Source organism: Cherax quadricarinatus, chromosome 55 (genome assembly GCF_038502225.1).
Source record: "Cherax quadricarinatus isolate ZL_2023a chromosome 55, ASM3850222v1, whole genome shotgun sequence".
Lineage (NCBI taxonomy): Eukaryota > Metazoa > Arthropoda > Malacostraca > Decapoda > Parastacidae > Cherax > Cherax quadricarinatus.
Genome location: NC_091346.1, coordinates 20,678,774 through 20,747,217, shown reverse-complemented (window position 1 = coordinate 20,747,217; position 68,444 = coordinate 20,678,774). Strand labels below are relative to the sequence as shown.

At 39.3% G+C, this 68,444-nt stretch overlaps 2 protein-coding genes across 3 annotated transcripts in view; one reads left to right on the top strand and one right to left on the bottom strand.

The window, feature by feature from the left end:
- Window positions 1-11,213: 11,213 nt before the first annotated feature.
- RPA2 (Replication protein A2) lies at window positions 11,214-52,328 on the top strand. 2 transcript variants are annotated; one of them, XR_011393537.1, is made up of 8 exons: window positions 11,214-11,370; window positions 24,685-24,779; window positions 26,074-26,160; window positions 34,068-34,190; window positions 46,873-47,067; window positions 48,493-48,725; window positions 51,890-52,090; window positions 52,158-52,328. XR_011393537.1 is itself a non-coding variant. In XM_070096907.1 (7 exons), exons 1-7 carry the CDS (start codon window positions 11,352-11,354, stop codon window positions 51,969-51,971), a joined length of 834 nt encoding a protein of 277 aa, XP_069953008.1. In that variant the 5' UTR covers window positions 11,214-11,351; the 3' UTR covers window positions 51,972-52,328. The 2 variants fall into 2 exon arrangements, 1 of the variants encoding a protein (XP_069953008.1); XM_070096907.1 differs by having other exon boundaries at window positions 51,890-52,328.
- Window positions 52,329-53,342: 1,014 nt separating this feature from the next.
- Window positions 53,343-68,444, bottom strand: part of LOC138854340 (repetitive organellar protein-like) — a 24,152-nt gene continuing 9,050 nt past the window's right edge. The window contains exons 2-3 of the mRNA XM_070096906.1: window positions 68,268-68,306; window positions 53,343-64,550 (exon numbers count right to left, since the gene is read on the bottom strand). Coding sequence (XP_069953007.1) covers window positions 64,352-64,550; window positions 68,268-68,306 — 238 coding nt within the window. The 3' untranslated portion in view covers window positions 53,343-64,351. The remainder of the gene's footprint in view (window positions 64,551-68,267; window positions 68,307-68,444) is intronic.

Below are 68,444 nucleotides of genomic sequence, written 5' to 3'. Positions count from 1 at the left end.
GAGCGGACAAGTGGCGGTGGCAGCGGCCTGGGTGCTCCTTCAGCTGATCGTCGTCGTGGGCGACACTAATGACGGAGGCTGGGTGCTCCTCGCTCGCCCTCCCGCCCACATCGCTCACCCACCCACCCACATCCACCCTCCTGCCGCTCACAACACTCCCACCCACGCCATCCTCTGTGTGCACCTCCTACGCCCTAGGTGTCCTTCCACGGCGTAATGTTTTTGTATAGGGAGGAGCGAGAGGAACCACAGAGACGCCTCTCGGTGGAAGAGCAGACGAAAAGCAAGGGAAGCAGACGATATCTGGGGTGTGCAAGTCGCCTAATTAACGTGGTGAGCGCTCCACACGGCCTCTCAACCTCGAGTCACCGGCGTCCTCACAAAAAGATTACACTAAAGACGAGCCCACATTCAAATTATTTTTATACACCGATTTTCCCGAGTTTTTGAGAGGATGTCAAGCGAGGGCAAGGCGCGCGCCATCCTTCCGTTGACACTCGCTTCTTTAGTTTTGTTTCGTCCCTGTCACCGGCCCGCTATCCCTTAAACCAAATGCTTGTCCTTAAACCTGCTGTCATTATTGATTCTAAACCAGCTAGAAAGTATGATTCTGAGGAGAGGTGGAGATAGAGAGCGTGAGCTAGCTCGCCCCGGGAGTCGTGGTGAGCACTCACAGTGGTGGTGAGCAGAGGGAAGCCATTCTGGGAAACTTTATGGAGACGACCCGCCCAGAGAGTCCTCCTCCAGAAAATTTCAGAGTAAAATGTTCAGCACTTCCCAGGTTAGTTAATGTGGTAATGTGGCGCTCTTAGGTCGCCGCAGGATCACCCTCCCCAACCTGCTTCCTCACACACCATCAAGAATACACGTCATGTAATGCTATATTTATTTTTGGGGGAAGGGGTGAGGGAGGGAGTGGAAGGCCTCGCTGGATGCCTACAACCTCTCGTGTCAGGAAACACCTATCATGTTTTCCGAAGAATAAAACACCACCATCACACCACGCCTAGCATGTTACCACCATCACCACCACCACCAACCCTAGCATGTTACCACCACCACTATCACCACCACACCACGCCTAGCATGTTACCTCCATCACCACCACCACCAACCCTAGCATGTTACCACCACCACTATCACCACCACACCACGCCTAGCATGTTACCACCATCACCACCACCACCAACCCTAGCATGTTACCACCACCACTATCACCACCACACCACGCCTAGCATGTTACCACCATCACCACCACCACCACCAACCCTAGCATGTTACCACCACCACTATCACCACCACACTACGCCTAGCATGTTACCACCATCACCACCACCACACCACCACACCACCAAGCCTAGCATGTTACCACCACCACCACACCACGCCTTGCATGTTCCCACCTTCACTACCACCACTGCGCCTAGCATGTTACCACCATCACCACCACACCGCGCCTAGCATGTTACCATCACCACTATCACCACCACACCACGCCCTGCATGTTACCACCACCACTATCACCACCACACCACGCCTTGCATGTTACCACCATCACTACCACCACCACACCACGCCTTGCATGTTACCACCACCACCACACCACGCCTTGCATGTTACCACCACCACTATCACCACCACACCACGCCCTGCATGTTACCACCATCACTGCCACCACCACACCACGCCTAGCATGTTCCCACCTTCACTACCACCACTACGCCTAGCATGTTACCACCATCACTATCACCACCACACCACGTCTATCATGTTACCTCCATCACTTCCAACACCACCACACCACTCCTTGCATGTTACCACCACCACTGTCACCACCGCACCACGCCCTGCATGTTACCACCACCACCACCACTATCACCACCACACCACGCCTTGCACGCTACCACCATCACTACCACCACCACACCACGCCTAGCATGTTACAACTATCACTACCACCACACCACGCCTATCATGTTACCTCCATCACTACCACCACCACCACACCACGCCTTGTATGTTACCACCACCACCACTATCACCACCACACCACGCCCTGCATGTTACCACCACCACCACTACCACTACCACACAACGCCTTGCATGTTACCACCATCACCACCACCACACCACGCCTTGCATGTTACCACAATCATCACCACCAAGCAAACCCCACCTACCAGCCACCACCACAACCTGCAGTGCTCCTCCACCATCACCACACAACCACCACAACCTGCAGTGCCCCTCCACCATCACCACACAACCACCACAACCTGCAGTGCTCTTCTACCATCACCAGCCGGGTTGTGGCTCGTACGTTGGTTTGCGTGCAGCCAGCAGTAACAGCCTGGTTGATCAGGCTCTGATCCACCAGGAGGCCTGGTCACAGACCGGGCCGCGGGGGCGTTGACCCCCGGAACTCTCTCCAGCTAAACTCCAGGTAAACACAACCACCACAACCTGCAGTGCCCCTCCACCATCACCACACAACCACCACAACCTGCAGTGCCCCTCCACCATCACCACACAACCACCACAACCTGCAGTGCCCCTCCACCATCACCACACAACCACCACAGACCCTCTCAACCATGACATTACCACCACAGTACCTTCCTTACCATCACACAACACGCACATTCCCTCTCATTCCACCACACAAACTTCCCTTCACAATACAACTCCCATCGTTCCACTATTAGTAAATTCACGAGTAAGCACTAAACCCTCACGAATGATGCATCGCGTGGGAAAGGAGGCAATCGGGTTTGATCCGAGAAAGGGGATAGTAAATCTCTGGATAATAATAATAATAATAATCTTTATTTCTACAAGTACATGTACAAGGTATACAAACCATAGCTGACATCAGTGACATACTACTATATAGAAAGTCCCTTGTTATGCTGAGCATTTCTGGCAAACGAAGCCAATTTTATCCCCAGGATGCGAGCTTTTCAGCAGTTTTGAGGCATCCCTCTTAGATTAAATTAACCAAATGTAGTTGTATAGAGGAACATGACATTAATAATTAATTACCGTGAATATGAGGAGCTTGGACATCCAACAGGCGTGTGTGAGCGTGTTAGATAGCACTGAGTGGAGAGAAAGGTTTCTGGGGATTTGACGAGCTATTGGAGTGTGAGAACGGTAACATTCGTGAAGGGATTTAGGGAAACCGGTTAGCCGGACTTGAATCCTGGAGGTGGGAAGTACAGTACCTGCGCTCTGACGGAGGGGTGGGGATATTTGAAATTTTGAACTGTCATAGTGATAAAGTGAATGATGGTGAAAGTGTTTCTTCTTTTTTCGGGTCACCCTACCTCGGTGGGAGACGGCTGGTGTGTTAAACAAATTATATGTATGTATGTATATATATATATATATATATATATATATATATATATATATATATATATATATATATATATATATATATATATATATATATATATATATATGCAATAAGATCACAGTAAACAGGTGATTTCAGAATATGCAAAACAACCACTGTGAAAGAATAGAGAAGTTCCAAGCGATTTCGTGACTACTCACATTATCAAGGAACAATTGTTCCTTGATAATGTGAGTAGTCACTATAGCGCTTTGATCTTATCTATTATTTCACAGTGTTTTTTTTGCATATATATATATATATATATATATATATATATATATATATATATATAGAGAGAGAGAGAGAGAGAGAGAGAGAGAGAGAGAGAGAGAGAGAGAGAGAGAGAGAGAGAGAGAGAGAGAGAGAGAGAGAGAGAGAGAGAGAGAGAGAGAGAGAGAGAGAGAGAGAGAGAGAGATTGCAGTCAGCAGGATTCGAAATCACGTCAGGGGAGTCTGGCAAGGTTCTCTAAGTGTCGCTCTAGACCACTCGGCTACAGATGCTTCAAATATCTAAGCAGCCTGGTTTACAAGCCATTGAAGCTATTTCATTCTCCTGTATGTTCTGACCTGACAAGCGATTTTTATATCAATGCACAACTCAGAAACAAGTTGCCAAACTTCCCTGACGTGGTAACATACATCCTGTAAAGTAAAAGGACACAAGTGCAACTAATGTGACATTTTATTGTGGCAACGTTTCGCTCTCCAGGAGCTTTGTCAAGCCAATATCGGCTTGACAAAGCTCCTGGAGAGCGAAACGTTGCCACAATAAAATGCCACATTAGTTGCACTTGTGTCCTTTTACTTTACATATTGTCGGTAATTCTACCAACATTATTACAACATACATCCTATTGAAAATGGTCTACTACCTCTTGAATGACTATAATGCAGACAAGAAGATTCAGCCATAATAATAATGGAGCGATTGAAAAAAAAGAGAGACGTACAGCACACTTGTATTGTGACTTTTTAAAGCTCTTCTACACCTGTGTCTTACCTTCACACAGTCAGAAGTGCGCTGTTGCAACATGTGTGGCAGTATATGCGTCAGTAATCAAAGACTGAAGGTTGCTTGTTTATCAGCATTAGAATCAAGAGTGTATAATCACGAAAGATTTCCTGTGTACAAATAAATTATGTTAAGATAATATTCAAGGGACTAAACATGAAGCTCGAGTTTCCCATTTCTTGACTGTATAAGTCTTTATAAACTTAGAACTCTTCTAGTAAGTCCGGTAATGTTCTGTTTGTGTTAAGAGTTCACCTAGTCCAATGAGAGTAGCATCAGTCTCTAAAGTGAATTATTTTTTTTCAGTGCCCAGAAATTTTAGTACTGTATCTCCGAGAACTTGAAATAATTTTGACTAAAGGTCCAATGACAGGAATGTTTCTTCCTTATACATTTTAATTAAGAAAACGGTATGTAAGCAATGGTAAGTAATGGGTGAAAATTACCAGTGAAAGTTCTTAAGAGTTGTAAGCCTAGAAGGGCTTTACTGCATTATGAAGTTACGACTACAATGAACCATTCTATGTATATGCACTGTTGTACAGCCTTAAAGTTTAAGTTAAACGGGAAGCACCGAACCCTCAGGGATCATGCAACGGCTATGGGATGGGCTGGAGATATGATGCCAGGCAAGCAGATATTGTCAAGACATATTATATAAGAATTAGACACGTGTGCAACATCTGGGTATCTTAATTTGTAGACGTTTCGCCATCCAGTGGCGTTATCAATACAAGAGCATACGTCTTGACATAAGGTCCTTGAACTGTATTAATAAAGCCATTGGATGGCGAAACGTCTACAAAAAAAGATATCCAGATGTTGCACATGTGTCTAATTATTCCTCTTGTCAGTACTGAATACCAATTATGTATAGACAATATATGCCGTGTGAGTAGCTGTCGGCTACATTGTTGACTGATCAAAACCATTTACAACACTGAGAACTCAACACGGAGGTGGCTTCTCAGAGAGATGTGGAGAACTTGGTTTTATGGGATACAGGGGATACCTTTCTCAGATTACGCAACGAATGAAACACATCTAGTTCCTCTAGGAGTAACTGCACGATCCAAGAATTTATTTCTGTTTCTAGAAATTGATGTTTTGAAGCCATAATCTTTAGATTAACTTGAAATATTTATTTAGTAAATTTTCAAGAAATATACCAGTTGGGTTTTATTAATCTAGAAAATGTTTTCTGGGATGAACAAAGTCTAGCAAAGAAAGCATTCACCTGTGATAGTCAAAACAGCTGTCAGGTCTTGGCTTTCCTTATCAACTGGCTTCCACAGTCAATTCCAGAGTAAGTCTCAAGTGGAGAAAGCTTTGTATATATATAACAATAAATTATTGGGAGCAGAAAACAATCGGAAATCATGTTTATATTCAGTTTTTAAAAACAATTACAGGCGGCAATTATTAGAGAACTTCATAAGCCAACACGTCAAGGATGCTTCAAGACTGAGAGGAGAGGGTGAGCCAGCGAGGTTGGACCTGATCGTCACACTAAATGATGCAGATTTAGTCAAAATCGGCTTTGAAGCACTAGTCAGAGATGCAGATTACATGGTCCTGAGATCTGAGTATTTCGTGGAGGTAAAATTGGAGAGGAATACACAAAGGGAACAAGAAACTCAAATGAAACTATGAAACACGAAATCATAATAACACGATTGTCAGCAAACCACGGTATGGGTGGGATTAGAACTCATGGCAAATGAGTAAGCTTATGCACTTGCCTGAATTTTACGACTCACTTACCATGAGTTCTAACTCCATCCGTACCGTGGTTTGAAATTATGAAAGGCGTATATGTGACGATGAGAGATTTCCTGAGGTAAGTACAGTGGAAAGGGAACTTGAAAAAAAGACAACAGACGACATGATTCAAAGACTAGCCAAGGAATGCCGGGAAGGTAGAACTAAGAAAAACGCTTCGTGTGGGGTAGACTAGTAGTAGAAAAAAAAACAAGAGCTGATGGTTTACCCAGAACTATAGGGGGCACAAAAAAAGATGCGCTAAAGCATGGAAAACATCTAGGAAATAGAGAACAGAAGAAAACAACTATGAAAAAGAGTCATGTGTGAATGTTCAGCTAAATATGATATGAATACGTTATGCAGCAAAGCACTAGTGCAACAAGCTGTGTAGTATGAAAGGCGAAGTTGGAAGCAAACCAACTTCACAGTAACATTAAGAGGAAAATGTGCACAAGGAATCAAATAAGAGGATGAAGAAGTTTGATGGAGAACTCATAAAGAATAACAAGAAAAATAATGTAAGAAATTTAAGAAAAGATTTAATGAAGCATTGTCTGAGGCAATAGAAACATTTCTGGACAACCCTGAGGAGAGGACAGTAGCAACTAGACCCCTCAAGGAAGGTTCCTTGGTGTTGGTGAGGGGCTCTTGATTTAGGGAATTGGATCTGTGCTCCAGTTCCCCGAATTAAGCCTGAATGCCTTCCACATCCCCCCCCCCCAGGCGCTGTATAATCCTCCGGGTTTAGCGCTTCCCCCTTGATTATAATAATAATAATAATAATAATAGCAACTAGTATTACCTCAGCAAGGAAAGAGGTGAAGACGCTACTAAGTAAATTGTATACAAAGAAAGACATGGGACCTGATTATGTATCACCTTGGTTACTGATAAGCAGTACAGAACTTCGCTGCTTGTTGCTGCGTGAGGTGACATTTGGTGGCTAGTTGGCCTAGTGAGTTACCACATATTGTTCTCCTGTTATTGACTGTTGGGAATCCTGCGTGTCTGTTTTTTGACTACCACCAGCAAGCCATACGTGTAAGCAGAGTAGCGGCACTTCTTTCTCGAACAGAATACAAAGGAAGATATCAGTAACCCTGTATATATAAGACCGGAGAGAACACGCAGTGGGAAGATGCAGCAGCCGCTCCGTAGGAAGTCGGGGAGTAGTCTGTGAGTGAACTAGGAAGCCAATGGAGGAAGTAACAAGGACAAAGTATAACGGCAGCGTCATGTCAGGTAATGTAATAGAACCAGGAGTTAGTTTAATATCTTTATTATGCACCCCATACCCATCCTGTGGGTGTTAGTCACAATTATTATTGTTATAATCAAAAAGAAGCGCTAAGCCACAAGGACTATACAAGATTACAGAGGTACATAATGGGTCCAAGGACTGGACCCCAAAGTTTTGATAGCTGAACAAGTTACATAGGTAATGAATTAGATCTGGTCACAATCATGACAAGTTACAAAGATAATTAGCTCCAGGTAGAGCTGGTCACAGTCATGACAAGTTACAAAGGTAATGAATCATAAATACGTCATGAACAAATTACAGAGTAATTGAGCAATTAAACATTCTAGGGAATGTATCATTGCCCCAACAACAGATGCTGCTAGGTGCCCGTCCCTCCTCGGCAGGACAGCCAGACAGCCATTGCAAACAGCAGCAGGTTGCGCGAGGATCTGCTGCTTGCAGGAGCACCAACGACCCTCCCCAAGAGATCAGCGACTCCGCTAGCAGCCCGAAGGAGAGCTGCCCTGGGGACGTGTCAACGTACTGGTGGACGCCAATTTGATTGCAGATCCCAGGCCCTCTGTAAAGGTGAGGGCGCAGCAGCTGTCACCTCTGTCTGCTGGTGGGGCTGTTGGTTGTTCCCACCTGGAGCCCTCCGGGTGTCCAGACATCCACCGTGCTCACGGATGTTGAAACTTGAGGAACTGAGTGCACACTGCCTGTGGCACACCTGACAGGTGCCTCGCGATCGAACTTCAAGGCGCTGTCCCTGCAGTGGAAGCTCCCGTGAGTCCGGCACACCCTGTGCCATCGCTGACATTGTGGGCTGGGAGGGAAAAAGTGTAATAGAACCGGGATAAATTTAGTATTATTATTATGCATGATCATGACAGTCCAGTGATTCAAACAGTGCCACTTAGAGACAGCATCACCATCATTCATGATCATGACAGTCCAGTGATTCAGACACTGGATTGTCACTTAGTGACAGTATCACCATCGTGCATGATCATGACAGTCCAGTGATTCAGACAATATCAATTAGTGACAGTATCACCATCGTGCATGATCATGACAGTCCAGTGATTCAGACAATATCAATTAGTGGCAGTATCACCATCATACATGATCATGACAGTCCAGTGATTCAAACAATGTCACTTAGTGACAGTGTCTTGAAGTATCTAATGTTGTTTGTGAACTCTACATTATATATATAAAATCTATATATTAACTACATTATATATTAACTCTACATTATATGTTACTGTACATTGTATATATTACTGTACATTGGTTATTGCTTATGTCTTAGTTTATCAAGTTACAATCAAGAACATTCATCCACTTACACAGCTTCCTCTCTTCCTTTCCCTATCCCTTTCACCTTTTTTTTCACCTTGACATTTGTTAACGCTAGCCATTCATTAAACTATCTGAGTGAATGGAAGGCTGAGCAAGTCATCAATAATAATTACAAGAGTAATTCGCAACATTAATGAGACTGGTTGACTCGCCTGGCCTGTGTTGCGACGTTTGCCGGCTACTTGAGCAACAACAATCCCGCCGTGGAGCACCACTTCACTGCCAGCCACCCTTAAGAACCAACTACCTCAAGTCCCTCCCAAAGGGCCAATCAGCTTGATGTAATTTGGGCAGGGTTATGCACATTCTTCTTCATTACAGTGAAAAATCCTTAGGCCCCTTATATACCCATGTATCGACTAACACAACCAGATGAGTAACACAGCTATCAAACTAACCATATTGAAAAAAAAAATGGTCGGGAATTAGATGTTTCCATTTCGCATGTATAGGCTAGCAGGCATACGCAAGTGTATTTCTGGAAACTACGTTTCAAGTAGAGCCAGTAATTTGTGATATATATTAGAGAATTTCAGTTGGCAGCGACTGGTGCAGCACACTGTCTGCTCGAGTGAATATATTCACCTGGATCGCTCCCCAAGATCTACTCCACCTGAATGGTTTGTTAAGTGCGGAATGGAATAGCATTGAGCATTACACAAATTTATATATTTATTTAAAAATAACTATCCTTAATTAAGTTTGCAATATATCACGTAGCCCCGCCCCTTGTACCCCAATACATGCGAAAGGCATAGTAGCTATACCTCAAAACCCTCAATAGGTCGAGGAGCTATAGCTCAACTCCTTCAACAGACCTAGAAGTTAGAGATAGAGATCAACAATTTCAAGAGGATCGTGAGGTTTCGATGTACACACTAAACCTGGTACCTGTTAAACACACACCAGAGGACCAGGAGCTGGAAGGGCAGCCATCATCAGGTGGTGAATGCTGGGTTTTTTGGATAACTAATCTGCTCACAGTGCATATGTTGTCCCTATCCGGACATAATATATACCTACATGGGATCAGATCTGATTAAATCTCATTCCACAGGCGCTGTATGATCTATAAGAGTTAGGCGCTCAACAGGAAATGTAATGATAATATGCAAATCAAGATGTGAAAGACACAGAGATTCAGAGCAGCGGCTCCAGTAACCCAGGACCCTGGACAACAAAAACAAAGATTTATTTGATCATGATACAGTATCCCGTAGCTGGGTTGGTAGTGTATTCAGCTCACACACTGACGTCCGTGGTTCGATCCCCGGTACGGGAATCGAACCCGGACACCTGCTGTCCTTATTCAACTAGCAGTAAAATAGGCACCTAGTAGAAGGCCGACTGGTGTGGGTCGCATCCTGGGACAAAATTGACCTAATTTGCCAGAAATTTTCTGCATAACAAGTAATTATCATACATAGTGACACGTTAATTACCTAGGATAAAACAAAGAAAGTCTAAGGTACTTATTTCCACTGGGGTCCTTGAGTTGTTCTTGTCCCCTGTATATACCTGGTGTTTCGGGGATAAACGCCCCAGCGACCCGGTCCATGACCAGACCTCGCGGTGGATCAAGACCTGATCAACCAGGTTGTTAATGCTGGCCGCACGCAAACCGACGTAGAAACGACATCCCGGCTGGTCAGGTACTGACTTCAGGTGTCTGTCCAGCTCCCTCTTGAAGATAGCCACGGGTATATTGGTAATCCCCGTTATGTGTGCTAGGGGGCAGTTGAACAGTCTTCAACCCCTGACACTTTTTGTGTTGTATCGTACTAATGGCGCCCCTGATTTTCACTGGGGGAGGTAAGAACAACTCAAGGACTCCAGTGGAAATAAGTCTTTTGTCTAAAATTTTTGGGGTTATCCTTGGTAATCTGCACACACATGTATTAATGGGTATGATAATTGTGCTTATGTATACCTATACCTAAATCAACATTATTCCCGGAGTCGGCACAGACAAGGTCCAGGGACATGCGCAAACCTAAATAAAACTTGCTCTCCCCCCAGAAAAAAAAACACACCACCAAAACAAACAGGCAACAAACCTCACATTCTCTCTCTCTTTTATTTACTAATAGAGTAAAAGTTGGATAAAAAAAAAAAACACTGGTGATGCCATTAGCGTATGATCTGGCATCACTGAAGTTCTCTCTACAACACCACTACAACACAGCCAACAAGTTTCACATTGTAATAATGTTGGTAGAATTACTGACTATTAATATGTTAAGTAAAAGGACACAAGTGCAACTAATGCGACATTTTTATTGTGTTTGCTCACCAGTAACTTGGTCAAGCCATTAGGGCTTCAGGGCGAAATGTGACGCAATAAAAATGTCGCATTAGTTGCACATGTCATTTTGCTTAACAAGCTTCACGTTCTTTCTATATTTTATTCAGTTAATTTCACTTTTTATTTCAGATCACATGTAGAACCTAGATAATATTTCCTTATTAGTGTTGTTATTATTGTTTGATCTGGCATCACTGTAGTTCCCGCCAAAACCCCACCATAATACAGACAACAACCTTCACCTTCTCTCTATTTTTCAATCATGTGGAACAGCACAGCAGGTAAGCTGTTTTAACAGCATTATATATGTATCAAGAGATATATATCTATCCTCTAAATTAAGGTATTGTGGCTGTTAGTGCCTAGGTGGACAGTAGCCTTGATTCACATGTGAGGTGTTTAACCTAACGTACTTCTAACTTTTTTTTTTTTTTTTTTTTGCCTTTTTTTTAATTCGTTTTCGAGATACCCCCCCCTACCAAGAGAGGGGCTCTTGATTCAAGCTCTTGGACCTCTCCTTCCTTTAATTGGATCGAGTCTGACACTATGGAAATAAGTTACCTAATTTTTTTTAATTATCCTAGGTAATTTTTTTTTATTTAACATTTGGATACATCGATAGTGCATTGCTACCAATTCTATGTGTTAATTACATAGTAGGAACACAAATTAGCTATATTGCGGTGCACATTATGTAGGAATTGGAATTGTCCAAAGATTACGTAATTGTACCAGAATAAACTTGCTTATTCCTCCCATTCCACGGGTACTTTATGGCCCCCTACGGGTTTAGCGCTACCCATGATTATAATAATGGGCCTAAGTCACCAACTACTACTTTGTGGAATTAAAAGACCACTGGAAATAAATCACTGAGTTTTTTTTTTTTTTTTTTTGGGGGGGGGGGGCTATCCTGGGTAATTTATACATATGTTACTAGGCATGATAATTGTACTTGTGTGCCTGTACCTAAATAGACTTGTTTACCAGTCCTGTTTGTAGATGGCACAACATTATCTAATCTTGATCCAGTTGTTCTCTACAATACAGTCAACAACAAACTTACTCTTGATATTGACAAGACCTTCTGCATGTTTGGGAATAAACCTGGAAATACTCAGTTTAGCTAAAAATTAATAATTCTCTCATAGGCAAAATGAGGGAAAATTCTTAGGTATACACCGTTCAATTCAACACTTGCACCCAACACGTATCATAAAATTTCTAAAACTGTGGGCCTTCTAACAGAAATACACAACTTTGTTCCTCGTGCAACATTACGCACTTCATACTGTTCACTAATCTATCCTTACCTCACTTATGGTATCTGTGCTTGAGGATCTACAACAGCAAACCACCTAAAACCTGTTGTTACCCTGCAGAAATCAGCTATTCAAATAATCATTCAGTCAGGTTACAGACAACACACACATCCCCACTGTTCAAGTCTTAGATTACTTGCTTTACAGAACAGTCATACCTGCTGTGCATTCTATGTATACAGTGTGTAGGACACTTGGTATGATCTTCAACCCAGTACTCCGACTCCTCCTGGAGAGCTGTAACATGGCACATACACATTACAAGAAATAAATACCCCTCTGACATACCACAAGTTTGACTCGACCTATCTAAGAACTCCTTGTTAGTAAAGGGCCCCTAAATTAAGATTTCCCTTCCAGAAAATGCGAAAAAATTCTCAATCTGCCACTTGCTTTGAAAAAATAGAGCATCTCCATCATCTGATCAAAACTCTGTATAACCAAATTATTAAAACCCAATTTATCAGCATCAACCCTGTTTATCCAAATCATATTAACATTTATATTTTTTTCACTATCACCATTTTATTTCTTTGTCATAACCACTACATACATAATAACAAATTGTCTTAAAAATTCATAATCATAAACCAAATTTTTAAGAGTAAATGTCCGAGACTGTAAACTTTAGCATTCAAATAAACCAACTTAATCGTATAAATTTTTTTTTTTTTTTTTTTTTTTTTATATCACACCGGCCGATTCCCACCAAGGCAGGGTGGCCTTGTCATTCACTCCATCACTGTCTTGCCAGAAGGGTGCCCTACAGTTTTTAAATGCAACATTAAGAGTTTACTTCCCATCTCCAGGACTCAAGTCCGGCCTGCCGGTTTCCCTGAATGTTACGCTCACAAAAGCACGTCAAGTATTAAAAACCATTTGTCTCCATTCACTCCTATCAAACACGCTCACTGCCTGCTTCCAAGCCCCTCGCACAAAAACCTCCTTTAGAGCACTACAGACTCACTCTTGATCATTCTGTTTCGCTCCATCTCTCTAAAACCACCTCAACAACCCTTCCTCAGCCCTCTGGACAACAGTTTTGGTAATCCCGCAAACTTCCAAACTTTCTCTGCATTATATTCACCCACATTTCAGACATGACAGCATTCTCGCTGCAACCCACCCACGCTTCACACCCATATAAGAGCGTTGGTAAAACTATACTCTCAACATCAAGGACAAAGTTCTTTGTCTCCACAGACTCCTAACACCACTCACTCTTTTTCCCTCATAATTTATTTCACCTCATCTTTCATAGACCCATCCGCTGATCCACTTATCTGAATACGTTCACCTCCTCCATACTCTCTCCCTCCAATCTGATATTCAATCTTTCATCACCTAATCTTTTTGTTATCCTCATACACTCTTTCCTGTATTCACCTTTAATTTTCTTCTTTTGCACAACCAAATTCATCCACCAATCTCTGCAACTTCTCTTCAGAAAAGAGCACAGTGTCATCAGCAAAGAGCAGCTGTGACAACTCCCAAATCTTTTAACTCCACGCCTCTTGCCAAGACCCTCGCATTTACTTCTCTTACAACCCCATCTATAAATATATTAAACAACCACGACATCACACATCCTTGTCTAAACTTTTACTGGGAAAAAATTTCCCTCTTTCCTACATACTCTAACTTGAGCCTCACTATCCTCGTAAAAACTCTTCACTGCTTTCAGTAACCTACCTCCTACACCATACACTTGCAACATCTGCCACATTGCCCCCCTATCCACCCTGTCATACGCCTTTTCGTATAAATGTCTGTAGTTATTGTAAGTTAATCTTAAGGCTGTCCAAAGTACATGTACTTGCATAACCAGGGGCTTTCTATAAAGTATGCCAAATATGCAAACTATTCCTGGACCAATTATATTATGTAATTTATAAGGATTATTATTATTTTGCTATGCATACAGCCTAAGTACACCATAAAGGAAGTAAGCATTTCCTGTACAAATTATTATTGTGGGAAGTATTACTGAAAATATTACTGTTTAGCAGCATATCTGAACAAATTAACCCTTAGTATTGAGCTGTGTCACATGGCTGGCCAAATGTTAACAGATGGGTACCTTTGATATATCTTTGAAGAGTTTCGAGAGTTTATCTACTGAGTTCGGCCATGGGCCAGGCTCGTCTGGTGCTTGCCTGGTCAACCAGGTTGTTGCTGCTGGAGTCATGCTGTCCCACATATCCATTACAGCCTGGTTGATCTGGTACCTGGTGAAGATACTTGTCCAGTTTCCTCTTGAAGGCTTTTGTACTTGTTCCAGCCGTGTTTCTGATATCTTCTAGTAAGACGTTAAATAGTCTGGGACCCCGGATATTGATACGGTGTTCCCTTATTGTCCCCACCGCACCCCTGCTCCTCACTGGGTTTATTTTACACTTTCTCCCATCTCTCACTCCAGTATATGTTGTTATGGCAGTGTGCAGATTTGGGACCAGGCCCTCTAGTATTTTCCAGGTATATATTATCGTGTATCTTTCTCCTCCGCTCAATGAATACATGTTCAAGACTTGCAGGTGTTCCCAGTAGTTTAGGTACTATACAGGCTCAGTGTGAGCCATAAACGATCTCTGTATTTGTTCCAGCTCCGATATTTCTCCTGCTTTGAACAGGACCGTCAGCACTGAGCAATATTCTAAGTGAGGGAGCACTAGCGATTTTGAAGAGTGTCACCATTGGCATTATTTCCGTTGTTTTGAAAATTCTCAATACCCACCCTGTCATCTTCCTGGCTGTCGTGATCTTTGTCTTGTTATGGTCTTTAAAAGAAAGGTCAGCCGACATAATTATTCCCAGGTCTTTTACGTGTTCCTTACATTCTATTTGGTGACCCTCTTGAGTTTTGTATATAGTGTTCCTTTTGAGTTCTTCATTCTTTCCATACCTAAGCAGCTGGAACTTGTCACCATTGAACGTCGTGTTGTTCTCCACTGCCCACTGGAAAACCCTATTTATGTCTTCCTGTACTTTTTCAGTGTCCTCTACCATAGTGACTTTCATGCTTATTTTAGTGTTATCTGCAAATGATGATACAAAAGTGTGCTGGGTGTTTTTGTCTGTCTGCTATGAGGATGAGAAACAGCAGAGGACAGTGCCTTTGGGCACTGAGCTTTTGACCTCGCTGATGCTGGATGTTTCCTTGTTCACTACTACTTTTTGTGTTGTGTGTTAGGAAACCGAAAATCCATCTGTCTACCTTCCCCGTAATGCCCATGGCCTTCATTTTGTACACTGTCACTCCATGATCGCATTTGTCAAACGCCTTTGCAAAATCTGTATAAATCACATCTGCGTTTTGGGTCAGTATGGATGACTGAGTAAGGTTAAGAAAGTACAGTGGCCCCTTGGTATACGTCCTTAATCTGTTCCAGGACCTTGGATTTGTACCAAACAGGACATATACCAAATGAATTTTTCCGTAAGAAATATAGGGAAAACAATCCGTTCCTGTGAAAAATAATCCTATTGTTATTGGCATATTATACATTAATGGGGTTGTATAAAATAATTTAAACATTGCTTAATACTAAAATATGTAATTTAAATACTGCTTAATACTAAAATATGTAATTTAAATACTGCTTAATATAAAATACATACATAAATACAAAAGAATTAGATGAAATAAATGCAAATTTAACCTCTCTACTTTGCTGAAAAGAGTCGAGTGCCTACTAGGATAGTGCTGAGAAGGGAGGAGGAGGAAATGTTATTGTTTGGAAGGAGAATCCCCTTCTCTTTTGTCTCTTTTCCCTATTTGGACTTGGTTGAAGCTCACCAGGTTTGACTTTTATTAAAAATCTGTCCAAAGAACTTTGCTTCTGCCTTCTCCTCAGGAAGTTTTGGAAATGTGACATTGTCTGGTCATTCCAGACCGTGCTATTATGGCTTATTTGGGCTTCGTTGGGGGTTGGCACTTCTCTGCAAAGTTTTTGACATCCATCCATTTGGCAAAGATTTCCTGTATTAATGAAGTAGGGGGTTTCTTCTGTCTCTTCTGAGCCTGAAGAGAGTGCATCCATCTTAGTCTTGTCCTTCTCCTTCTCAAGTTCCTGCAGCTCCTCAGTGGTCAGCTCTCTCCTGTGCCCCTCCACTAACTCCTCCACATCACCACTCGCATCCAGACCCATGGACCTGCCCAGAGACAACATCTTCCACTATAGACACAGCCTCCAAGCCCTCAGAGTCCTTCTCAGCCACTGCTTCTGACCACAGATTCCTCCAAGCAGAGTTCATTGTTCTGTATAAAACTTCCTGCCAGGCTTTGTCAATGAGAGTTATGCAATGGGTGATAGTAAAGTGATCTTTCCAAAACTCTGTGTCAGAGGTCACTTCAAAGCACCTCTGGAATAGTGCTTTAGTGTAGAGTTTCTTGAAATTACTGATGACCTGCTGATCCAAAACTCTCGGCCTCCACAAATTCCCTAAACTCTGTAACAAAATCATTGGCGGTATCTTTATCAGCACTGGCTCTAGCACGCGAGTCGTATTCCAAACAAAGGTCGTATACCAAGCAAAAATTTTTGCTTCTAAACAGGACTTCTACCAAGTTGGATTTATTCCAAAGCAGATGTATATGGAGGTACCACTGTACGTTTATTTTGGTACAATCACACAGTTACCTAGGTTCATTTGAGGTTGTTAGGTTACATTTACCATTTGCACGACAAAATGTCATCTGAGCTGTAAAATGAATTTAATATTGTATACTAATTCAAGCCATGATTAATTGGCTGAAATCTGTTGTATGACGTATGGGGCTTGTGCTAACACCTATGGTATGTAGAAATATACCTAATCTGTGCTGTATTACATAGTATGGATTTGGTGCTTTCCCTTGGATATTATATATATATATATATATATATATATATATATATATATATATATATATATATATATATATATATATATATATATATATATATATATATATATATATATATATATATATATATATATATATATATATATATATATATATATATATATATATATATATATATATATATATATATATATATATATATATATATATATATATATATATATATATATATATATATATATATATTTATTTTTATTTTATTTTTTGTTTATTTATTTATATATATTTATTTATTTTTATTTATTTATCTATTTTTTTATTTATTTATTTATTTATTTAATTATTTTTTTTATTTATTTATATATACATATATACATATATATAAATAAATTATATATTTATTTATTTATATATTTATTTATATATTTATTTATTTATATATTTATTTATCTATTTATTTATTTATTTATTTATTTATTTAATTATTTTTTTGGTCACACTTCACAGACACGCACATGCATATATATATATACATACATCTAGGTTTTTCCTCCTTTTTCTAAATAGCTCTTGTTCTTTTTTATTTCTTCTATTGTCCATGGGGGAAGTGGAAAAGAATCTTTCCTCCGTAAGCCATGCGTGTCGTATGAGGCGACTAAAATGCCGGGAGCAATGGGCTAGTAACCCCTTCTCCTGTATACAATTACTAAAAAAGAGAAGAAGAAAAACTTTATAAAACTGGGTTGCTTAAATGTGCGTGGATGTAGTGCGGATGACAAGAAACAGATGATTGCTGATGTTATGAATGAAAAGAAGTTGGATGTCCTGGCCCTAAGCGAAACAAAGCTGAAGGGGGTAGGAGAGTTTCAGTGGGGGGAAATAAATGGGATTAAATCTGGAGTATCTGAGAGAGTTAGAGCAAAGGAAGGGGTAGCAGTAATGTTAAATGATCAGTTATGGAAGGAGAAAAGAGAATATGAATGTGTAAATTCAAGAATTATGTGGATTAAAGTAAAGGTTGGATGCGAGAAGTGGGTCATAATAAGCGTGTATGCACCTGGAGAAGAGAGGAATGCAGAGGAGAGAGAGAGATTTTGGGAGATGTTAAGTGAATGTATAGGAGCCTTTGAACCAAGTGAGAGAGTAATTGTGGTAGGGGACTTGAATGCTAAAGTAGGAGAAACTTTTAGAGAGGGTGTGGTAGGTAAGTTTGGGGTGCCAGGTGTAAATGATAATGGGAGCCCTTTGATTGAACTTTGTATAGAAAGGGGTTTAGTTATAGGTAATACATATTTTAAGAAAAAGAGGATAAATAAGTATACACGATATGATGTAGGGCGAAATGACAGTAGTTTGTTGGATTATGTATTGGTAGATAAAAGACTGTTGAGTAGACTTCAGGATGTACATGTTTATAGAGGGGCCACAGATATATCAGATCACTTTCTAGTTGTAGCTACACTGAGAGTAAAAGGTAGATGGGATACAAGGAGAATAGAAGCATCAGGGAAGAGAGAGGTGAAGGTTTATAAACTAAAAGAGGAGGCAGTTAGGGTAAGATATAAACAGCTATTGGAGGATAGATGGGCTAATGAGAGCATAGGCAATGGGGTCGAAGAGGTATGGGGTAGGTTTAAAAATGTAGTGTTAGAGTGTTCAGCAGAAGTTTGTGGTTACAGGAAAGTGGGTGCAGGAGGGAAGAGGAGCGATTGGTGGAATGATGATGTAAAGAGAGTAGTAAGGGAGAAAAAAGTTAGCATATGAGAAGTTTTTACAAAGTAGAAGTGATGCAAGGAGGGAAGAGTATATGGAGAAAAAGAGAGAAGTTAAGAGAGTGGTGTGAAGCAATGTAAAAAGAGAGCAAATGAGAGAGTGGGTGAGATGTTATCAACAAATTTTGTTGAAAAATAAGAAAAAGTTTTGGAGTGAGATTAACAAGTTAAGAAAGCCTAGAGAACAAATGGATTTGTCAGTTAAAAATAGGAGAGGAGAGTTATTAAATGGAGAGTTAGAGGTATTGGGAAGATGGAAGGAATATTTTGAAGAATTGTTAAATGTTGATGAAGATAGGGAAGCTGTGATTTCGTGTATAGGGCAAGGAGGAATAACATCTTGTAGGAGTGAGGAAGAGCCAGTTGTGAGTGTGGGGGAAGTTCGTGAGGCAGTAAGCAAAATGAAAGGGGGGTAAGGCAGCTGGGATTGATGGGATAAAGATAGAAATGTTAAAAGCAGGTGGGGATATAGTTTTGGAGTGGTTGGTGCAATTATTTAATAAATGTATGGAAGAGGGTAAGGTACCTAGGGATTGGCAGAGAGCATGCATAGTTCCTTTGTATAAAGGCAAAGGGGATAAAAGAGAGTGCAAAAATTATAGGGGGATAAGTCTGTTGAGTGTACCTGGTAAAATGTATGGTAGAGTTATAATTGAAAGAATTAAGAGTAAGACGGAGAATAGGATAGCAGATGAACAAGGAGGCTTTAGGAAAGGTAGGGGGTGTGTGGACCAGGTGTTTACAGTGAAACATATAAGTGAACAGTATTTAGATAAGGCTAAAGAGGTCTTTGTGGCATTTATGGATTTGGAAAAGGCGTATGACAGGGTGGATAGGGGGGCAATGTGGCAGATGTTGCAAGTGTATGGTGTAGGAGGTAGGTTACTGAAAGCAGTGAAGAGTTTTTACGAGGATAGTGAGGCTCAAGTTAGAGTATGTAGGAAAGAGGGAAATTTTTTCCCAGTAAAAGTAGGCCTTAGACAAGGATGTGTGATGTCACCGTGGTTGTTTAATATACATAGATGGGGTTGTAAGAGAAGTAAATGCGAGGGTCTTGGCAAGAGGCGTGGAGTTAAAAGATAAAGAATCACACACAAAGTGGGAGTTGTCACAGCTGCTCTTTGCTGATGACACTGTGCTCTTGGGAGATTCTGAAGAGAAGTTGCAGAGATTGGTGGATGAATTTGGTAGGGTGTGCAAAAGAAGAAAATTAAAGGTGAATACAGGAAAGAGTAAGGTTATGAGGATAACAAAAAGATTAGGTGATGAAAGATTGAATATCAGATTGGAGGGAGAGAGTATGGAGGAGGTGAACGTATTCAGATATTTGGGAGTGGACGTGTCAGCGGATGGGTCTATGAAAGATGAGGTGAATCATAGAATTGATGAGGGAAAAAGAGTGAGTGGTGCACTTAGGAGTCTGTGGAGACAAAGAACTTTGTCCTTGGAGGCAAAGAGGGGAATGTATGAGAGTATAGTTTTACCAACGCTCTTATGTGGGTGTGAAGCGTGGGTGATGAATGTTGCAGCGAGGAGAAGGCTGGAGGCAGTGGAGATGTCATGTCTGAGGGCAATGTGTGGTGTGAATATAATGCAGAGAATTCGTAGTTTGGAAGTTAGGAGGAGGTGCGGGATTACCAAAACTGTTGTCCAGAGGGCTGAGGAAGGGTTGTTGAGGTGGTTCGGACATGTAGAGAGAATGGAGCGAAACAGAATGACTTCAAGAGTGTATCAGTCTGTAGTGGAAGGAAGGCGGGGTAGGGGTCGGCCTAGGAAAGGTTGGAGGGAGGGGGTAAAGGAGGTTTTGTGTGCGAGGGGCTTGGACTTCCAGGAGGCATGCATGAGCGTGTTTGATAGGAGTGAATGGAGACAAATGGTTTTTAATACTTGACGTGCTGTTGGAGTGTGAGCAAAGTAACATTTATGAAGGGATTCAGGGAAACCGGCAGGCCGGACTTGAGTCCTGGAGATGGGAAGTACAGTGCCTGCACTCTGAAGGAGGGGTGTTAATGTTGCAGTTTAAAAACTGTAGTGTAAAGCACCCTTCTGGCAAGACAGTGATGGAGTGAATGATGGTGAAAGTTTTTCTTTTTCGGGCCACCCTGCCTTGGTGGGAATCGGCCAGTGTGATAATAAAAAAAAAAAAATAATATATATATATATATACAGTGGACCCCCGGTTAACGATTTTAATCCGTGCAAGAGGGCTCATCGTTATGCGAAATAATCGTTATGCGAATGAATTTTCCCCATAAGAAATAATGGAAATAAAATTAATCCGTGCAAGACGCCCAAAAGTATGAAAAAATTTTTTTTTTACCACATGAAATGTTAATTTTAATACACACAAACTGAAAAAGGCATGCACAATTAAATGACACTTACTTTTATTGAAGATCTGTTTTTTTTTATGTTATCTGTTTTAAAAACATCACCTTGCCAGAATGCCCCATATCACACAAATCTTAGTTGGGAGAAGAAACATGTAAATAAACTTCACAATAAGGAAAAAATCTAAACACGAAGATCCCAGTGGAAATACAGTGGACCCCCGCATACCGATTTTAATCCGTGCAAGAGGGCTCATTGGTATGCGAAATAATCGGTATGCGAATGAATTTTCCCCATAAGAAATAATGGAAATCAAATTAATCCGTGCAAGACACCCAAAAGTATGAAAAAAAAAATTTTACCACGTGAAATATACATTTTCCTACACACAAAGAGAAGGATACATGCACAATAGTAGAGTAGTACATGCACAGTATATATTGTGCATGTACTAGTCTACTAAATGAAGAATAAATGACACTTACCTTTATTGAAGATGCAGCAATGACTGATGAGACACTGTGTCCTGGGAGTGCCTTTTCCTCCTGAGTACTGTAGGTCCTGTTTGGTATTTTCTTCCAGAACATGCCTTATCACACTGTGTATGTCACTACGATTCTTAAATCTCTCAAACCAACCTTTGCTGGCTTTAAATTCACCAATATGAGCACTAGTTCCAGGCATTTTTCCCTGTTCACCTGGGTGTTAGTCGACTGGTGTGGGTTGCATCCTGGGAGACAAGATTAAGGACCCCAATGGAAATAAGTTAGACAGTCTTCGATGACACTGACTTTTTTGGGTTATCCTGGGTGGCAAATCCTCTGGGGTTAATTGTTTCTTGGTATATTCTCAATAAGCCACACCAACAACAGTGCTACAGCAGCAGCAGACGATGCTACAGCAGCAGCAGCAGCAGCTGACAGTGCTACAGCAGCAGCAGACGATGCTACAGCAGCAGCAGACGATGCTACAGCAGCAGCAGCAGCTGACAGTGCAGCAGCAGCAGCTGTACCACCAATAGTAGCGATGGTTGATTGGGGTTTATTATACAACCTGGGCAGCTCGGAGACACGCACTCCACTTTCATACTTATCAATGATCTTTTTCTTCATCTCTATAGTAATCCTCACCCTTATTGCTGTAGGGTTGGCACTAGAAGCTTTCTTGGGGCCCATGGTCACTTATTTTCCAGATAAAATCACCAAAAACACTGTAATAATACGAAATGTTACGATTGTATGCTTGGATGCTACCGCGGAGGCTGGCTGGTAAACAATGCCACCGGCGGAACATGTGAGGCTGGCTAAGGCGCACATTGGACGCGTCTCGGACGAACAGCGGTGAGTGGGTTTTTAAGCGGTATGCGAGGCAAAATTTTAGCGATAAAATGTATCGGTATGCGGATTAAACGTTGTGATGCCAACGGTATGCGGGGGTCCACTGTAAATCGTTGTATTCGACTTTGTTGGGTGATCCTAGCTTGTCATGACTACTTGTCATTGTTTTATGGTAGAATATTGCAGTCAGTATGAAAATAGCCCTCTGGAGTTTATAATCCAAAGAAAATAGTCTTAATTTTTTTCTTTATGTATATCAATCAATCATGTAAATCAATTAATCAAACCAATCAAAAGTTTATTCTCAGGAAAGATTACAATGTGGGGTTTTGTAATCTAAGTAATCACTTGCTCAGGCACTGGTACCTGGGATTTTACTGGCGAGATTTGATCCTTTGGTTGAGAAGAAGTCATTTATATCGTTAACTGTATCAATAGGTTGTAGTGATGTTTCGTTTGGTTTAGCTAGGACAATATCACTAGTTTTTATTCAATTTGTGGGTTCCCAGAAAATGAGTGTTTTCCAGGTCTTTTTTATATCTTGTTTCAGTGAATCTGCTGGAGTAATACAATTGTTTGGCTTTTTAATAGGTTTGGTGAGAACTGATGAATAGTGTTTAATAATATCTTTATTGCTTTTCATATTGATGTTTCTTATCAGTGGATCTTAGTATGCTGTTACCCACGGGCAACCGAGCTGTTTATTCATATATGTTGATACTAATATATACTGCAACCTATTTGTACATATTCCCTTGAGGGATACTACATACCTTTTTAATAAATTTGATGATCTACTTCATCAGTCACAGGGTTTATTTTTTGTATGCCTGGTTTATTTTTTATTAATTTTTTAGCTCTGTGGTAAGCCCAGAACTAAGAGGACGTGGGTTCAATCCTAGGTGAGTTGAGATGGGCAAGTTGTCATGCATCTTTTCATTTGCTACAGCTGTTCACCTAGCAATAAATAAGTACCTTGTGTTAGTCAGTTGTTGTGGGCTGCATCCTGGGGAAGTGTAAGTAAGTTTATTCAGGTATACACAAATACAGTTACATAGATTATCATACATAGCAGCATATGTGTAGAGAACCTGGGATAACCCAAAAAAGTCAGTGACTTATTTCCAAAGTGGACATAAGTATGCCAGTGAAATTAAGCTACACTGCTTGGCATTCTTGGTCAAGCTACACTAACACTTTCTGCTACACAGCAGTGAAAATGTGGAATGAACTCTCTGACCATGTTGAGGCCTGTCTCAGGAAAAGAACTGGGAAGCACTTAGTGAGTGAAGCCACAGAGAAGAAGGAATGTGATTTCTTGAGGTTATACCTCATTAATGTAATTTCTATTCAGCTAATTTCTTCTTTTAATGCTCATGTAATTCATTCTCATGTATTAGATTTACTCACTGTATTCTTATAGTTCATTTTCATGCATTACATTTGCAGTGTGTTTAACCCTTAAACTGTCCAAACGTAGATCTACGTTTGCTCGTGTAACACTTCGAATGTAGATCTACATTTTTTTTTTTTTACATTCTTTCTTATGGAGAAAATCAAGGGTGGAGCGCTCTGCACGGAAACAGAGATCTATGTTTGGACAGTTAGAGGGTTAATTCTTATTATTAATAATCGTGTATAATAATTAGACTGCTAAAAGTATTTCAAGGGTACCCGTGGAAATAAATTGTTTTTTCCTTACTTTTGGGGTATTCTAGGTAATTTACACGTTACTATGCAAGACAATTGTAAATATCAACAAATTGTGTAAATTTGTACCTGGTTTAATAAACCTTTGGGGTTAATCCAGAGAAACTAGGCTACATTTTTTTTTTTCTTAATGTGCTGTGTTGTATGTTAAAAATTTCTTTTTAAATTGGGATATAATTCTTCAGTTGTGTTAATATTTGGGTATTCCACCTATGTAGGGTGATTTAGAGAACGAAAATATCCTCTCCTTTCCTAGTTAATATCGCCAACTTTTCAGGTGGATTTGATAGTGGGTATGGTGGTGGTAATGATGGAGGCTTCATGAACTCTCAGAATCAGTTTGCCTCGCCAGGTGGACAGGATCAAAAAAAGGTGAGTAGATGGTGGTTCTGTGTTCTTTATACTGCTTACTATAAGAAATGTAAGAGCTACATTGTGTTAGTTTGGGACTTAAAGTACTCTACAGTACAGCCTCTCCTCACTTAACGCCGTTTATACAGTAGTGTACTGTACAGTGGACCCTCAGTTATCAATCATTCCAGATATCGGCCAATTCAGTTTTCGTCTACTTTTTTGGCCAAAACTCTATCCCGGTTATCGGCCTTTATTTCGGTTACCTGATGTATTGGATGCATCCATCCGCCGCTCCACCACATTCGTGAGTCGGTCTGGCTGTGTCTCTGGGTGAGTGAGGAAGCCTCTGTGCATTTATACAAACATTTTGCTATAATCCATTGTTTTTGTGGTTATTGATTGTGTGCAACTGCGAAATAAGCAACCTTGGGCCCAAAGAAAGTACCTAGTGAAGTTCCTTTGGTAAAGAAAGTGAGAAACACGATAGAATTCAAGGCAGGCACCCATAGAGGCAGGGAGTGTAGCAGGCAGGGAGGCAGGGAGTATAGTAGGCAGGCAGAGAGTGGACATTTTTTTTGTGCGACAGGGGTGCAGTGACTCAAGCTGGTCCTAGTGGCGGTAAAAGACAAAGGGAAGTAACCCCTCCTCACCTTCCATGCCAACAAGTCTTCAACAAAGGTATGTAATGTTCATTTATTAGTAAAATTAGTGCTTTGTTTCTTTCTCATTGTTTTGTGTATGTAAAACTATAGTTAATCTTTAAAAAATGTATTTGTTAATATTTTTGGGTGTCTGGAATGGATTAATTGTATATATGTACATTAATTCTCATGGGAAATATTATTTCGGTCTTCAGCCATTTTGGTTTTAGGCCGACCATCTGGAACGGATTACGGCCGATATCCGAGGGTCCACTGTATGTTGTAATGAACAGAATAGAGGAGATCAGCTCTAATATACATTTAGGTATGCATGCTGGTTAGTCGTCGGTAAACAAGTATATTGCTAAGTGAGGAAAGGCTGAACCATACTTTCCTTGCACATTAACAGCATTATATTTAAATTAATTTTGTTTAACAGTTTATTATATTTTAGCAGTCGGTAACTCATATGGGCTTAGCTCTTTTTGGTGAATATCCAATAATCATACAGTAAGCTCACTTATTGGGCCTGTATTTAATGCTCTACTCTTAATAATAATGAAATAAGATAGTGTTTAACGTAGTTTATGAAAATATAATATTTGGAGATTAGTAGAATAATTGTTGCATTGTATTAGTTTGATAATTAAATTTTGTGGTCAACTCCTCAGGCACGACACTCCCAGAACTTGGTACCGGTGACAATTAAAAACATTATAGATTTTGAGGGTGACAATTTGCTGATAGCTGGAATGGAAGTAAGTACAGCAAATGTGAAATAGTATTATGTACTTATCGTAATTCTGACCATTTTTATTTCACCATTTCTTGGGTTTTATGCCATTTGGGTGTACCCCAGTAAAACCTGAAAATTGATGTACACTGCACATAAAGTAGTGATGTACAGAAAGCTAATAACAATATATATTTTTTTTTCTCCAACAAACTGGCCATATCTCGCTGAGGCAGCTTGACCTAAAAAGAAAAGCAAAAGTTTCTTAAAATTGCGTAGTAATGTATACAGGAGAAGGGGATATTAGCCCCTTGCTCCTGGCATTTTAGTCACCTCTTACTACACACATGGCTGACGGAGGAAGAATTCTGTTTCACTTCCCCATGGAGATAAGAGGAAATAAACAAGGACTAGTAAGAAAATAGAAGAAAACCCAGAGGGGTGTACTCGCCTAGTTATACTCGCCTAGTTGTGGTTGCTGGGGTTGAGACATGGCTCCTGGCCCCAACTTCAGTGGCCACTACTGGGTGTGTGTGTATATGTATATGCTTGTACATGCATGTGTAGTGTGACCTAAGTGTAAGTAGAGGTAGCAAGACATACCTGAAATCTTGCATGTTTGAGACAAAAAGACACCAACAATCCTTCTATCATGTAAAACAATTACAGGCTTCTGTTTTACACTTGCTTGGCAGGCTGTAGTACCTCCTTGGGTGGTTGCTGTCTACCAACCTACTGCCTAGGAAAATAGGATTATGTTCCAAATTATTATGTTCATTTTCTTCTCAAAATTATTATATAGTATGTATAGTGCAGTGCGGTAATTTAAAGCTTACTACATTTTGGCAATCATTTTATTAAGCAGGTAGTGTGGTGAAACTATATATCATTTCTCTCTGTTGACGTTTACTTTTGTTTAACTATAGGGATGGCAAGAATGGAAAGAGAAAGGACTGGGATAGGTAGAGTAGAAAAAAAAAATAGGTACTAAAGGTAGGTTAAGTGGCCCAACTGTTTCAGGTTTGTTTTAAGCAAGTGTGGCTGAGAGAGTACATCTTTTCTGAATATCCAGGCAGTCTTTACATCTGTGAGCAAGGCAACTTTTATGAAGGGATCAAGGGAAACTGGTTAGTTGAATCTGAGTCCTGAATGTTGGAAGGCCAGTGCCTGCACTCTGAAGGAGGCTTGAGGATGTTGCAGAGTGATGGTAATCTGAATTGTGATGTAGCACACTTCTGGCAAGACAGCAGTTGAATGAATGATGAATTACTATTTCTTTGAGTCATCCTGTCTAGGTAGATAGCCACAGTTTCTGCTTTATTTTTGTAAACTTGATGGCCAAGCCAGGGTGATACCTCCCCTCCCTCCCCCAAATCAGTTGCTCTTTCCAGAGGTGTGCCAACTTCACACTCTTTGCACCTTTCAGCTGCAACATTCCTATCCCTCTTTCATGTCACAGGCACTACCCTTCCTACCTCTAGGATTTTATTAACTTAACCAGTTTTGCTGAATCCCTTAATTAAAATTACATACCTTGCTCACAGCACCATGTATATTAAAAAACCACTTCTCTCCGTTAACTTTTACCTAATGTGCTTACACAATCCTGCTGGATGCTTAATCCCTTAATACTCAGAACCTCATTTTGCCTCCCCTTCAACCTTTCCTGGAACAACTCCCACCCCTTTTACCTCCGACTCCATAACTCTTCTCTTGTCAACAAAAACTATTTCTCCAGTATTACAGAATGTAATTTACATGTAATAAAATAATAAGTACAGAAGAAAGCCACTAGCATGCATGAGCATTTTGGGCAGACTAATCTTAATGGTGATCCCACATTTTTCATTTTTATCCAAATTCTCTGCATGATATTCATGCTATACATGATTAAGAATAATAATAGGTAGTAGGTTGGTAGACAGCGGCCGCCCAGGGAGGTACTACCGTCCTGCCAAGTGAGTGTAAAATGGAAGCCTGTTATTGTTTTACATGATGGTAGGATTGCTGGTGTCCATTTTTCTGTCTCATAAACATGCAAGATTTCAGGTATGTCTTGCTACTTCTACTTACACTTAGGTCACACTACACATACATGTACAAGCATATATATACACACCCCTCTGGGTTTTCTAATATTTTCTTACTAGTTCTTGTTCTTGTTGTTTATTTTCTCTTACCTCCATGGGGAAGTGGAACAGAATTCTTCCTCCGTAAGCCATGCGTGTTGTAGAAGGCAACTTAAATGCCGGGAGCAAGGGGCTAGTAACCTCTTCTCCTGTAAATATTACTAAATGTAAAAGGAGAAACTTTCGTTTTTCCTTTTGGGCCACCCCACCTCGGTGGGATACGGCCGGTGTGTTGAAAGAAAGAAAGAAGTAGGTTGGTATAGAGCAACCACCCAGGGAGGTACTACTGTCCTGCCACGCGAGTGTAAAACGAAAGCCTGTAATTGTTTTACACAATGGTAGGATTGCTGGTGTCTTTTCTCTGTCTCAGATACATGCAAGATTTCAGGTACATCTTGCTACTTCTACTTACGCTTAGGTCACATCACATATGAATGTACAAGCATATATATATATATATATATATACTTTCTTTCAACACACCGGCCGTATCCCACCGAGGCGGGGTGGCCCAAAAGGAAAAACGAAAGTTTCTCCTTTTACATTTAGTAATATATACAGGAGAAGAGGTTACTAGCCCCTTGCTCCCGGCATTTTAGTTGCCTCTTACAACACGCATGGCTTACGGAGGAAGAATTCTGTTCCACTTCCCCATGGAGATAAGAGGAAATAAACAAGAATAAGAACTAGAAAGAAAATAGAAGAAAACCCAGAGGGGTGTGTATATATGTGCTTGTACATGTATGTGTAGTGTGACCTAAGTGTAAGTAGAAGTAGCAAGACGTACCTGAAATCTTGCATGTTCATGAGACAGAAAAAAGGACACCAGCAATCCTACCATCATGTAAAACAATTACAGGCTTTCGTTTTACACTCACTTGGCAGGACGGTAAGTGTAAAACGAAAGCCTGTAATTGTTTTACATGATGGTAGGATTGCTGGTGTCTTTTCTCTGTCTCAGATACATGCAAGATTTCAGGTACATCTTGCTACTTCTACTTACGCTTAGGTCACATCACATATGAATGTACAAGCATATATATATATATATATATATATATACATATGTATATATATATATATGTATATATATATATATATATATATATATATATGTATATATATATATATATATATATATATATATGTATATATATATATATATATATATATATATCTTTATATATATATATATATATATATATATATATATATATATATATATATATATATATATATATATATAGATGACTGTGAAACAAAAACCTGTAACTGTTTTGCATGATGGTAGGATTGCTGGTTTCTTTTTCTGTCTCATAAACACGCTAAGATAACAGGGATATCTTGCTACTCCTACTTACACTTTGGTCACACTTCATAGACACGCACATGCATATATATATATATATACATACATCTAGGTTTTTCTCCTTTTTCTAAATAGCTCTTGTTCTTTTTATTTCTTCTATTGTCCATGGGGAAGTGGAAAAGAATCTTTCCTCCGTAAGCCATGCGTGTCGTATGAGGCGACTAAAATGCCGGGAGCAATGGGCTAGTAACCCCTTTTCCTGTATACAATTACTAAAAAAGAGAAGAAGAAAAACTTTATCAAACTGGGTTGCTTAAATGTGCGTGGATGTAGTGCGGATGACAAGAAACAGATGATTGCTGATGTTATGAATGAGAAGAAGTTGGATGTCCTGGCTTTAAGCGAAACAAAGCTGAAGGGGGTAGGAGAGTTTCAGTGGGGGGAAATAAATGGGATTAAATCTGGAGTATCTGAGAGAGTTAGAGCAAAGAAGGGGTAGCAGTAATGTTGAATGATCAGTTATGGAAGGAGGAAAGAGAATATGAATGTGTAAATTCAAGAATTATGTGGATTAAAGTAAAGGTTGGATGCGAGAAGTGGGTTATAATAAGCGTGTATGCACCTGGAGAAGAGAGAAGTGTAGAGGAGAGAGAGAGATTTTGGGAAATGTTGAGTGAATGCGTAGGAGTTTTGAATCAAGTGTGAGAGTAATTGTGGTAGGGGATTTGAATGCTAAAGTAGGAGAAACTGTTATGAGAGGGTGTAGTAGGTAAGTTTGGGGTGCCAGGGGTAAATGTAAATGGGAGCCCTTTAATTGAGCTATGTATAGAAAGAAATTTAGTAATAAGTAATACATATTTTATGAAAAAGAGGATAAATAAATATACAAGGTATGATGTAGCACGTAATGAAAGTAGTTTATTAGATTATGTATTGGTGGATAAAAGGTTGATGGGTAGGCTCCAGGATGTACATGTTTATAGAGGGGCAACTGATATATCGGATCATTATTTAGTTGTAGCTACAGTTAGAGTAAGAGGTAGATGGGAAAAGAGGAAGGTGGCAACAACAAGTAAGAGGGAGGTGAAAGTGTATAAACTAAGGGAGGAGGAAGTTCGGGTGAGATATAAGCGACTATTGGCAGAAAGGTGGGCTAGTGCAAAGATGAGTAGTGGGGGGGTTGAAGAGGGTTGGAATAGTTTTAAAAATGCAGTATTAGAATGTGGGGCAGAAGTTTGTGGTTATAGGAGGGTGGGGGCAGGAGGAAAGAGGAGTGATTGGTGGAATGATGAAGTAAAGGGTGTGATAAAAGAGAAAAAGGTAGCTTATGAGAGGTTTTTACAAAGCAGAAGTGTTATAAGAAGAGCAGAGTATATGGAGAGTAAAAGAAAGGTAAAGAGAGTGGTGAGAGAGTGCAAAAGGAGAGCAGATGATAGAGTGGGAGAGGCACTGTCAAGAAATTTTAATGAAAATAAGAAAAAATTTTGGAGTGAGTTAAACAAGTTAAGAAAGCCTAGGGAAAATATGGATTTGTCAGTTAAAAACAGAGTAGGGGAGTTAGTAGATGGGGAGATGGAGGTATTGGGTAGATGGCGAGAATATTTTGAGGAACTTTTAAATGTTAAGGAAGAAACAGAGGCAGTAATTTCATGCACTGGTCAGGGAGGTATACCATCTTTTAGGAGTGAAGAAGAGCAGAATGTAAGTGTGGGGGAGGTACGTGAGGCATTACGTAAAATGAAAGGGGGTAAAGCAGCTGGAACTGATGGGATCATGACAGAAATGTTAAAAGCAGGGGGGGATATAGTGTTGGAGTGGTTGGTACTTTTGTTTAATAAATGTATGAAAGAGGGGAAGGTACCTAGGGATTGGCAGAGAGCATGTATAGTCCCTTTATATAAAGGGAAAGGGGACAAAAGAGACTGTAAAAATTATAGAGGAATAAGCTTACTGAGTATACCAGGAAAAGTGTACGGTAGGGTTATAATTGAAAGAATTAGAGGTAAGACAGAATGTAGGATTGCGGATGAGCAAGGAGGTTTTAGAGTGGGTAGGGGATGTGTAGATCAGGTGTTTACATTGAAGCATATATGTGAACAGTATTTAGATAAAGATAGGGAAGTTTTTATTGCATTTATGGATTTAGAAAAGGCATATGATAGAGTAGATAGAGGAGCAATGTGGCAGATGTTGCAAGTATATGGAATAGGTGGTAAGTTATTAAATGCTGTAAAGAGTTTTTATGAGGATAGTGAGGCTCAGGTTAGGGTGTGTAGAAGAGAGGGAGACTACTTCCCGGTAAAAGTAGGTCTTAGACAGGGATGTGTAATGTCACCATGGTTGTTTAATATATTTATAGATGGGGTTGTAAAGGAAGTAAATGCTAGGGTGTTTGGGAGAGGGGTGGGATTAAATTATGGGGAATCAAATTCAAAATGGGAATTGACACAGTTACTTTTTGCTGATGATACTGTGCTTATGGGAGATTCTAAAGAAAAATTGCAAAGGTTAGTGGATGAGTTTGGGAATGTGTGTAAAGGTAGAAAGTTGAAAGTGAACATAGAAAAGAGTAAGGTGATGAGGGTGTCAAATGATTTAGATAAAGAAAAATTGGATATCAAATTGGGGAGGAGGAGTATGGAAGAAGTGAATGTTTTCAGATACTTGGGAGTTGACGTGTCGGCGGATGGATTTATGAAGGATGAGGTTAATCATAGAATTGATGAGGGAAAAAAGGTGAGTGGTGCGTTGAGGTATATGTGGAGTCAAAAAACGTTATCTATGGAGGCAAAGAAGGGAATGTATGAAAGTATAGTAGTACCAACACTCTTATATGGGTGTGAAGCTTGGGTGGTAAATGCAGCAGCGAGGAGACGGTTGGAGGCAGCGGAGATGTCCTGTTTAAGGGCAATGTGTGGTGTAAATATTATGCAGAAAATTCGGAGTGTGGAAATTAGGAGAAGGTGTGGAGTTAATAAAAGTATTAGTCAGAGGGCAGAAGAGGGGTTGTTGAGGTGGTTTGGTCATTTAGAGAGAATGGATCACAGTAGAATGACATGGAAAGCATATAAATCTATAGGGGAAGGAAGGCGGGGTAGGGGTCGTCCTCGAAAGGGTTGGAGAGAGGGGGTAAAGGAGGTTTTGTGGGTAAGGGGCTTGGACTTCCAGCAAGCGTGCGTGAGCGTGTTAGATAGGAGTGAATGGAGACGAATGGTACTTGGGACCTGACGATCTGTTGGAGTGTGAGCAGGGTAATATTTAGTGAAGGGATTCAGGGAAACCGGTTATTTTCATATAGTCGGACTTGAGTCCTGGAAATGGGAAGTACAATGCCTGCACTTTAAAGGAGGGGTTTGGGATATTGGCAGTTTGGAGGGATATGTTGTGTATCTTTATATGTTTATGCTTCTAGACTGTTGTATTCTGAGCACCTCTGCAAAAACAGTGATAATGTGCGAGTGTGGTGAAAGTGTTGAATGATGATGAAAGTATTTTCTTTTTGGGGATTTTCTTTCTTTTTTGGGTCACCCTGCCTCGGTGGGAGACGGCCGACTTGTTGAAAAAAAAAAAAAAATATATATATATATATATATATATATATATATATATATATATATAATTTATATTTATTTATATTTATTTATATTTATTTATTTATTTATTTATTTATTTATTTATTTATTTTATTATTTTATTATTTATTTATTTTATTATTTTATTATTTATTTATTTATTTATTTTATTATTTATTTATTTATTTATTTTATTATTTATTTATTTATTTATTTTATTATTTATTTATTTATTTTATTATTTATTTTATTTATTTTATTTATTTTATTTATTTATTTTATTTATTTTATTTATTTTATTATTAATTATTAATTTATTTATTATTTTATTTTATTTTTATTTATTTATTTTATTTTTATTTATTTATTTTATTTTTATTTATTTATTTATTTATTTATTACACACCCCTCTGTGTTTTCTTCTATTTTCATACTAGTTCTTGTTTATTTCCTCTTCTCTCCATGGGGAAGTGGAACAGAATTCTTCCTCTGTAAGCCATGCATGTCATACGAGGCGACTAAAATGCCGGGAGCAAGAGGCTAGTAACCCCTTCTCCTGTATACATTACTAAAGTTAAATAGAGAAACTTTTTTTTCTTTTTGGGTCACCCCACCTTGGTGGGATACGGCCAGGGTGTTGAAAGATAGATTTCTATAGTGCATAATATGATAGATATAGTATTAGTTGACCTTATTGGCATACTTTCTATGAAGTCCCCCTGGTATGGAGAGCATTTTGGGAAGCTTTAAAAGTAACTAATAGCCATAAACATGTATAAAATTAAGTTGGTTTGCAATTACATAAATGCTAAAGTTTACAAGCTTTGACTTGTATTATTTTATTTTATTATTTTTTATTCATAATTTTTTTTTTCCCCCCCCCTGTTTCATTATTGTATTTTTCCATCTGGTTTACTTGTAGGTTCACATGGTAGATGTGGTGGGCTTAATTCGTGCTGTAGACATTACCAGCACCAGGATCACCTACACCATTGATGATCACACAGCTACAATAGAGGCTGTGCAGTGGCAGGAGCCAGAACAGGTTGGTGGGTCACTTTGATTTCAGTGCCTGTGGTTAATACTTTCTTTCCTTGGAATATGACTGGTAAGTTACAGGAAAAAAAAATAATGATTAGTATCTAACTGTACAATGCCTGCACTTTAAAGGAAGGGTTTGGAATATTGTCTGTCTGGAGTGACATCTAGTGTTGTATCTGGGTGGTTATGTGTGAATGATGGTGAAAGTGTTGAATCATGGTGATAATGTTTTTCATTTTTGGGTCACCATGCCTCGGTGGGAGGCAGCCAATGTGTTTAAAAAAAAAAAAAATGTGGCTGTACTGTTTGATTTTGTCAGCTCCTACACTAGGTACAAATAGGTACACTAGGTACAAATAGGGTGACTTATTTTAATCCACTGTAGAACCTGTTTTTGTTGAGATACTGTAGTGAAAAATATTGTGAGTGAAGTAAATTTCACATTTCAAACCCCTTTTGCGTTTTATGTGGTAAGGACTTGGGAATTTAGTATGTTGCCATTGTTTCACTTGGTTTGAAATAGATTTGTATTCGTGTTGGCTCTGTACTAACTAGTGCAGTATTTTGCTTATCCTTTTTGTATAAATCTTCTTGAAATATTTTTCTTTAAATTGTACAGCGATGGTACTTATACAGGTACTGAGTGTTGTGGAGTGTTCAGACTTTGTGCACTTAGAATAAATAAGAATGTGCCAAAGTATAGGTAGTAGCTAATTTTTATAGTATCAGTATTGACCTAAAATTGGATATCGGTATTGGCAAGTATTGGATAATTTTGATGGTATTGTATTAATACTAGTATTGGTGGATATCTGCTACTTTTGATGGTATCGGCACAAGCCTAAAATTGAGTATTGGTATAATAATTCTACAAGTGCATGATCCAACTATTGTAGACCTAGCTGACATAATTGACATACTATATAATGAGCCCCTGGTTTTGCAGAGCATTGCAGGCTACTCGAGTCAGTCTTGTACCCCAGGATGCGACCCACAACAGTCAGCTAACGCCCAAGTGCCTCCTGACTGCTAGATGAAAAATAGCAGCAGGTGTAAGATGTATCTAATGTTTCAGCCATGCTGGGATCAATCCCTGGACTCAGCGTGAGAGCTGAGAACACTATCCACAAACCTGTGGCAAACATTTTGATATCTTTCCAAACTAATTTAGAAATTTCTCTTATTAATGTGGTCAGAAAGGTGGTGAAAAGATCTGGTTGTGTAGTCATGGTAAATAGTGAATTCTAATGATGGATTATGATGCTCCTGCATCCTTTTTTTTCCCCTTTGGCATCTTTTTTTTTTTTTTTTTTTTTTCCTTGCATCTGGCATCGTTTGCAAACGATGCAAGGAAAGGATGGTGTAACCTGCCATCTTTCCTCAACCTAAATTAAATGCTAAATTAGATTGTGTAAATTTTACAAAAGTATGGAATTTTTCTAGTTCTTTTCTCCAGATAGTTAAAATCAACCAGTGAGAGGGGGAGCAAGTGAGTGAGAAAGCATCCCATTTTGTGGCAGTTTGGCAATCTCTTGTCACTCCGCTGTAATTAAACTTTGCTATTATCTCTAGTTTTCTTACAAGTGAAAATGTGAGACCTAGCAGATTTCACTGGAATATGCTACCCCATAACTTGAATTTTTTTTTTTTCCAAGCAGCCCACTGTCTCCCACAGAGGCAGGGTGACCCATAAAAGAAGAAAACTAGAAAGTTTTCTTCCTTTTACGTTTAGTAATTTATACTGGAGAAAGGGTTACTAGCCCCTTGCTCCCAGCATTTGAATATCTTTTTATAACATGTAGGGCTTATGGAGGAAGGATTCACAACTTGAATTGTCTTAGTTTATACACCATCTTATGATCTGTTTGAGTGGCTACTAATTTCACGCTTAATGGCAAACGTATTGCCAGCCATACAACATAACATAGGTACAATAAGCATAGTCCACCTTCTTCATTAAACATTCTTTCTGTTCTGTTATTACAACCCAGGAATCCAAATGGCCTGTTATCCCAGGTGTAATGGGAGCAAAATAAACACAGCAGAAAAAGTTTAGACTTATATTATCCTTCACCAATTTAGAACAGCAATATGTACACTATGTACAGTGATAAGTATAGTGCACTCCACGGTAAGCAAGGCAGAATAGAAGCCACAAGATAGCAGACCGTGCTTCAACCAGCTCTAGAATGGGAATGACAAGGGCAGACAGGAGAGCGGTACCCACATAACCTCTGCGATTGCCAAAACCATCTTCTTATTGGCTAGAACCTGGTCACTAGTTGAACGACGGGGCCCCATCAACTCTTAGTAACCTGGTTCGCTGGTTGGGGGAGATAGCCTGTAAATGAGGGTGTGTACATGCGCCGAATAAAGGTTACGTACTCTTTGCATGCCACACCCCCACCCCGAGAAGGCTCAGGATTAGGCTGCCACCTCCCAGTTGTAACCGTGCCGCCATGGCACAAAATAATGGGACCGCCTTTCCTCTCCACCATCCAACTCTTAGATAGAGCTCAGCTTTTCTCGTGACCAAAAGCCAAACCCTAAACTTAAAAGTGAGACAGCAGTCGGACAGGCTAGCATAGGTCCAAGATACAGGCGGACGGTAGCCCGCATCCCCTCACTAAAAAAAAAAAACTCACACCAGGGGATAAAAAAAAAAAGCGTGAAAAGGGGTTACCACAAATAACATCCTTACCTAAATAAATAAAAATATTAGACTCTAGATAGAGTCTGCCAACATATTTTCTTTGCCGGCAATATATTTAATGGTGTGATGTCACCATGGTTGTTTAATATATTTATAGATGGGGTTGTAAGAGAAGTAAATGCGAGGGTCTTGGCAAGAGGCGTGGAGTTAAAAGATAAAGAATCACACATAAAGTGGGAGTTGTCACAGTTGCTCTTTGCTGATGACCCTGTGCTCTTGGGAGATTCTGAAGAGAAGTTGCAGAGATTGGTGGATGAATTTGGTAGGGTGTGCAAAAGAAGAAAATTGAAAGTGAATACAGGAAAGAGTAAGGTTATGAGGATAACAAAAAGATTAGGTGATGAAAGATTGGATATCAGATTGGAGGGAGAGAGTATGGAGGAGGTGAATGTATTCAGATATTTGGGAGTGGACGTGTCAGCAGATGGGTCCATGAAAGATGAGGTGAATCATAGAATTGATGAGGGGAAAAGGGTGAGTGGTGCACTTAGGAGTCTGTGGAGACAAAGAACTTTGTCCTTGGAGGCAAAGAGGGGAATGTATGAGAGTATAGTTTTACCAACGCTCTTATATGGGTGTGAAGCATGGGTGATGAATGTTGCAGCGAGGAGAAGGCTGGAGGCAGTGGAGATGTCATGTCTGAGAGCAATGTGTGGTGTGAATATAATGCAGAGAATTCGTAGTTTGGAAGTTAGGAGGAGGTGCGGGATTACCAAAACTGTTGTCCAGAGGGCTGAGGAAGGGTTGTTGAGGTGGTTCGGACATGTGGAGAGAATGGAGCGAAACAGAATAACTTCAAGAGTGTATCAGTCTGTAGTGGAAGGAAGGCGGGGTAGGGGTCGGCCTAGGAAAGGTTGGAGGGAGGGGGTAAAGGAAGTTTTGTGTGCGAGGGGCTTGGACTTCCATCAGGCATGCGTGAGCGTGTTTGATAGGAGTGAAGGGAGACAAATGGTTTTTAATACTTGACATGCTGTTGGAGTGTGAGCAAAGTAACATTTATGAAGGGGTTCAGGGAAACCGGCAGGCCGGACTTGAGTCCTGGAGATGGGAAGTACAGTGTCTGCACTCTGAAGGAGGGGTGTTAATGTTGCAGTTTAAAAACTGTAGTGTAAAGCACCCTTCTGGCAAGACAGTGATGGAGTGAATGATGGTGAAAGTTTTTCTTTTTCGGGCCACCCTGCCTTGGGAATCGGCCAGTGTGATAATAAAATAAATATTTAATGGAAATATTATAGGGCTGCAGCCTTAGCGTCCAGCGCATGAGCCTTGTGTTGTGGTTCTTCATGGCTTGGAGATATACTATAGGATTGTGATCACTGTAGACTGTGACCACCTGCGATGTCTGGCCCACATAAACATCGAAATGCTCCAAAGCCAGTACCAGCACGAGGGTTTCTTTTTCAATGGTAGAGTAAGCCCTCTGATGTGGCTGGAACTTGGCTGAAAAGTATGCTACAGGCTGCAACTCCTCATTCCCGATTTGTAATAGTACTGCCCCAACCCCAGACTCACAAGCATCAACCTGTAATGAAAAAGGTTTGGAGAAGTCTGGAGACAAGAGAATGGGTGCAGTACACAATAATCTTTTTGCTTTATTAAAAGCAGTGTTACAGTCTGAGGTCCAATTAAAGAGAACTTTGTGACTGGTAAGAGAGGTAAGAGGGGCTACAATATCTGAGAAATGCTTACAGAATCTTCTGTAAAATCCTATCATGCCTAGGAAATGTTGAAGAGATTTCCTATCATGAGGAACTGGATAATCTTTAATAGCAAAAACTTTAGCAAGTTTAAGTGCAACTTTACCACTACCTACTTCATGGCCTAGAAAAGTGATAGTGGCCTGGCCAAAGGAAGATTTAGATAAATTAACTGTTAAATGGGAACTCTTAAAGGTCTCAAAAAGAGCCTTAAGTCTAAGTAGGTGTTGATCCCAAGTATCAGACACCACAACAATATCATCTAGGTATGCTGCCGTGCCTTCAAGTCCATTAATAGCCTGATGGATAAGTTTCTGGAATGAAGAGGGGGAATTTTTCATTCCGAAGGGGGTAACTGTGTATTGATAATGACCTCCTGGAATTACGAAGGCAGAGATTTCCTTCGCCTTATCCGTCAAAGGTACCTGATAATAGCCTTTAAGGAGATCTAACTTGGACACAAAAGTAGCCTTACCCACAAAGTCAATTACGTCATCCAGACGAGGAAGAGGGTAAGCATCTGTAATGGTGACCTCGTTCACCTTACGGTAGTCTGTACACATACGAAACCCTCCATCAGCCTTCTTCACAAGGATGCACGGTGAAGCCCATGGACTAGATGACTCCTCCACTAAACCATGCTTTAACAAAAATTCTACTTCCTGCTGAAGTAGCCTTTGCTTTTCAGGATTAGCTCTGTAGGGGGAGAGTTTAATTGGTTTAGAGTTTCCCACATCTACATCATGATAACCTAACGTACATTTTTTCGGCACATCCAAAAAAATATTAGGATGTGACTGTAGAAGCTCAGTTAAATTTGTTGCTTGGGTTTCAGATAATCCCTCCATTAAAGGGCTAGGATCCTTGAGGAGGACAGAATTTGAAAGTTTAGTATTAATTTCAGAGATAGAGTGCAAAGAGTCAGTCGTCCTCAGAGGTAGAGGACATAGTCATTACTGGGACTTTATCTGGTGTATGAAAAGCCTTTATTTGATTAATGTGGTAAGTTTTAGTTTTTGAGGTCTTATCAATGGGAGCTACCACATAATTTACATCAGATAATCTACTTACAATCTGCATAGGTCCCGTAAATCTAGCTTTCAAGGTGTGGCCAGGTATGGGTTCCTGCACCAACACCTTGTCTCCTGGATGGAAGGAGCGGAATTGTGCACTTCTGTCATACCTCTGTTTCATCTTACTTTGAGCTGTCTTTAGGTTAGCCTTGGCTAACTGACGTGCCACCTGCAACCTTGAAGACGGGTTGTAGAGTGTTGAGCTAACGTCTTCTCCCATCCATCCTTCTTTGAGCACCCGAAGAGGACCTCGTACATTGTGCCCAAAGATCAGCTCAAACGGACTATACCCTGTAGACTCTTGCACCGTCTCTCGTACTGAGAACAGCAACAAAGGTAGTGATTCATCCCAGTCTGTAGGAAAGTGCATGCAAAAACTTCTCGTCATTGTTTTTAATGTCTGATGGAATCTTTCCAAGGCGCCTTGGGACTGAGGATGATAGGCAGTGGATAAGTTGTGGATTATCCCTAACCTAGTTAATACTTCCCTAAATGCTTTGGCAGTGAAGTTAGTACCTTGATCACTTTGAATAGTTTTAGGAATGCCAAAACAAGAAATGAATTTTGTTAAAGCTTTGAGAATAGCTTTAGTATTAATACTACGCATGGGAATTGCTTCAGGATATCTGGTTACTTTATCCATAATCGTAAATAAATATTGATTTCCCGACTTTGACCTAGGTAGTGGACCTACACAATCTATAATTAAATCTGCAAAAGGTTCTCCATCAGCAGGTATAGGATGGAGAGGTGCAGGTTTAATGGAATGTCCAGGTTTCCCTACTTGCTGACATTCTTGGCAACACCTAATATGATTCTTCACATCTTTCTTTAATTTTGTCCAATAAAATTCTTTTGTGATTCTATACAAGGCTTTTGTAATTCCTAAGTGACCTCCTAATGACGTATTATGAGCTATATTTAATATTTGAGGTCTAAACTTGGTTGGAACCACTAACCTGTCATACAATTGCCGGCCCTCTATCTCCTTACCAGTCTCAGTGCAGATCAAATAATCTTTTTTAACTTCATACTTGACCGGATGACCCAAAGAGGATTTACCCATGGCTGCCTCAAAAGTGAATTTTAAAGAAGGGTCCTTTAGTTGTTCCTCCCGGAAGGACAGTCCCTCGGGCATGGAAACAGAGACATCTGGCGATCCTGCAACCTGGGAATAGGAAGGCTTGATTGGGGTCTGTTCACTTGATTTACGAGGCTCCGGCCGGTGTGCCTCATAAAACAACGTGGCTATTCCGAGATCGGAGTCGTCCAAGGATAAGTCAACATTCTCTCCAGACAACCCTTGGGATGTTGCCCGAGTTATGGCCAACACCGGAGAAGAATTAATCATTATAGGTTCAGGACACGAACTAACAGTAGTAATGTTATTACCCAGTAATAACATGGCATCTTTCATGGGAAATCCTTTTGAGACACCTACAGTCAAGTACCCAGTGTAATATTTGCACTGTACATAAATTTTATGCAAAGGAACAGAATATATAGCTCCTCCAAATGCTTCTAATAAAACAGAGGAATTCAAGGAAGTGTTCTCTGAAAGGGGTAATATTCCTTCTCTTACAAGTGAGCAATATGCTCCAGTATCTCTAAAGGTCTTTACTTCAGTTGTTTCTGAGTTTTCCTGAAGGGAAATAAGACTCGTGCAATAATAAGGGGCCATACCTTTTTCTACGTCTCTAGGGGACATTTTACTAGGGATATTAGAGATTTTCCCAATGGGTTGGGGTTTATGGGGGCAGTTGGGACGGATGTGACCTACTTTGTTGCAGAGGAAGCAGACGACAGGCTTGCCCTTTACTCCCTGCTGACGTTGCAAATGGTGTCGTTCTGGCTGGTGTCTCTCTGGATACTGTTGTCGAGATGCACCATGAGTAGTTTGCCTCTCCGCAGGTGGACCATATGTTGAGAAGCGTGGCTCACCAGGTGACTTAGTTGGCTGACGTAGACATTCTCCCTCCGGCTGGCACTTCATTCTCCAAGATTGACGATCTCTGCTCATGCCAGGCTGTTGAAAAGAGACACGGGACCGCTCGGACAAGGAGCGGTTAGTTTCGAAGGTATCAGCCAACCTGGCTGCCTCCAATGCAGTGGTTAAGTCACGATCCTGCAGAAAGACTCGAACCTCTGGTCCCACAGACTCCAGCAGGTTATCAATCAGAATAAGCTGTACCAGCTCCTCAAAGGTAGAGACACCACTTGCTTTATACCAGCTGGTAAAAGCTTTGGTTTGCTGTCTCACAAAGTCCACTAGGGATTGACCAAGCTGCCGCCTGCTTAATTTAAAATTCTTTCTGTATTTGGCTGGGATACATGTATATGCTCCCAACACTGTGGTCTTCGCTACTTGATAATCAGAAAATTCAGCGTCATTTAATACTGAGGTAAATTCCTGTGCCTTACCCAATAATGCTGTATGAACCAACGATGCCCAGTGTTGTTCCGGCCACCTCAAGGCTCGAGCCTGATTTTCGAAGCTTTCGAAAAATTGTTCTGGTTCGGCCTCATTGAAGCGGGGAACAAGCTGTACTGCTTTTTGTAAACTAAAATCATTTACAGAATGCGAAAACTGCCTCCTTTCTCTTTCCCTATCAAATTCTTCCCTTGCGAATGCTCTCTGTTCCCTAGTTTGCTCAAGATTGATTTTTGCCAGCTCAAGTGCCAACGATGCTGATTCACCTTGAGACAACCCAGCTGCACTATACTGACCATTTTGCTCCGTAGGTGTATCATCTTCCTCCTGCGAGAACATAGTAGTTTTTGCCCTAGCTCCCGTAGAGGGAGGAGTCTGATGTGCCATCTCTTCTTCTATAAGTTTGTCAGCAATCAGTGAACGCAGTTGCGCAGCTGTGAGAGTGCGTTTGTATTTAATGCCAATGGAACGAGCAATTTGCCAACAACGCTGTAGGGACAATTTAGGTAGGTTATGCAAAGTATATGCCGACACCAGACGTCTGACTCGTCTAGGTGGCATAAGTTATTCGCTATGCACAGTACGATTGCAGAATACGCATACAAGCAAAGCCGACTGCAAAATTCTCCACACCGAACAGTCTAGTAACAACTGACACGCAAAATTTGTAAAGCAATTCCAGACAGCTACACTGTTCTAGAAGATTGACCGTAGCGAAGCGAGCACACCGAACAAGCTAGTAGCGAGCTGTTAAACGATCACACAATAGCAAGGCTGACCATAAAGCAACTGACACGCAAAATTTGTAAAGCGTAGGCAAAGCTAATGCAAAGCCAGACAGCAAGCTGCACAATGTTCCTGCTACGAGCTTCACCCTAAGCTCAACCGTTTCTCTAAGTCCAGCTCCAGCTCTCGGACAGGCTACCATATTACAACCCAGGAATCCAAATGGCCTGTTATCCCGGGTGTAATGGGAGCAAAATAAACACAGCAGAAAAAGTTTAGACTTATATTATCCTTCACCAATTTAGAACAGCAATATGTACACTATGTACAGTGATAAGTATAGTGCACTCCACGGTAAGCAAGGCAGAATAGAAGCCACAAGATAGCAGACCGTGCTTCAACCAGCTCTAGAAGGGGAATGACAAGGGCAGACAGGAGAGCGGTACCCACATAACCTCTGCGATTGCCAAAACCATCTTCTTATTGGCTAGAACCTGGTCACTAGTTGAACAACGGGGCCCCATCATCAACTCTTAGTAACCTGGTTCGCTGGTTGGGGGAGATAGCCTGTAAATGAGGGTGTGTACATGCGCCGAATAAAGGTTACGTACTCTTTGCATGCCACATCTGTTAATACAGTGGAACCTCTACTTGCGAGCGTGTCCACGTGTGAGTTTTTCCAAATAGTACGAGCAACCGATGGATCGATTTTTTGCTTCCATACGCGAGCAAAATTTCCACGAGCGAGCAGACCTCAAGGCAGGTTCCTTGACACTGGTGAGGGGCTCTTGCTCTTGATCTCGGAAATTGTATCTCCTTTGTTTGTTGGACTATCTTATTGAAACTTGGGCAATGTATGATGGAAAGATGCTTCTTAACATACACCAAAAATGGAAGAAATCTAAGCATAAATAATGGAGTTCACTTTTCAGCAATTAGCCACCCCTTAGCGATAATTTCGAATGGTTTTCATGGTTGTATTCTCATTATTTTGGTCTCACTTGATAGAATGGAAGATATATTACAGAAATTTATGATTTTAATTGCTTTCATGACAAAAAGTACCTTGAAATTGAGCTCAACCTAGGACAAATGGCCAACTGCTTGGCTGTTTCAGAGTAAACAAATGACGTCACTGTCCATTCCAGTATGCAGTCGTGAATGGGTTGACATTATTTATACAATTATTGCAACAAGGAATAACAGTAAATCTTATATTTTTTGTGTGAATAAAAATTACAAATTATTTATATAATAATAATAATGATAATAATGATAATATGTATAACACGTATAATAATAATAGTATAATAATACAACACAATAATAATAATATATGTATTTATTTATTTATTTATTTATAAATTTTAGCATACATACAGAGGTACAAAAAAAATACAGGTAAGAGCAGCATGCCAAAGCCACTTATATGCATAGCATTACGGGCTGGCTTAAAATTAACTTAAGATTAACTAAGCAATGATGAAATCAGTGATAAGACATTATTGTAAACAGATAACTATAAAATACAAATGGGTATTACAAAGACAGGTCATATGGTTGCATGCATTGCTGTTCATTCAGGTAGTGTATTTAAAAAAAAATAACAGTTAGGTTTAACATTTGTGTGATATAATTGTGAGTAACATTTAGGATATACAATTTATATGGTTCAGTTATTCAGTATTTATTTGGTTTTGAGTGAGTAAGTGAACTTTGAGAAGAGACTTGAATTTATAAACAGGTAGTGTTTCTTTTATATTTACAGGTAATGAATTCCAGATTTTAGGGCCTTTTATGTGCATTGAGTTTTTGCATAGCGTGAGATGGACACGAGGAACATCAAAGAGTGATCTGTGCCTTGTATTATGGTCATGTGTTCTGTTGAGGTTGGCAAGGAGATGTTTGAGGGGAGGGTTAATATCAGAGTTAAGTGTTCTATGTATGTAATAAGTGCAATAATAAGTATGGATGTTTTGTATGGTGAGTAGGTCGAGTGTTTTGAATATTGGTGGAGTGTGCTGCCTGTAGTGAGAATTTGTTATCATTCTAACTGCAGCCTTTTGTTGGGTAATTAGTGGTCTGAGATGGTTAGTTGTTGTTGAGCCCCATGCACAAATTCCATAGGTGAGATATGGGTAAATAAGAGAGTGATAAAGGGCCAGGAGGGCTGACTGTGGAACATAGTACCGTATCTTCGATAGTATGCCTACAGTCTTGGAAATTTTCCTAGAAATTTGTTGTATATGTGTATGAAATTTGAGTCTATTATCGAGGTGGATTCCTAAGAATTTTCCCTCCGTTAGCTTTGTGATAGGTGATCCGTTTATCGTTATGTTAAGAGGTACATCTGTAGCTCTGCTACCAAACTGAATGAAGTAGGTTTTGTCAATGTTTAATGTAAGTTTGTTAGTCCTCATCCAGGTAGATATTTTCTGTAATTCGGTGTTTACAGTATTGGCTAGCGTGACTGGGCTCGGGTGAGAGAAGACGTATGTGGTGTCATCTGCAAAAAGTGTGGGTTTGAGTAATTGCGAAGCATTTGGTAGGTCATTTATGTATAGGAGAAAGAGAAGAGGGCCAAGGACACTTCCCTGTGGGACACCAACTGTAATTGGTTGTGCGGAAGAGCTTGCCCCATTTGCGTATAATAATAATACATATATAATAATAATGTACTACATATAACAATTATAATAGATGGCTTCAAAAGGCCGTCACTAGATGGCAGTGTTTACCACAACAAAGAGGGAGCGGTTGTGGCTGCCTCCACCTGTTACATAACAACGTATTTTATTCATTCTAGAGTATATATCATGTTTCTATGTTATTTTTGTTATGTCATATTAGATGACCTGTGATATATAAGTAAGCCGTATAGATGATATTAGCAAAATTATTCATGAAGTATTTTCATCGGTCTCCAGACAAACTCTCGTCCACCGCCGACACCGCCCATACCACTACATGAATGACATATTTTATTCATTCTAGAGTATATATTATGTTTCTATGTTATTCATATTGTTTGTTATGTCATATTAGATGAACTGTGATATATAAATAAGCCATATATATGATATTAGCGAAATTATTCATGAAGTATTTTGCCCGGTCTCCAGACAAACTCTCGTCCACCGCTGACACTGCCCATACCACCACATGAATGACATATTTTATTCATTTTAGAGTATGTATCAGGTTTGTATGTTATTTATATTGTTTATTATGTCATATTAGATGAAGTGAGATAGATAAATAAGTCGCAGAGTTGATATTAGCAAAATTATTGAAGTACAGAATTCCACTGGAACGGATTAATTGCATTTCATTTAATTTAAATGAGGAAAATTGACTCTGCAGACGAGCAAATCCAGTTGCGAGCAAGGTCATGGAACTGATTAAACTCGCAAGTAGAGGTTCCACTGTATATGTAATAGTTTGGGGAATGTTGCCTCCACAGCCGGATCCTGATTTCAGCTTTAACCTCCTGAACTGAACAAAGTGCATGTTCTAGCAACCTAAAGAAAATCCATCCTCTCATAGGCCAGTTATTAGAGGTGCCAGTCTTATCTGGCCATTTTCAGATTGGCCCTATGGTCATGACATTTTTATTAATCATTGTATGGTTAAGAAAGCATCTACTAATTATGACAGTAGCATTCGTGTGCCATAGCTGTTTTGTGAGGAATTTGACCAGACTGAGCCATGAGTAATTATACATATGAAACGAGTTGTAGTACAGTATTATACTTTTATTATGCTGAATTTACTGTAGATTCCAGGGAAGGATTTACAAAGCTGGTTGGTAAGTATTATACTTAGATGGACATTACATAAATAACAAAAAAAGCATAACACCATGACTGAAACAATACACAGGTAACCTGCACATAGGAGAGAGGAGCTTACAACGACATTTCGGTCCAATGTGGACCATTTACAAAGTTGTAAGCTCCTCTGTCCTATGTGCGGGTTATTTATGTATACATTACATAGTATAAAATTTTTAATGTCTCTTATTTATCAGCTTTTTTCTTTTATAGGGTAGCGATGACCCTGCTCGAGGTTCATTGATGGAGATGACTTACTGCCGTGTTTCTGGAGCAATACGGTCTCAAATGGGGAAACGCCACATAATTGTGTTCCGCATTGCACCCATCACAGACATCAACTTGATTACTACTCACATTCTTGAAGTTATACATTGTGTATTGAAGCTTCAGCACCTTAACAGCCTGGTAAGCAAATATGGGATATCTCCCTCTTGCAAGTTCATTTGTGTTGCACACAACTGCACCTAAATTGGGAACTTGGGAGCCAGTTCAGTTTTACAAGCCAATTGATTCATGTGGACACCTTGTAGAATTGAGGCAGCTACCTCATGGTGTTTTACAACTGGTTCTCAACCTGTGGACCATGGACCCTTGGGGGCCACTGAGTTATTCCAAGGGGTATAACAAGTCTCATGGCAAGTGATGCTCCTCCAGGCAACACTTGGAAATCCTGTGTTTTCCATCAATGGCTTTCTTTGCCACACTTGAGGTTTGCTAAATTTTAAAAGTTTGAAAAAAGGGGTTGTCATACTTGGAATAAGTTGGGAACCACTGGTCTAGTATTCTAGTACTGTATATTGAAAGAATGAAGGCTGTCACAAACCATTGAGTAGCACTAAAGAGTGCACCTAATTATTTTTTTTATTTTTTTTTACCACACTGGCTGATTCCCACCAAGGCAGGGTGGCTCGAAAAAGAAAAACTTTCACCATCATTCACTCCATCACTGTCTTGCCAGAAGGGTGCTTTACACTACAGTTTTTAAACTGCAACATTAACACCCCTCCTTCAGAGTCCAGGCACTGTACTTCCCATCTCCAGGACTAACTGCATATATTAGTGTGTCAAATAATCCATTAGTATTAAATTTATAAACTTAAATATCAAGCAACAAAACTATATGCAGTAATTGTGTGAATTGTCATTGTTTAAAACATCGCAGGCATGATAGAGCTGGGTGTGCAAACAGTTGACCTTGTCAGTTTGTGAAACGAAGGCAAGAACCTATCGGGGAGATACACACACTTTCCTGCTCCCGTGTTATGTGCTTCCGTGGGTGACAGAATAACCAGTCTACTAATAGTATTAGGACTAGACAATATTGTACTTATGCATGTTTTCCTTTATATTTTAGCAAAATTAAGCCATTTCAAGACAGAAATGCCTGTATTTTATATACTTTATTGTCCATCTCATTTGCTTTATTTTTTTTCATTTAGGACATCCTTCATGAAGGGGTGCCTTTATTCTGGTGTGAGACTCCTGATCAAAGGGATTGGAGCTACCCTCCCCTTCCTTTGATCAGAGCTAATTACTCCCCTTCCCCTTTCTTTTCCCAGGCATGGTATGACCCTATCAGGTTTTGTGCTTCCCATGAATATCATTTAGTTTAAGCTAGAGCTCACAGTTAAACACGTGTGGTATCTGTATCCATCATGCATACTCCCACACTCCTGAGATCTACAGCTTTAATTTTTCTTATCTAAACTAATTTCATAATTTTAGTTTGTCTCAAACACTGGTCCTTTAAGTGTAATCATTTTTTAAATGTACTTTTAATTGTAATTTAATGAAAGATTGTTTGGATGTTTTTCCTGGGTTGATGCCAAGGGAGGAGACACAGGACCAAGTCATCCAGCAGTGATGTCTAACTCTCTGGTTGGAGCTTCTGGTTTGGATGGAGGAACCAAAACCACCAATATGGGTGGTATGAACATGCAAGGTCTTAATGCCCAACAACGCATGGTGTTCCAGGCTATCTACCAAAGTTCAGATGAAGGGGGAGCAGGACGAGAGAACATTTATTCCGTTCTTAAGGGAAAACTATCTCCTCCACAAATTGAGTGAGTACATTTTTGTTAATTATTCACTAGGCTGTAGCATTGTCATTCAAGAAGGGGAAGGGCCTTAATGCTGGTGAAGGGTTCTTCATCCAAAAAATGGAGTTGCCCTTCCTTTCCTTGAATCAGTCCTAGCTACCTCCCTTTTTCCAGTTGATGGATGATCCCTGTGGGTTTAGTGGTTTCCCATGAAAATGTGCTGTTGTGTTAGATGATGCTGAATTACTCCTATGTATGTATTGTATTGTGATTGCTTATTTTGTGTGTAGTATTTAATGTTAAATGTTTATATGGTTTAAGATAAAAATGCTTAGGTTTGAGCTATGTGAAGGAAAGATAAGCCAGTGATACAAGCCTTCCTGAATATTATCCCTGGGATAGTTAAATTAAGATAAATGTATGTAGTTAGGAAAATATTTTAGTTGTGATTTAAGACAGTACTAAGCCCAGTGAAGAGCAAGGGGGCCATGGACACAATTTGAGAATATGTACCTGGAAAGCGCTTGAGGATCTTATCTCAAATCTACATACTGCAATAAAATACTGGGGTGAGGTATGGGAGGAAGTGCAAAATAAACCCAGTGAAAAACAGGGGCAGTGTATGTACAGTAAGAGAATGGATCAACATCTGTGGCCCCAGACTATTCATCATGCCAGAAGATATCAAACACTGGTGGGACAAGTGCAGAAATCTTTAAGAGGAAACTGAACAAGTATCTTTAAGTGCCAGATCAAACAGCCTTTGATGGATGTGTGGTCTGGCAGGCTGCCAGCAGCAACAGCCTGGTTGACCAGGCAAGTCCTAATGAGTTTGGCCCAAGGTTGGGCTCAGGAAGTAGAAAAAATTCATGAAAGGTAAAGGTAACCATGGCCCAAGACTTATACTACCAGGAAATATCAGAAATTCTGCTGGAATGAAGATACTACAGTGCTCGTCATGGCATTATGCGGGTGAGCGACCCGGCACAGTGCCGTGATACAAAAAGGCTTACCATACAGGGAAGTCTTTCTTCGTCAGTGCATTTTGCTGGGTAGCAGCCATTAGCATGACGTCATGGCCTGCTGCCACACTTCACAATGATTTCTCATTGCTCACGTGGCTGCTGTGGTGAGAGGAAGTGTTGCACTTTTGACTTGTCTCCCCCCCCCCATCCCCCATTCATCAACTGAAACTATAGCTGAAATGATAGGGCTTCACAAAGCTGGGCACCAGATGAAAGAAATAGTGGGGAAGGTTAGTGCGTGAGAGCATTCAGTGAGGAACTGGGTGCAGCATTTCAGGGCTAGTGGCGGTGTCGAGTTACCGTCTGCCAGACTTTGTCAGTGCATTCTACACTTGACGAAGTTTGGGAGATAACTCGATGCCACCACCAGCCTTGAAACGCTGCACCCAGTTCCTCAGTGAACGCTAACACGCACTAACATTCTCAACTATTTCTTTTGTCTGGTGCCCAGCTTTGTGAAGCTCTATGATTTGAGCTATAGTTTCAGGTGTTAAGACTTCCTTTTACCCATAATCAAAGATGTATAGCCCTAAAACCAAAGGGAACACTAGACAAAAGATGGGGGGGGAGAGAATGAGTCAAAAGTGCAACACTTCCTCTCACCATGGCAGCCACGTGAGCAATGAGAAGTCGCTGTGAAGTGTGACAGCAGGCCTTGACGTCATGCTAACGGCTGCTACCCAGCAGAATGCACTGACGAAAAAAGACCCCCCTGCATGGTAGGCCTTTGATTTTCATCATGGCATTGTGCTGGGTCGCTCACCTGGCATAATGCTGTGACAAGCACTGTAGAAGTTTTCAGGAGGGTAGACCACTTCATTTTAAGTGTCAGATCAGTTAGATTATAATGATTGTGGGCCTCTGGACTACTGGCACAAAGCCTGGATGGCCAGGCAGTCAACAGGGAAGCCTGGACTCCAGTTAGGCTTTTGGTGTAGATTCCTTGATACTGGTCACAGGTAAAGTGCATGTGTTATAGCAGAGTAGCTAGTACTCGGTGAATAAAAAAAAAATTTTTAGTGTGCTCAGTGATAACTTATCTTCCTGCAAGAAATTATTGACAGATCTGTTGATCAGAGACCTAGTTGCAATTAGTAGATAGAGGATTGTCTCTATTGCTCCTTGCACTAAATTGTGCACAAGTTTAGCACTTCACGTAAAATATCTGCCTGCTATGTGTATGGCAGGGGTTTGCACTGGCATACCTTTTGTTTACCTTTCAAAAATTCTGAGTCATCAGCCAGGTCTCAGTCCAGACCTCCAGGTTGCTGGCCTCATAACTTATGGTACAAAATACAGTATATTACAAGTATATTGTGTTTTTTTTTTTTTTTAGGCAGAGCTTGTCATCTAGACTTATAAAGTAATGATCATTTTACCAAATCATACAAATTCATAGTGTAGGAAAAATCATTTTGAACATCTCTTACATATTGTTTCATTGGAGTTATGAATATCTGTTAATGTATTGCTCCACTTACGTCATGAGCAAATCTTAATAGGTATACCTTTGATATACCTTTGAAGAATTTCGAGAGTATATCTACTCTGAGCCCGGCCATGGGCCAGGCTCGTCTGGTGCTCGCCTGGTCAACCAGGCTGTTGCTGCTGGAGGCCTGCTGCCCCACATATCCATCACAGCCTGGTTGATCTGGCACCTGGTGAAGAACCTGGTAAAGATACTTGTCTAGTTTCCTCTTGAAGGCTTCAACACTTGTTCCAGCAGTGTTTCTGATATCTTCTGGTAAGATGTTGAAAAGTCTGGGACCCCGGATGTTGATACAGTGTTCCCTTATTGTCCCCACTGCACCCCTGCTCCTCACTGGGTTTATTTTACACTTTCTCCCATATCTCTGTCCTATTGATGCTAAAGAATTCTAACTGAATTTAGGCAGACTTAAGATAAGTTACATAAAATTGAACTAAATTACAGTATATTACATAAACTTAAGCATGGTTAGGCTAGTTTGCTAGGTTAATTTTGTTGTCAGATAGTTTGTATACTGCTGTATGTAAATTCTCACTAATATATCTCAGTAAGCAAGATAAAAGTTTAGAGATGTTTTCAGAGTAGTTTCACTCATTTGACACTGCAGTGAGAGCATGATACACTCTACTGAGCTAAACACGATATTGTATATATATTTTATTTTTAATTTTCAGTCAAGCTCTGGAGTTCCTGAGCAGTGAGGGACACGTATATACGACCATTGATGACGATCACTTCAGGGCAATAGAAAGCTAAACTCTGATGTGCATAGAATATGATACCTGAACTGTTGGGGTAATTTCTTGGATTACTTGAAAGGATAATGATAGATTTCAAAATGTCTATACAGTAATAAAGTTGTATTCTGTGGCAAGGTACTTTTAATGAATGACTTTCTTTTCAAAATGTCTATACAGTAATAAAGTTGTATTCTGTGGCAAGGTACTTTTAATGAATGAATTTCTTTTTCAAATTTAAATTTGATTCTTCAGTTACATTATTTTGTTAATTTTTGTTTCATATGTTTTGAATTGAGAGCAATTTTTGAATATTGTTTTAATAGTGAGAGATCCAAGAAGAAACTGATTGTTTTTAATATAAGGATACATTGTATGCAGAGTTTCAGTATCCTTGTTTAGTAAACATTAAGGTGCTACATGCTGATTATTATTAGGAAAATTTAATATAAGGAAATTGTATGGTTTAAGAAAAGGTGTACAGTACTAATACTGTATCTAAATTGGTCCTGATTAGTCAGTGTCTGAAAAACGAGATTTATGTGTAATGGATGTATACTTGGTACTTCTTTCTTTCAACACACCGGCCGTATCCCACTGAGGCGGGGTGGCCCAAAAGAAAAAAACGAAAGTTACTCCTTTTACATTTAGTAATATATACAGGAGAAGGGGTTAATAGGCCCTTGCTCCTGGCATTTTAGTCGCCTCTTACAACACACATGGCTTACGGAGGAAGAATTCTGTTCCACTTCCCCATGGAGGTAAGAGGAAATAAACAAGAACAAGAACTAGTAAGAAAATAGAAGAAAACCCACCGGGGTGTGTATATATATATGCTTGTACATGTATGTGTAGTGTGACCTAAGTGTAAGAAGAAGTAGCAAGACATACCTGAAACCTTGCATGTTTGAGACAGAAAAATGGACACCAGCAATCCTACCATCATGTAAAACAGTTACAGGCTTCTGTTTTACACTCACTTGGCAGGACGGTAGTACCTCCCTGGGCAGTTGCTGTCTACCAACCTACTACCTAGGACTTGGTACTTACTGACTTTATTTATTTTATTTATTTAGAATTTTCTGTGCTTTAGATACTTTTATGCTTGCAATGTTCTGAGAATGATTTCATGCATCAGTATAGAAGGAATTAATCTTTAGAGATCTGTGTGTGTGTGTGTGTGTGTGCGCGCGCGTGTGCATGCGCGCGCATGCAAGAACAGTACATTTTTAAATGTGCAACCCTTCCATGGGGGAGGGTATCTTGATGCTGGTGGAGAGCTCTTTACATAAGGAAGTGGAGCTACCATCTTTGTTCTTGGAGCAAACTTCTCTCTCATTCCCCAGGCAAATGACCCATATATAATGCAAGAAGGATGAGAATAGCATGATTAATACTTTATTAGTCTTCAACTTTATTGTTTACATAAGAAACACAGATGGAGCCAGTCCAGGGGCAGCTAAACAATACTGTATATATTCTTTAAACACGCTTAGTTAAACAAGAATATCAACAACCTGGATAATGCTCTGGGTGCTCCCGCCTGCCTGGCAGGAGGGAGACAGTGGGCATAAGTGGTAGGGACAGCCTGGGCAGTAGTAGCAGGCTTGGAGGGCATACTGGTATATTTACTTGGTATATTGCAATTGACCCCCTGAATGTATGCCTTGTCAACTAAGATGACCATTATCTGCCTCTCCTTTCTTTAGAGAAATGTCAGCTTGATTTTGTGGGCACTGCACACACACCTGACGTAGTAGGGTGTAAAAAAAAATGTTCCATCTTAAAATAATTTGATAAAATGGTGAAAACTACCCTAGTCATTTATGCTTATAGAAAAATCTAAATACTGTACATTCTAAAATCACAGTAGCATGAAAATATCTATTGGCATATAAGTAAAATAAATAAGACATAAATTAACAATCACTTCATCTAGGAAATACAGATAATAAAAAACAGGTTGGTTACTCCTACAAATATATACAGTCAATTAGATTCACAAAGTATGGACAGACTCAAACTTGGCAAGGAACAGACCAGACCTTTGAGGATATAGCACTGTTTGATATTACCGTAAGTTTATATAGAGGGGGGGGGGAAGGGGTGCCTTGATCCAAGGGACAGAAGCTACCTTTCTCTTGGATTATTTCCCATTCCCTGGGCACTGTAAGAGCCTTTTGGGTATAGTGCTTTCTCATGAATATAATATACAGAATGTTTGCTGCTGGTACTATCACCAAGGTTTTAATTATATTGCTGCTCTACATCACCAGCAAGTAGGGTAAAAGAGAGAGAGCGCCTTTATTAAGGTAGTATGTTGCTCCAGGAGAGCTTGATAGAGCTCTGCCTTATTGAAATGTCCTGAAGGCCTACTCTGCTGTCTTGTTACCTACAGTTGTTGGCACTGCCTTCATCATTCGCAAGTAATACTAGAGCATCACCAGACATTGTTACAGTAAAGTATTTGGAATTTTTACAAGTTGCATTATTTACAGCTATCACTAACCATCTGTAACAGAGCTTCTCCATGCTACCTGTTAATACATCTCACAGTTAACCAGTTATATATATCAAAGACGTCATAGTCTGAAATTTACAGTACAGATGCTGACTACTCATTTAAAAATAAAAAATTTATAAAATGTATTCCCTCAAGGATATAGCTTGAACCCAGGAATTTTACCTATCCACCCATTTTGTTGGATCAAAACTGATTCCCATAATTCCCAAAGCACTATGCAACTGGATTTAGTACTCACCTCCCATGAATGTAATAACATAGGTGAAGCTTGATGCCTGGGGTAATCAGGGTTTAGTAAGCATAAATTAATTTTATCTGTTATTGTTCTAAAGCTTTGTATGTTAACTTACAGTTAAGCTCTTTCCCCTGATTAAAATGAAATGTTAACCTATAACTTTTTCCATAACCATTTACTTCATGCTCTTGGTAGCAATAATTCATTAAATTAAAAGTCAGGGATTTTATATTTTGGGTAACTTAGTGTAATATTTGTCAATAATATTCTGTTAATTATTAATACAGTACATGAGGCATTAAGATTCTTTATGCATGTAAAATTTTTGAATTTACAGCCTCTCCTCACTTAATGACAGAGTTCTGTTCCTAAGAGTAGATTGATAAGTGAATTGATCGTTAAGTGAGAAGTAGTGTACTATACTGGTAGTGGGTTTGTGTCGACCTTCTTTAGATATTTTTTTAATATCAACTTTGCACCATTTATAACATTGTTAGTATACAGTGGTACCTTGGGATATGAAATTAATTTGTTCCTGAAGGCTGTTCGAGTGCCGATACTGAACAAATTTGTTCCCATTAATCCGTTTCAGACCCCAAAAATACACTTACAAAAGTACTTCCATAAATACACTTGCATAATTGTTCAAGATTTGAGCTGTTTGTATCCTGAGGTACCACTGTACACATACCATCCGTCTTACGACCTGCTCGACATATGACCACCCGACTTATGACCGTGTTTTTTTATGCCAAATTTCTGGGAAATAAACAACTGTTGTACACAGTGTATATCCTAAACCTTACAGTATTAAATACAGTACTAACAGCATAAAAAGTAAAGTAAAAAATTAAATACCAAAATAAAACAATAAAATAGTCATCACAAAAATGCGATGTTGATATTCAGTAGTAAGGTTCGACTTGCGTCCATTTTGACTTATGACCAGTTGGTCGGAACCAAGCTCGGTCGTAAGTCGGATGGTACCTGTATTTTTAAATGTTTATATAGTAGTGTATTGTATACAGCCTCCTCATTTAACAACAGAGTTCCGTTCCTAAGGCCACGTCAGTAAACGAATTTGTTGCTAAGTGAGGAGCACACTGTAATGGTAGTGGGTTTGTGTCAGCCATCTTTGATATTATTTTAATGTCATCTTTGCACCATTTTAACATTTCTGGTATATTTTTAAATGTTTATACAGCAGTGTACTGTATATTGTAATACAGAATAAACAAAATCAGCTGTAATATACATTAGGTGTGCATACTGGTCAGAGAGCCTGTCGTAAGCCAGAGTCGTTGGTAAACGAGTATGTCGCTAAGTGAGAGGAGGCTGTACTTTAATAAACACAATAGAGGAAATTGGCTCTAATATACGTTACTTAGGTTTGCATATTGGTTGGAAAGCTGATCGTAACTCTTGAGTGGCTTGTAAACGAGTATGTCACTAAGTGAGGAGAAGCTGTATCCAATTTTTCTCACTTTTTAAGTTATAAATACTAATATTTTAATTGTTTCCTTACAGGGGGGTACCTTGATACTTGTGAAGGGCTCTTGCTCCATAAAAGTAGAACTGATCCTCATGGATCAGACCTGATGACCTTCTATTCCTCAGTCTGTATGAACCCTACAGCCTTAATACTTTGGAGGCAAAGAGGGGAATGTATGAGAGTATAGTTTTACCAACACTCTTATATGGGTGTGAAGCATGGGTGATGAATGTTGCAGCGAGGAGAAGGCTGGAGGCAGTGGAGATGTCATGTCTGAGGGCAATGTGTGGTGTGAATATAATGCAGAGAATTCGTAGTTTGGAAGTTAGGAGGAGGTGCGGGATTACCAAAACTGTTGTCCAGAGGGCTGAGGAAGGGTTGTTGAGGTGGTTCGGACATGTGGAGAGAATGGAGCGAAACAGAATGACTTCAAGAGTGTATCAGTCTGTAGTGGAAGGAAGGCGGGGTAGGGGTCGGCCTAGGAAAGGTTGGAGGGAGGGGGTAAAGGAGGTTTTGTGTGCGAAGGGCTTGGACTTCCAGCAGGCGTGCGTGAGCGTGTTTGATAGGAGTGAATGGAGACGAATGGTTTTTAATACTTGACGTGCTGTTGGAGTGTGAGCAAAGTAACATTTATGAAGGGGTTCAGGGAAACCGGCAGGCTGGACTTGAGTCCTGGAGATGGGAAGTACAGTGCCTGCACTCTGAAGGAGGGGTGTTAATGTTGCAGTTTAAAAACTGTAGTGTAAAGCACCCTTCTGGCAAGACAGTGATGGAGTGAATGATGGTGAAAGTTTTTCTTTTTCGGGCCACCCTGCCTTGGTGGGAATCGGCCAGTGTGATAATAAAAAAACATATTATGTTGTATAATAATACTAGTGTTTAAGGTATTGTTTACAATAGTTGAAGTTTGTTCTTGCTGTTGACTAAGAACATAGTTTGATTATCAGCATTAAAATGTGATAGATAAATAATGTTGCCCTGAACCACCTGTAAGATGTAAACAGCTTGTAGTAAATACATATTAATTTTCATGTAGAATGTGTCAAAAGTGTACTCTCATAGTTGTGAATGTTGGGTTTGCATTGATCAAGGTTACGAAGGTTTCTAAATAATCCACAAATTATAAATCAATTATGGATATTGGTCTTTCCCAGACCATTGTCAGTTAGAGAATGGTCTGGGAAAGATGCCTCGATGCTGGGTGAAGGGCTTTTGATCTAAGGAATTGGAGTCTCTCCTTCCTTTAATACATGTTCCCTAGGTTCTGTATAACCTTTGAATTTACCGCTTCATTATTAACACATTAATATCAAATCACACTGGCACTGAAAATTAATTTTCAGCTTGTGGGTTATTTATGAATTGTTCCAGTCATGTTTTAGTGGGTTGTGAGTTGTTTCAGCCATAGTTAAGTGGGTTAGTTATGAAATGTTTCAGCCGTAGTATAGTGGGTTATGAATTGTTTCTGCCATAGCAGAGCGAGTTGTGAATTGTTCCAGCCATAGTATTGTGACTTATTCTGAATAAAAATCACTTTGTTTCAGTAGTAAGATAAACATGTGTGACTCTAGTGAGGCTTTTGTTTTTAAGATAAATTTCATTTTCATGTTGAATTTGTTAATGATTTCTTAATGCAGAATGAGCTTTATGGATTTAGTTCTTTACATGAGTATAATAACAATATTAATAACGTTTCATGTCTGAATGTGGCAAATTTAAGGAAGATGAGTGCATAAGGATTTGTTCATATATAATTAAAGGGATTCCATGATACCCCCCTCCCCCCTTTTTTTCAGTATTGTTTTTCACCGTGCACTCTAAACCATGAACCAGTTATTTTTTTATTAAAAAAAAAAATTCTCGTGTTGTGTATAGCACATACTGGTTTTGGTTTTTTTATGTAATGTACTTAATATGGGTGTACCGTGATTGTAGTTTAAAGAGATATCAAAGTGAAAACTACTCAAAGTAGGGTTTAGTCCTTAGTAGTGATTGTAATAATTGTAATACTACTGCAAGTAGGGCTTTGCTGTGCAAATATTTATTCATGTCATGGCAAATTTAAGTAATGAATAATTGTGTTGCAGGGTGTGTAGTATAGAGAGTACTGTATGTGTGGTGGCATGTACTGATAAGACTCAAGATACATTGTTTGCTTGCCCTATGAAAATTCCTTCCTTCTTAATTAAAATATTGTATATTTTATTAAATACAGTGGACCCCCGCATAACGATTACCTCCGAATGTGACCAATTATGTAAGTGTATTTATGTAAGTGCGTTTGTACGTGTATGTTTGGGGGTCTGAAATGGACTAATCTACTTCACAATATTTCTTATGGGAACAAATTTGGTCAGTACTGGCACCTGAACATACTTCTGGAGTGAAAAAATATCGTTAACCGGGGGTCCACTGTATTTAATTGCATATGGCATTCTGCAGATTTATTTAAACCACAAGCCTACCAGTTATCTTCCCATCTATCCACAAGCCTGCCAATTCTCTCTTCCCATCTATCCACAAGCCTGCAAATTCTCTTCCTATCTGTCCACAAGCCTGCCAATTCTCTTTCCATCTATCTACAAGCCTGCCAGTTCTCTCCCCATCTGTCCACAAGCCTGCCAGTTCTCTCTTCCCATCTATCCACAAGCCTGCCAATTCTCTCTTCCCATCTATCCACAAGCCTGCCAATTCTCTCTTCCCATCTATCCACAAGCCTGCCAATTCTCTTCCCATCTATCCACTAGCCTGTCAATTTTCTCTTCCCATTATCCACAAGCCTGCCAACTCTCTCTTCCCATCTGTACAAGCCTGCCAATTCTCTCTTCCCATCTATCCACAAGCCTGCCAGTTCTCTTCCCACCTATTCATAAGCCTACCAGTTCTGCAGTATTGTCTGCCCACTTTCTGGGTAAAATGTCTGGTACCACTGCCAAACATAAATTACTATATATCAACAGTTTTCCTAGAATCCACACAAGAAAGATGCATATCAATCTAATAAACTATTTAAAGTATTCTGATGCTAGAAGTTCCCCTCAGTAATATTCCTCATCCTCATTGAGAAGCATTCCTTTTGCTCGAGATTTGAACATGAAGGTAGAGCATACTTTGTACTTCCCTCACCTACAGATTGCTGCCAACAATACTGCAGAAATATGAAATTTACAAGTTATCAGATTCATAAATATGGATTCCTTTGGATTTTTAGCATTTCCACTCCTTTTGTATGTGGGTTTAGTTAAAAAAAAAAAATTCGGAGTTCTCTTCCATTACTGAAATGTAACTAAAAAAAAAATCCTTATTTTTATTAGTGAAATCCTAATTCAGTTGTTTACATACTAGACGTAGTCAAAGATAAAAGTATAAAGCTGTGTTATTTTGAAAAAGCTTATGAGGAAAGTAGCTGGCCTCGTAAATTTATTGATTCCAGACATGGCTAAACCTGTAGAATGCAGCTTCTCAGTTTTCAAATGAATTAAAACTTGCACCAGAAATTCTCAAGGTAAATTTTTTTTTTTATCAATTGAAAGATAATTATTGCAAATTTTATAGAGCAAGTCAGAATTTTACAGTCAAGTTAATGATCATTTGCTCCAAAGTCGAGAATTCCATTGAACTATGTATCAATAAAACCTGACATTAATTAAGGTTCATACTTGGGTTTTATCAAAAAGGTTCGTTGTCATTTGCTTACTCTTGCAAGTTTTTTCATTACATGCCTGTGTGTGTGCGTGCGCGCGTGTGCACACACATTTTCAGTTGTATTACTAGAGCTACTTTTCCCTTCCTCAGATCAAACCTGATTACCTCCTATTTCCCAGGTGCTGTAAAACCCTTAACTCTTTGACTGTTTCGGCCATACGTTTATATACGTCTTACAAGCCAGTGTTTCAGACATACATGTATATATACTCAATAATTCTAGCGGCTTCAAATCAAGCAGGAGAAAGCTGGTAGGCCCACATGTGAGTCTGTGTGGTCAGTGTGCACTGTATAAAAAAAAATCCTGCAGCACGCAGTGCACAATGAGAAAAAACTCCAACCATGTTTTTGGATAAAAACTTCGAAGTGTATTTTCCTATAGTATTTATATTTGTATTCTCATTTTCTTAGTCTCATTTGATATAATGGAAAACATATTACAGAAATAGAGATGGTTTTGATTAGTTTCACGATGAAAACGACCTTGAAATTGAGCTCAAAGTAGCGAGACTGTTCAATTTTTACCAATGTTCAAGAGTAAGCAAATCACACCACACGTCCAATACACATCAACTGGGGAGTAATATTCTTTCACTAGTGCAATGATATTATTTATACCATTTTTACAATAATGCAGTAGTCTGCATAACAGTAAATCTTCTACTTTTTGTGTGAATAAAAAATCAAAATAGAAAGCAAGAGTAAGATAAGAGGGGCCTGGAGACGTGACTAATGAACAGAGGATGTGTTATAATTTAGTACCAAGAATGTCTGCATTGTTTATTCTGGACCCTGTTTTGAAATTCGCATCTTTTTTAATTCGCATCTTTTTTAATTTGCGTGAAATTGGCCAAATTGCCAATTTCTAACCACTTCATTAGCTAGTTGAAATAGGTAAATGGGCAATTTCTTGTACTCAATTGATAGAAAAAATGGAGTTCTAAAGAAATAGCTATGAGTTTGGTTGACTGGTACAATGAAATTGGCCGAAAATAAGGCTCAAAGTTGGCGAAATTGCCGATGCGTATATATCGCCAAGATCGCTAACTTCACAGGAGCGTAATTCCGTAAGTTTTCAATCAAATTTCGTACTTTTGGTGTAATTACTACCGGGAAAAGCTTCTCATTTCATAAGAATTTTTTTTTTTTTTTTTTTTTTTTCCCCCAAAAATTTTTCCAACACCAGGAGACACTTCAGGATTTGGGGTTGCGACAGTCAAAGGGTTAATGGATATAGCTCTTGTCCATTAATTTAATAATTTAGTGGTGTGATTGTGTTACTGAAGGATACAATATTCATTTATTAAAAAAAATAAGTTCCTAAATGGCCCTTTAAGAAGGAAGGTGGTGCCTTGATGCTGGTCATGAGTTCTTGATTCAGTGAATCTGGTCAGACCTGACAACCTCCCATTCCCCAGGTGCTGTACGAGCCCTAAAGGTTTACTACTTCCCCATCAATACAATAATAATAACAACAATAACGTACTTTATTAAAAGAAGGTTTTTGAACTTAGAGCCAGATCCTGAGACCTACTCATCTGTATCTCAAATTAGCTATACCCATGTGTAACTTTCTATTGTGTTCATCTGTAGTAAGGAATATAAATGTCTACTTCAAGTGAGGAGGAGGCTAGCTAGAGGGAGTAGATATATGTTTGAGACAAATATTGACTTTTGCGATTGATTTTATTATATTATCGAAAGCAGTGTGTGGTGTGACTGTCATGCAGAGAATTCAGTGCTTGGCAATTAAAATATGATGTGAGGCCAACAAGGGTATAATTCAGAGGGCAGTTTGGGCATGGAGAGGTGAGAGAGGGATAGGATAATGATATATGAATCTGATGTGGAAGGTAGGAGGAATATGGGTTGTCCCAGGAGTGATTGGAGGGAGGGGGGGTGGTAAAGGAGGCTGAGTTTTAGTGGCTTAAGCATCCAGCAAGCTTGAAGTGATTCAGGGAAACTGGTTAGTGAGACTTGAGTTCTGGAGATGGGAGGAGCAGTGCCTACATTCTGAAAGAAAGGTGGTGATGTTGCAGTCAGAGGGTAACCTGAATTTATGATATCAGCACACTTCTAGCAAGACAGTGATTGAATGAATGATGTTAAAAGTGTTGTCTTTGGGTCACCCTCCCTTGGTGGGAGATGGCCTTTGAGGTAAAAAGACAATAAAGGGATATGTATGTACATTTATATAAAGCATCCTGAGTAGTAAATAAGCATTTCCTGAGTATGAAAGGCAAGGCCAGTGTTTTAAGTAATACATGTACTATATGTGTCCTGGGCACATACAGTATATATGTACTGTATGTGCCCTGGGCACATACAGTATATATGTACTGTATGTGTCCTGGGCACAACAGAGATTATGGTTGTCACTTCCTGCTGGCTGTTCCTGAGGAACAGCTGCAAGATGCATGCAAGAGGTCCTTGACTTACAAACACCCGAATCATGATGATCCACACTTACAAACGCAGTCTAAAAGACTAGATAGAGAAAATATTTATGAATGGCAATTTGCTGTGACAAACTTGTGGCATAATTATCCTTTTTATTACTGTTTTGTTGAGAATAATATGTCCAGGGTTGCAAGTAATGGGTTTTTAAGTTGGAATACCAGGAATGCAACTTATTTGTAAGCTGGGGAATCCCCTGCATCGACCAGGAGTCCCTGAGGTCCACTTAACTGAGTGAAGCCAAGGCCTCCTTGTAAGTGAACGTCTTATGTTCAAGCAAAATATTCAGTTTTGCTTGCCATTTAAGACTAGTGCAATATAATATATATTAAGGAAACAAATATTATCACATTTTATTCCAGGTGTTATGAAATTGTAGTGGAAGTAAAGTTTTCCAGTTTTGAAAGTACTGTATTATAATTTGATTTTGTTAAGGAGTAATGCACAAAACCTTAACTTGCAGTAGAACTTCAGCAGAAAGTTTATTTAATACCATAATTTAGTGGTTTTCAACCTATGGGCTGCAGATCCCAGAGAGGCTACAGAGTTATACCCAGGGAATTATGAAGCCTCACAGTAAATATTGCTACTCCAGCCAGAGCTTCATTTTTTTGTTGAACAGACCCTAAAATTATAATTTAGTATGTGGGAGTCAAAAAAAAAAATTCAGGTTAAACATGGGGTTGTTCTCTTAGAGAGATTGGGAACCAGTGCTGTACTTGGATGAACATTAGTGTGCATCTCAAGAAATCAGAACTGTGTACACATGCACACAAGCACATGTACACATGCAGGCAAACATGTACACATGAACATACACATGAACATGTACACATGCACATACACACACATGTACACATGCACATGCACACAAACATGTACACATGCACACAAGCACATGTGCATATACACACAATTGGGGCCGGGAGCTTGGACTCGACCCCTGCAACCTCAACTAGGTGAGTACACAAACACATACACAGGTACACATACACATGCACACAAGCACATGCACACATCACAAACATGCATACACAGGCATGCACTTGCACACTGTTAGCCACTATACTGTAGACTTTTTCAACACCAGCTACAAAACAGTTACAAATACCTCCCTTCAGGGAATGTGACATAATGTTAGTGAAGCACTTTTGATCCAAGGGATTTAAGGTATTCTCTTCCTTAGATTGCACTTGATTAACTCCCACTCCCTTGGCAGTGTTCAATGCCTCCATGAAAAACAATAATCCAAATAGATAATTATATTCAACCTTGGGAATTAGGTTTTAATCTTATATCTAATGAAATGCAAATTTCATTTACTTTAAAGAATATCACCCCTCAAGGGAGATTTCTTATTGCTGGTAAGGGGCTCTTGATCTTGGGAATTGGATATATGCTCCAATTCTCTGAATTAAACCTAAATGCCTTCAATCACTGCCCCCTTCCCCATAGGTGCTGTATAATCCCTATGGGTTTAGTGCTCCCCCATGATCATGATACTTAATATCATGGGTGTTCAAAGCTATATTCTTTCATTTTAATGAAAATTTATTAATAAGGTTACAATATTAGAGGTAAACAGTTGTTTAATGTCTTACAGATGATGCAAATAGCTTCCATGAAGATAGTATAGTGTTGGATCTGATATTCTTCAGGAAGTGACGTATTTTCAATAATTTTTAAGTATTTCTCCTAAAGGAAAACGTAGTTGTAAATTATGTCTGATATTTGTGTAATGGTGGACATAAAGAAGTTATTTTAATTAGAATATCCCAATACAGATGAACCCCCAGAATTGTAAGGATTATGTTCCAGGAGTTCTTACAACTCTAGAATATATGAATAGTAAAAAAATTCTCTAACACTTGAATAATGAAGAACTGTGAATTTGGGGGTTGAGCTGTGTTTATAAAATTTAAGTCATGCATGACTTAACAGTAAGTTGTAGGTAGTTCCCATTGCACTGAGCATGACCTGTTGCATTCAGTATCTGTATAATGATGTTCTGCAAGTGAGCGGGGAGATGGAAGAAGAAACTGTGGAGGTGTAACGTGGAGGATCCAAGGTGGAGTAGCTGTGGCGGGGAGACGATGATGACGACAACGTGGAGCTCAGGGATGGAGAGAAGAGATGAGAAGTCCGAGTTGAGGGTGTGGTCATGGCGTCCTCTTCCACTACAGTCCTATTGGACAGCATTAAAAGGTTAGAAAAATTGTCATTGATATAATGGCTTTTAGTTATCAAGTTAATTTGCTTTATTTAAAAGTTATTACTTTAGTTTAATTATAAGGTAAATACAATCCAGTACAGTAGAACCTCGGTTTTCATGTGCCCTAGCTTGTATGTAAAACTATAGTTATTCTCTATAAAATGTATTTTTTGTTAATATTTCCCATAAGAAATAATGTGAATTCAATTAATCCATTCCAGACACCCAAAATATTAAAAAAAATACATTTTATAGAGAATAACTATAGTTTTACATACAGACTAGGGCATATGAAAACCAAAGTTCCACTGTATTCAAATCTATATACAATAAATTATACTCTTAATGAATTTGTGTACTCATGATATTAGATTAGTGTGAAATATTATACTAAAATATTGCACAATTATTTAGTTGAAAACCGCATTCGCTAAGTCAGTAGTGATCCTGTGTGAAGCTCATACAAATACATGCATGTAGTTTTAAATGTGAATCCTGTATCATTTCAGTGATTTATGTTGGAGAGAAATATAAATTGTTTGTTCAGCAAAGAGCTTAATGGGTTCTGTTGTATGAAAACTGTGACATACCGTACCATTGTTTATGTTAAACAATTAACATTCTGCTGTGTGACATGACAAATAAGGCTAGTGTTATACAAGTAATACTGTACTTCATGACATGATAAACAAGGCTAGTGTTACACAAGTAACACTGTACTTTCTTTACAGTCAAAACCAAACAACTTACTGGGCGAGATTTTGTATATCTTTAAAGAGGAATAAAATTACCAATATTACTGTTGGAAGTGGAACAATTAACAGCTAGCTTATAATGTGTATAGAAAGCAATAGATGATATTTTGGTCTGTCCTAGAGTAGGACAGACCTATAAGCCATCATCAAATTCCTATGCTCACTGTGGGTTACTTATGAATTGTATACCTTTAAGTACTGCAATTAAAACCTTGATAAAAGTTTAATTTCAGAGAATTTGTAGTGTTGAAATATTTTAGTATTACCAATTAGATACAGTATTTTAAGTTATCTTCATACAGTAGGTTAATTTTGAATTAAAATCTGTTAATTGATAACATCCAAATACAAACTAACATAATATGTACTGTAATTAGATGCTTATATTAATTGTATTTATGTTCTAAGTAAAGTTATTAATTCTCCAGGAACTGGAGAACTTGCTTAACCCATGGTGACCTTCAGTGGAAGGTAAGGGTGCTTGAATTCAGTGAAAGGATTTTGATCCAATCCTCTCAAATCAAACCTGATTGCCTCTTACTTCCCAGGTGCCATATAGCCCTTAAGTAACCCTTAAGTAAACCCTTAAGTATTTAATACTGCCCCATGAATATAATAATTAAGAATAGAGACTTCCTAAATTGGTCACTAAGTGAGCATAGCTAGTCTGTATCTTAAGAGAGCCTGATATATTTTATAGATAGTCCTTGAAAACAAAAATATAAATATTTAGCATTGTTGTGAGTCGTGGAACAATTTTTTAACTAGAGTGGCTGCCTTAAGAAAATATTTTGTGAACCCTTGTGAAAACTATGGCTAGTTAAGAAAACAGAGAAAGACTAGAGCAAATGTGAGTCCTCATGAGCCATGACAGCCAATAAACTTAGGCTTAACACTGACAAAACCTACTATATTATGTTTGGTAGCAGAGCAGGAGTTGCGCAAATTAACATTAAGATCGACAACGCTCTAATTGCCAGACATAATGAGGGCAAATCCCTAGGCCTATACCTTGACAACAACCTGAATTTCAGCATCCATATCCAACACATAACCAAAAAAGTATCTGAAACGGTTGGGATCCTCTCCAAGATACGATACTACGTGCCGCAAAATGCCCTTCTCACACTATACGACTCACTTATTTATCCATACCTCACCTATGCTATTTGTGCTTGAGGATCAACTGCAGCAACACACCTAAAGCCAATAATAACCCAACAAAAAGCCGCAGTAAGAATAATCACTAAATCCCATCCCTAGCAACACCCCCCCCCCCCCCCACTCTTCATAGATCTAAACTTACTCCCTGTTCAGTACATCCACACTTACTACTGTGCAGTCTACATCTACAGGACCTTAAATTCCAATATTAACCTTGACCTAAAACGCTTTCTTGATAGTTGTGACAGAACCCACAGGCATAACACCAGACACAAACATCTCTATGACATTCCCCGTGTCCGACTAAACCTTTACAAAAATTCAATGTATGTCAAAGGCCCTAAAATCTGGAACACCCTACATGAAAACTCTAGAACTGCAGACACATTCATCATCTTCAAAACTATCATTAGAAAACATCTTATCTCCATGATACACCCCGTCAACTACACGAATACCACCTGGTGGTTCACACTTACATTCACTCGCCCATTTGACCATAAACAGAAATATCAGTCTCAATCTTAAAATAATGAATCCTAACTAGTCATAATTTGGCCTGTGATACTCCAATACTGAAACTATGTACTGTGCCAAAACAAAAGCATTCACATTGCTAAACTCACAAACTAGCATTTAGTCACTTAGCCATAATACCAACTTACCTCATAATTTGTAATATTTTAAATTTAAGAATTAATCTAAGTCTGCCCAAAATGCCTAGCCATGCTAGGTGTTCTACTGGTACACTCTGTAATTATTATTTTACTACATGTAAACCACACAGTAACCAAATTCTGTAAACTCAGCATTGTAATCCTTATAGAGAATAAACTTTGAATTGAATTGAATTGAATGGCTAGTTGAGAAACCAGAGGAAAGTTAGAACAAATTATGCGAGCCTTTGAAAACTGTGACCAGTTAGAGTAAGTTGTGACTGGACAATGGTTTAGGACAGACCAAAATATCCAAAGCTTATCCTCAATTTGTGGGTTATGAATTGTCCCATCTGTGGTACTGTGGGTTATATTCTTCATGTTTTCTTGAATTTTGTCAATAATGAATGACTACAGAGCACTTCGTGAGATTTTCTATCCATTGTTAGTAATGAATAGTTCTACAGACTTTGCCGCTCATAGTCAACTAGTTTTTAAGCTCCATCAGAGAGTGAACATCTTAAGAGAGAGAGAGAAGTGTATAACTGCAGTTATTACATCATTAGTGTAGACATCAGGTGCAGCTCAACCCTTAATTTGCAAAAGTTATGTTCTTACAGGTTTTATGAATATGAAAATTGCAAATACCAAAATTTTACCTGTTTAATCATTTTGTTTCAGGTTTGGGCTCATTTTGTGTTTCAGAGACCATCTCTAAATCTTGCTCTAATGTAGTTAATATTAATTTTCACCAGAATGAATGCCCAAAAAGAAATGATTGAATATAGGAAAGTCATTTAGCACATTTTAATGGAAATCCTATGATTATTCAATTTAGGAGTCGCATGCTAAAATAAAAAAAAAGGGGCATCACAAAAAAAGATCAATAACTGAAGTTATTCATGAGATATCTTTCAGTAAAAATGTGTTATAATTGAGTATCACAAAAATCAGTTTGCAGTTTTTGGGGTTTAATTGAAAAAAAATGTTTTTACTATGTAAATAAACATTAATATTACTTAGAAGCCATTAATAACATTAAAGCCTTTTAACTACACTGAAATACAGTCTTCCTTAGTGTAACACCATGCAGAATACAGTGTGTAGTTGCTCACTCTTGTATAAGGAATCTTCCTTTGTCTCCTCTGCCCAAGCTAAAGATGGTATAGATGTTAGCTATTGTAGTTTTTATATATAAAAAAAACAATGGGACAGGAATGGGATTTAAATACCTTGCTCAGTTATACTTTTTAACAATAGGACAGGAATGGGATATAAATACCTCACTCAAT

Excerpts from the sequence above, each read along its gene's own strand:
- RPA2 (XM_070096907.1), top strand. Across the intron at positions 47,068-48,492 it reads TTCAGCACCTTAACAGCCTG|GGAGGAGACACAGGACCAAG; the intron begins GTAAGCAAATAT and ends GTTGATGCCAAG. Across the intron at positions 48,726-51,889 it reads CTATCTCCTCCACAAATTGA|TCAAGCTCTGGAGTTCCTGA; the intron begins GTGAGTACATTT and ends TTTAATTTTCAG.